Source organism: Spermophilus citellus (assembly GCF_964194105.1).
Source record: "Spermophilus citellus genome assembly, chromosome: 18".
In the NCBI taxonomy this organism is placed as follows: domain Eukaryota; kingdom Metazoa; phylum Chordata; class Mammalia; order Rodentia; family Sciuridae; genus Spermophilus; species Spermophilus citellus.
In genome coordinates this window covers 43,605,122-43,666,700 of record NC_138200.1, presented here as the reverse complement: position 1 = coordinate 43,666,700, position 61,579 = coordinate 43,605,122, and the positions used below count along the sequence as shown (strand labels likewise).

The 61,579-nt window shown below is 58.1% G+C and overlaps 2 protein-coding genes across 8 annotated transcripts in view; both read right to left on the bottom strand.

Annotated features, from left to right (window-relative positions):
- The window catches only part of ADGRG3 (adhesion G protein-coupled receptor G3), a 21,589-nt gene extending 12,112 nt beyond the window's left edge, over positions 1-9,477 (bottom strand). The window contains exons 1-2 of the mRNA XM_081273109.1: positions 9,367-9,477; positions 5,625-5,778 (exon numbers count right to left, since the gene is read on the bottom strand). Of these exons, the coding sequence (XP_081129235.1) occupies positions 5,625-5,778; positions 9,367-9,418 (206 nt within the window). The 5' untranslated portion in view covers positions 9,419-9,477. The remainder of the gene's footprint in view (positions 1-5,624; positions 5,779-9,366) is intronic.
- Positions 9,478-12,547: 3,070 nt separating this feature from the next.
- Positions 12,548-42,754, bottom strand: ADGRG1 (adhesion G protein-coupled receptor G1). 7 transcript variants are annotated; one of them, XM_081274964.1, is made up of 14 exons: positions 42,280-42,754; positions 23,655-23,740; positions 22,468-22,905; positions 21,452-21,584; positions 20,901-21,048; positions 20,241-20,372; positions 19,858-19,974; positions 19,678-19,723; positions 19,346-19,449; positions 18,158-18,273; positions 16,976-17,244; positions 15,973-16,081; positions 15,000-15,268; positions 12,548-13,944 (listed from the first exon to the last, which is right to left on the bottom strand). In XM_081274964.1, the coding sequence occupies exons 2-14, from the start codon at positions 23,707-23,709 to the stop codon at positions 13,814-13,816; spliced, it is 2,067 nt and encodes a 688-aa protein (XP_081131090.1). In that variant the 5' UTR covers positions 23,710-23,740; positions 42,280-42,754; the 3' UTR covers positions 12,548-13,813. The 7 variants fall into 7 exon arrangements, with proteins under 7 accessions (XP_081131090.1, XP_081131093.1, XP_081131091.1 ...); XM_081274967.1 differs by having other exon boundaries at positions 22,468-22,890; positions 42,280-42,752; XM_081274965.1 differs by lacking the exon at positions 42,280-42,754 and adding an exon at positions 31,619-31,856.
- Between the last annotated feature and the right edge of the window lie 18,825 nt (positions 42,755-61,579).

Genomic DNA, 61,579 nt, shown 5'->3' with positions numbered 1-61,579 from the left:
TGAAGAGTGTGTGTGTGTGTGTGTGTGTGTGTGTGTGTGCACGTGCACACACACACGCACGGTCTCCAGATGTGCCACAAACTCTCCAGGATCCATAAGTATAAAATATTTATTTCTATCTCATGTCCCTCCTAATTATTGAAGAGTGCTCTCCATTTTAAAGACCTAAATCACAACATCAGCCACTTTAAAATATTATTTTAGTTGTGAAATGGGATACATATTTAAAAGTTTAAAGCATAGATGTATGATTAAATATTGTTATTATTATAATTATTTTCATGCTGGGGATTGAATCCAGGGGTGCTTACCCATTGAGCCACATCCCCAGCCCTTTTTATGTTTTATCTAGAGACAGGGTCTCTCTGAGTTGCTTAAGGCCTCACTAAGTAGCTGAGGCTGGCTTTGAACTCGTGATCCTCCTGCCTCAGCTTTATAAGCCTCTGGGATCACTGGCATGCACCACCATACCCAACTGGCTTAAATTATTAATCATAACATTGGCACTCATTGAAGTATCACCTTCTTTGATACGAATACAGCTACTTGGATTTCCCCTGGTTTACTTCAGATGTATTTTTTTCACATTGTGCCCTTTTTTCAAAATAAGTGCTATGAGATTCAAAAATGTATATTTTACTTTGAAGGGCTCTCCTCACATTCTCCAGGCCTCCAAATGTCCAGAAAATTCTCTGAGGCATAGGCCCCGCACTCTTGTGGGGTTTCTCTCCTATCCTGGATGTCTTCCTGAAGCACATTAAGGATTGTCACGGTGGTTCTTATGAATAATGTCCCCACGAACATCTGAATTCCAGTCTCTGGGGACATATGTTTTCCTTCCTTTTAGGCAGATACCTAGGAATGAAGTCAGGGTCCCATCGACTCAGTGAATGTGAACAGATCCCCTCAAGGTAAAAGACAAGGCTTTGGCCTTCACTCTGCTTATGTTGGTAAAACAGGCCCAATGTGGGGAAGAACCCAACACGCAAACGCGCCTCATCAGATCTACTCAGCACACCAGGGGGAGCGCAGAGAGGAGCTTGCAGAACATCAAGATGAAAAAGGTCTCTGTGAACTCTTGACAGAGAGCAGGAGAACTGGGAGAGCCCAAGTAATCACTGTGGCGTATACAGTTGGCACTGCAAGATTACAGTAAACTGTTTACTGAAGATTGGAATGGAGAAAAAGCATTAGGCATGTGTTTGCTGTATGCCCATTGCCAGGGGCTGGGTTCATGTGCTGGAGCTGGCACACTCATGGGCAGCTGCAGGTGGCTGACCACCTGAGGAAGTTCATCCTTGCCCCTTGGTCCTTCTTGAAGGCCACCTGACCGATGGGGAGTTGAGTAGGGCGATGTCACATCCCTGCTTCTTTCAGGTCTTGGATGGTGGCAGTAACCCCTCCAGTTCTTCCAGGGATGTGGTTTACTAACTCAATTGGAAGATGTACCAGAACCTTCTATTTAGCCTTCCATGAAATGCCTCTCAAAAGCAATTCAATGGACAAAGGACAGACTACCCTTTGTCTTTCATCCAGTTCTTTGATGAAAGAACTGGCTATCCAAATGCAAAAATGGTAATTACAGTAATAATGATCACAACACAAAGTTAGGCATTTGTCTCACATTGTGCACAAAAATTAATTATAAATGGATAACCCAATTATAAGAGCTAAAACCAGACCCTTGTAGAGGAAAACTCAGGAGAAAAATCTGTGTAACCTTAGGCTAGGTGAATATTTCTTTGATATGATATTAAGCACACATATGCAAATTTAAATTGGGTTTCATCAAAAAATGCTTTTGATCTGCAACAGACAGCATTAAGAAAATGAATAAGACTCACACTGGTAGAAAAATATTTTCGAATCATACATCTGATAAAGGACTAATTAATAATAATGAAATTGTTAATAGTAAGAAGGCGAATCAATAAAAAGGGGGAAAAATTAAATACTCCTTTCACCAGAGAGAATCTACAAAGGACTAATAAGCTCATGAAGAGCAGCTCAGCTTCATTCCTCATTTATGAATGCAAATTAAAACCACAGCACAACATCACAGCATGTGCACTGGAATGGCTACCCCTGAATACACTGGGGGGAATTCAAGTGTGTATTGAAACCAGAGCCTTCTTATGTTCTTGAAGCAAATGCAAAGGAGGCAGCCACTTTGAGAAACAGCTTGGCAGTCTTTCATGACGCAAAACATGCTTAACCGCATAGCCCAGCAATTCCATTCCTTAGTGTCTACCCCACCCCGCAAGGGAAAACATATCCACAAAGACTTGAGTTCCAACGTTCATGGCAACGTTATTCAAAATAACCCAGAACTGAAGTCGATCCAAGTGCCCATCAATTGGTGAATGAATACACTCAATGTCATAGAGCTATATGATATGTATATTAGCATATGCTAGAAATATGATTGGAACTCAATGCATGCCAAGAGAAAGTAGCTAAACCCAAAAGACCACCTGTTGTATGGATCTCTTGAGATAAAATGCCCAGAAAAGGCAAATATCAGACAGGAAATAGATCAGTGGTTGACTGTGGCTGGGAACGGGGGCTGGACTTTATGGCAAAGAGATACAAGGGTACCTGGGTGGACAGGGGGGAGGTGTTCTAAGCAGCTGTGGTGACGAGTCCACACTCTGTGCAAATGCACTAACAATCATTGACCTGTGTAGATGGTGTGGGATATATATCCCAATTAATCTATCAAAATTAACAGAAGCAAATGATACACAAGTATATTTACTCGGCAGGGGCTAGAATTTAGAAGATGGATAATACCAAGCATCGCAAAGATGTGCGTAGCTGGAGCGCTCACACGTGACTGGAAGGAGTGAAGGTGATACACCCACCACAGAAACAATGGCAGTGCTTACTAAGACAAGCCACATGCCCATCTGTGACAGAGCACCCGCTTCTTAGGTATTGGCCCAAGAGAAAGAACACGTTCCGAAAAATGTTCACTCCCAGTGGCTTGAGAGGCTGAGGCACCAGGATCGCAAGTTCAAAGCCAGCCTCAGCAAGGCTCTAAGCAACTTAGTAAGACCCTGTCTCAAAATAAAATATAAAAAAGGGGCTTGGGATGTGGCTCGGTGGTTCAGTGCCCCTGGGTTAAATCCTTGGTATTCAAACAAAAACAACACAGAAAACGACCCAGGCTCCCAAAGAGCCTTACATACACGGATAATATGTCCTTGAGACAATTTTCATAGTTCTGAACTGCACCGTCTGAGTGCTGCCGGCAAAACCAAAACCCTCTGTGAAGCCGAGCAGAGCTTCCGCAGTCTGTTATTTTCCTGTAGGGGACTGTAGACATAAATGGGAAAGATATTCCATACAGCTTTTAGAAGAATAGGAGGGCCTCTTCCTGGGCTAGGGATGGGTGAGAACTTCGTAAACAAGACAGCTAAAACTTGACAACCCGCCCTATAACAAAATGAAGAACTTCTGGGCTTAGTCAAGACAGCACCGAGAGAAAGAGGTAACCCCCAAGGAGACAGACTGAGTGTATTTGTAAAGACAAGTATCAAGAACATGTAAAGAATCCCCCCAAATCAAAAAGAATAATTCAAACAACTTCACAGAACAATGAGCAAGAGGCTTAAAAGGGGTGCTTCGCCAAGAGGATATCAAGATGCCAAGTGAGCACGTGACAGGTGGGGACCTTGAACATCATCAAGGAGCTGTCGATTATTATGAGTTATACTCTGAACCTGCCACATGGCTCAAGTGAGAAAGCAGACCATACCAAGTGTCGACAAGGCTGCAAAGCATCTGGAACTATCATAAGCTGCTGGTAGGAGTGAAATTTGGCTCTACCATTTTGGAAAACTGCTTTGCAGTTTCTACTAAATTTAGTAGGTGGGTCATACGTCTATCCTCTGACCCTCCCTGCCTAGGAAAATACCTTACAGAAACACATGCATTCAACAACATACACCATCAGGAATGCTCATAGCAACGCTCTTCGTATAGGCCATCCACAAGGAAGACTGGATAAATGAGTCGTGTGTGACATAAGAAGCTAAAAAGAAATATACCAATTAAAATGATAGCTGTCCCTGGATGGTAAGATTAAGGGAATTTTTTCCATGTTCCTTTCTGCACCTATTTTCCAAATATTCTGTGATGAAGATATATTTTATGATGAGAAAAACCATTGCCATAAATAACACTAACATCCGTTGAGTTCCTACTCTTCACTCATAGTTCTTACCCGCATTATCTGATCCTCTAAGCTCCATGATAACCCCCTGAAGAAGGCAGGAGAGCCCCTGCAACAAACGCTTTGGACCAGCAATAAAATGACAGGGCTGACAGGGGACTCGGGGACAGCTGACATGTCTGGGTTATATATTCAGCCCTCACAATCGTTCTATAGGTGAGGTGTTATTTTAGTCCCATTTCACAGTTGGGGAAACTGAGAGCTAACCCGTCCAAAGGCCAATGCCACTTTTGAGCTCTGGTGGTCTCAGTCCAGCCTGGGTCACAGAGGCCCCCTCCCTCACGTCCTTCCAAAGATACAGAAGCAGCTGCGGGTGGGGATGGGACGGTTTTCAGGCCACCAAAGGAATGCAGTTCCATCAGACTGCTGTCCCAACAGCGAGCCTGAGAGCACCAAGTTTTCATTCATTCCTTCAAGGAGTAATTGTTGAGCCTCAGCTAGACGCCAGGCCCTTCTGGGGGTATTCGGAGGGGCGATGGGTGGAGAGAGGCAGGGGTATCTGGGGAGAGGGCTCTTGAAGGTGCGTTCTGAGGCCCTCCCTCTCCGCTCCCCCAGCTCACTCTTGCTCCTTTCTGGTGATCTCACCGGGCTCGTCTCCGGGGGCCACCTGTCCGGCACAGCTTGCCTGGTGGCTTAGGTCTTGGTTCAGCCTTTGCTGGGGTCCACCCTGATGTGGGGCTGGGTGGACCCCAGGGCCTCGCACCCACTAGGCAAGGGCTCGACCACCGAGCCGCCCCCCCCCCCAGTCACGGTTTCTAAAGTGCAAAGTCGTCTACACTCTTTGGGGGCTTGACAGTTGGCACCTGCCGGCTTCCCCAGGTCGGACCGGCTTACACAGCCCCTTCCTCCTTGGTCCTTGCTTTTATTTCCAATCCTATCCCCCTGCCTGTCCCTCTTGTCATCGTCGCCTCCATCCCTAGAACTTTATGCTTGGCAGCTCAAAATCCTGTAGTCTTTCCCCATAATCTGAAAGTCTGATCACCCGCCATTGATGGGTCTAATCATAAAACTCCTACGTACTCTTCAAAACTCTGCCTCACTTGCCCTTTCTACAAAGGCCTGGCAGACTTTCCTCCTTTGGACTACCTGGCACCTGTCCACCCTTGGGTCACACACTGGAGTCACCATCAGTGGGGTTCATGTTCATGTCCGTCCCTCTACGACTGCCAAGGACAGAGACCCATTCATTTCTGCATCCCTTAGGTCAGGAGGACCCACGACCTAGCAGAGGCAGAGAGGAATCGCCAGGGGTGGGGGCTGCGTCACGGGGAATGCGGGTGTTACTTAACCAGGTGGAGGCGAAGGTGGAGCAGCACCTTTGGAGACAGACGGTCCTAGGTCCTATCCTTCCCCTCCCCCACAGAGCAGCCCCGCCCCCAGGCCTCACCTCTCCAGCTTCTCAGGATTGCAGGAGACATTCCCCAGCTGCAGGCACCTGGCAAAGCACTCCCCGGTGCGGTTCAAGTAGAAGGGGTCGTACTGGTCCTGGATGTCGAGCCCCAGGCAGAAGTTGCGCGGCTCTTCAGGGCCCGCCCCCTCGCCTAAGGCAGGGATGCAGAGAGTGAATGGCTGGGTGGGCGGGGCATCGGAGTCTGTGATGGGGACTGGAGCCCAGCCTCCTCCTCCACAGCGACTGTGCATCTGGCTGGACTCCGCCCACCCTGACCCTCCCTTTCCAAGGTGAAAGGAGGCACCCCTGCCACCTCACAGGATTGGTCAGGGTAAATGTGGGAAAAATAGATAGACAGATCACTTACACGAATTTACACTAATAGGATCACTTGGTGATATATCTTGAAGAGCTTTTCATCTCAGTCTTTATATAGTTGCATACTATTCCATCATATGGATAGCAAGACAATTTTTCACCTAGTCCCCTATTGATGTTATTTAGGTTTTTCTTTTGGGGTTTTTCTTTCCTTTTCTATTTTTACAAGTTGGAACAATGTTGCCATGACAATTCTCGAGTGTGCATCTTTGTCAGCTTATGCTGAGAATTCATAAAAAAACATTCCTATCATAGGAAGTGCTGGATCAAAATGTATGTGCTTTTAAGCATTGCTAAACATGTGGGAGCTGGGTGTGTAACTCGGTGGTAGAAAGAACCCCAGCATGGCAAAAACAAAACAAAACCAAAAACAAGCCAGATGTAGAATACATGCTTAGCAGGTGCAAGCGCCTGGGTTCAATCTCCAATGAATAAATAAGCAAACATTGTTAAGTACTATTGAATTTTCCTTCAAAAAAGCTGCACCTATAAGTACTCCCACCAAAAGTGGGCAAAAATGGCTATCTGGTCACTTGTTCATAAAACCAGCTTTTACCCAACTTCAAATTCTTGCCCATCCAAAAGGTGAACTTGAGAGTCCCATTCTAGTTTTAGGAAGGAGTCAGAGCAACTGTCTATGTATTTGCTGGCCATGCAAATATTTGCTGGTATCTTTCCAAGGATTGCTTTGCCATTTGCTTCACACACTGGGGCAGGAAGGGGGTCTGGGCTCTGGGCATCTTCATCTTTCAGACCAGCCCACCCAGAGCAGTTTCCAGAGCCAGGTCTGGTGAGGTGGGCAGGGATCATTTTAAACACCCTTCTCTGGTACTACAATTAAAAAACTAAAAAATCACATGCAGTAGTACTTTCAACTTAAACTAGTTGGGGTTTTTTATTTATTATTATTATTATTATTAATTATTATTTTAGTAGTAGATGGACAGAATACCTTTATTTTATGTATTTACTTTTATGTTGGTGATGAGGATTGTGCTAGGCAAGCGCTCTGCCACTGAGCCACAACCCCAGCCCCTGGTTTTTTATTTTTAAGACAAAAAGTGTATGGGGAATGATATTGGCCAGTTTGTATGGACATATGGCCGTGCATGTAGGAACATGTAACAACGTATCCCACCACTGTGTATCATTATTATGCGTCATAAAAAATATGGGGGAAGAGAAGTCCGTGGTAACTGTCATGGCAGAAAGGAGTAACCACGGGTTAAAAAGTGACATCTTACAGTTGATAGTATAATAATCAGATCTATATGTGACGATGTTGTCTTCATTAGCTTATAAAGGAACCGCCCACTCGTGTTAGCATGTGAGGATTTTTAGGATGCCTTGTTGGACGGGAAAGGCAGGTGCTCCGAGAGCCGCCCAGGGTGGGATTCTTTTCTGCCCTGGAATAAAGGGTGGGTGGGGAGGAGGAGGGGGAAGGGGAAAGAGGGGAAGTGGACGCTGACTTGGGAGGGAGCCGCCCTTCCTCGATGTCCCAGCCCTGCCCAGCCCTGGTCTGCCCCAGGCGCACAAATGTGCAGGAGCAGAGAGGCCCAGGGCGTGGGGGGACACGGCTGCCCTCGGGGACTGTGCATTTCAGGAGGTCCCCACGGAAGCTCTTGGTGAGAACCCAGCTCAAAGAACATTGTTAAACAGCTTTTTGTGATTATTGTTTTACCATGTCAGAAGCACTGAGCCCAGACAAGCAGATCCCCCAAATGGCCTCAGTGTGGAGAGACGCCACCCACCCCTCCAGACACCCGGCCTGGTCCACCCACCCTGCCCCAGGCTGCTCTGTGTGGCCCAGGGAGGGGGCAGAGGTGAAAGGGGAGGCCAGGGCGGCCTCCAGGCCTCCTCCCATGCCCTCCAGCCCCTCCCTCCTGCTCACCAGCCTCACTTTTCCTTGGGGACACCTTCTTCCCTTAGCCTTCAGACCTTTCCTCAGAAGAGCCACTACGGGTGTTTGTCCCCCCCCCCTCCCCCACCTTGGAAATGAGCCCTTTATGATCCCTCCATTACCCTGGAGCAGGCATCTGACCCCTGCTCAGCCTTCACCCTCAGCCTCCACATGCGGGTCCCCAGCACACACCCCGGGGTGAAGCACCCCTGTCCGTCTGCTAGACCATGAGCCCCGAGGGAGTAGGGACCAAGTGGCACAAACACAGGATCTACGCAGGGCACCGTTGGTGCTTCTCGGATGAATGAATGAGTAAATGACGGAGTGAATGAGTGAGTGAGTCGCAAATGGAGACTGCCCCATAAACATCCCCAAAGGACAGAGTCTCACCTCTAGACTTGAACCTGCCGAGCTCTGCCGAGCTCCTTATGTCATTCAAATGGCTGCCCTTTCCCCCAAGCCCAGAGACCCCACACCACCATCAGAGGAGCCTTGAAGGCCCAACAGCAAAGTATGGCCTTGGCGAAGACCCAGGTCCTGAGGACACTCGTGAGGCCCGGTGATAGCCATCCCCCACAAGTTTAGCCTAACTGCCCGCACTGTGCCAGGCCCTCCCCGGCCACCAGAGGGGCAGCGCCACTGGGCACTGTTTTGAGGCAGAGACAGAAATTTGCACGTTGCTGGGTCTCCCAACATTTGAAGAGAAGAGGGGACTTTGTAGCCCAGAGAGGTTGGTCAGAGCCTGGGCCCCTGCTTGCTCCAGCTGCAGTGAGTGGTCAGCGCGTCTGTCTCCCTGATCCCCGGCTCTGAGGTCGGGGCACCTCCTGCCCCCTCTGCCTGAACCACACCAGCAGCCAAGAGGGGCACACAGAGCAGGCCAGGGCTGGGGGCTGGAGGAGGGCTTCCTGGGAGAGAGGACAGCAAGGCAGGGCCCCAGCCTCCAGAGGCCCCTGGAGACCTCCCCAGCCCACGTCTGTGTGTAGGGGCAGGAGGCGGAGGCAGGAGGCGTCTGGGTCCAGCTCAGGTCGCTGATAACCTTGGGGCACTTGGGACACAGGGAAAGTAAGCCCATGAGGAGTGGGTGGACGGCCGCATTCAGAGTGTCCCCCAACCCCCTCCCCAGAGTCCAGAGACCAGCTGAACAGCTTGTCCCAGAGCAGGCCTGGGAGGGAGCCCAGCTGGGATGGGGTCATTCTCCATCTTCCCCACCTGCAGGGCTCTGTGGAGAACAAAGGGGGGCCTGCGACCACAGGATGACCACAGGACCACCGGACCCACCCAGAGGGACAAGTCTGGAGGAGGCCCAAGGCAGTGGGGTGGGCTCCGCAGGGGACATGCTCCGACCCCCGCCCCCTTCCCTTCCTGCCCGCCAGCCCCCGGCTCTCCCCCTCCCTGCCCTGGGCCTCTTGAAACACAGGGTCTCCCAGGCTTGGCAGGAGGGGCTGAGGCGCCAATGCTCACCTGAGGCCAGGAGCAGGAGGAGCAGGGTCCCCACGCCCCAAGGTGTCGCCATCGATGGCTGGCAGAGCCCTGCAGCTGTCTGGTCCTTTGGTCCCCAGCTCTGTCCCTCTGGTCTGCCTCCCCACTGCCCACCCCACTGTCGCTTCCGGTGACGGCCTCTTTCTCACCCTTCCTGCTCAGTGGCGCCATCGCCATCAGTTGTGAAACGTGACTATGGGGAACTAGGCAGTGCTCCCAGTGTCACAGGCCCTGAGACCCCCTGCAGAGGGACCCAGACTGAGCGCCGCCCAGGGGCTGCTCCCACGGCCTGCCAGTGGGGCTAGGGTCGGTGGCAACAGGGGACTCTGTACCAGAGCAGACCCTGGGAATGGTGAGCGCAGGCCCCGGGTCAGGGCTCCACTCAGACACCTCCTCTTGCAAATGGGACCTCATCTCCTCCGCAAAGCGCTGGTGGCAGCAGGTGGCCTCCCTAGGTGGGGTCGGGATTTGCTGAGACAAGCCAGGCACCCGGCCTGGCTCGAGGGATGAGGTTGAGATGCTGGGCTGCCCGCCACTTTGAACGAAGCCGGACTCAAGCCCGCAGCTGCTGGGGGCCTGGGAGGAGAGAGGAGTGGCCCCGCAGACCTGCTCAGGATAACAGGAAGGACAGGGAGGCAGGACGGCGTGGGGCAAGAGCACGGGCCCTGGCAGGGTGCTCAGGCCTGGGCTGACGTCTGTCCTAGCCACTTCCTGGCCAGGTGACCCTGCCTGGGCTATCTGCCACTCACAGGGCTTGGGAGGAACTCATGACTGAGGCAATGGGGACTTGCTGGTGGGGGAGGGGCATTGCCATCACTGTCACTCCATGGTAATCAGTTCTGTGAATTCATCGTCATCCTCCCTAGACTGGTTGCTGCTGGCCCAAGCGGGAAGTGGGGGCAGCAAACACACGCCACCCCGGCTCCAACTCTGTGGCCTGGAGGAAGCCACAGGTGAGGCCAGGCCTTTGGTGTGTTCCCAGGCCACTCGGAATTCAAAAGGCAAAGGGCCCCCGTGTGTTGTCACCAGCAACCCCCAGGCCCCTGGGGCGGAGGCTAGCCTTGTGGTACCTTGGGGAGCTAAAAGGCCTTCCCTTCCACAGGGTGTCCGAACAGGTCTCTGCTGGGTCCTCTGGGCCTGGGGAGGGGTGGGGACAGAATTCAGGGTCACTCATGGGCTATGGGAAGCAGGTGGGAATCCAGGGCAGAGCAGCAGCTCAGAACCCAGAGTTCCTGGGCCCCAGAACTTCCTCAGCAGGGAAGCTGGGACCCGCTGGACCTACCGGCCTCCACCCACCACACAGGCAGGGGCCAGGGGAGGCCTCAGTGCTGATGTGCTGGGCCAGCTGCAGAGCCCCACCCTGAGCCCAGGCCCTCAGGGGACCAACAAGGGCCAGCTTGTGAAGGGCCCAGAGATCTGCAGCCAGGGACACAGGGCAGCCAGCCCTGTGGGAGAGGGACCAGGGGTGCTGGGAGGGTGGTAGGAGGTCAGGCAGGACCAGAGGAGGGCACCAGGTCTATAGCTCTTCTGGGAAAGACCCTGTGGGGGGCCAGGGGACCACTGGAACCACTCACAGAGCCCTGGGTCTCCCAAATCTCAGGGCCAACACAACTGTGGCTACTTCTTCCACTACCTCTTGTACTCCAGCTTGTCCCAAAGGCTCTAGGAGGGCAGGGCCTCAAGCCCTCTGGTCAGACCTGGCCAGTATTCACCCCTAGGCCACCCCATCCAGTTCCCGTGCCACAGGGACACCCCTGGTCATGTCCTGGGGGAGGGTGATCCCCTGGTGGTCCCCTTCCACCGCCCAGGAAGAATCTTCAGGGCCCCAGGAGCATCATGGAGCCTGTCAGAAGATGGGACCGGACCCAAGACCCCGCCCTCGCCTGAGCCAGCCGCAGAACTATGTTCAAGAAAGAGGAGGGGGCTGGGGATGTGGCTCAAGCGGTAGCGCGCTGCCTGGCATGCGTGCGGCCCGGGTTCGATCCTCAGCACCACATACAAACAAAGATGTTGTGTCCGCCGAAAACTAAAAAATAAATATATAGAAAAAAAAAAAAAAGAAAGAGGAGGGTCCGAGGGGAGTTGTGCTCTGCCTGGGGGTGGGGTGAGGAGGAGGTGCCCCCAGCCTAGACCAGTGATCAGGCTCAGAGACCCTCTCGCCCTGGCAGAGAGGCCTGCAGGGCAGGAGCTGGCTCTGCTCCACTGGGCTTCCAGGCAGGCCGCTGGGTGGGGTGAGGGTGTCCTTGGGAGGGGGAGAACCCCCCATCTGGTCGAAGGTGGGAGCAGAGGCCACCGGAAGGAGTGGAGCTGGGAAGTTCAAGGGCTCCTACATACAAGGTCCCCACAGGTCCCCAAAGATCCCATATCCATGCCCTGCCTATCTACCACAGCCACCACAGTGGCCTGGTGCCATCCTGCCCCACCGCAGAGCCCCGGGCCTCTCTCGCCTGCCAAGCTCCCCCTTGCGTTGGCCACAAAGGAGGGAGAAGGCTGGGTTGGGGACCAGGGGTGGGGCTCTGACCCCCACCACAGTGGGACTGCATACCTGAGCACAAATAGTGGTGACCAACGTGACCTGAAGGGGGACAAGAGCCTATGAGACCTCCTAACCGGGGTCACAGGATGGGAGGGGAGACCTGGCAGAACCCAATTTAAAGGAGAGTGGGGTGCGTGACCCACCCACCCCATTCCCGCAGCCCACTGCTTCAGACCGGCCTCTGACACTGGCCACCTCCTGACTGCAAAGTCAGCTCTCACGTGTCACCTCTCTGGCAGAGAATTTTTGGATTTACCAAAATTTAAAAATCAACAGATTTAACAACACAATCTGGATTTCTCTTCAAAGGCAGTGACCTGGCCACAGGAGCCCTTGTCCCTGCAAGCACTGACCAGCTGGGGTCAGTCACTCACAGCCCCTCAGCTCCTCCAGTTCCCCACGGACCCCCTAACCCCCACCTCGACCTGCCATTTGTCCTCCCGCCCTCCCTGGCCAATGTTACCACGGGCTGGTGTTTCCAGCAGCTGACTTTCCCCCACACACACACTCCTCTCTCCCTTTCCTGTTCCCTGATTGGCCCCATGGTGTCTCTATCAGTGACATTTTTAATAGAAGCACAAGAAAAAGCTGCAAAGGAAATACTCCAAGACCCCACACTGGTTTGTTAGACAATACGAACAGCGGATTTTTATTCTCTTCTCGACAATCTTTTGCAGTTTCTAAATTCTCTACGACAGACACATACTTCTTTTAATATCAAAAGACACAAATTGCTACTTACAAAGAACATCCTCGAAAAGAACACCAAAGAACAACCCCCTCCCCCATCCTTAAGAGTGAGATGTAGAAGGGACGCTGCCTCCTGCAGGGAGTCCTCCTGGATTCTCAGCTGCAGCTCTGGCCCCTGATCTGCACCTGGGCTCCAGCGGCTCCTCAGCTGTCCGGGTAGGCTTCACCTACCAGGGCAAGACTGTGCAGAGGGCGTGGCCAGATCCGGTCATCTGTGTCCCTACCATCCAGCCCAGACTGGCAATGGACCAGCCTGTGTTTATTGAACAGAATTCACCATGATGGTGTGTCCCGGCCATTTGCAGGGATTTAAGGTGACTCCTTAGGAGGCATCAGGCTCAGGCCAGTGTCCCCAGAGCAGGACAGCCCAGCCTTCGGAGTGCTGGGATGGAAATTAGACGAGGCTTCTGTGTTCCATAGTTCTTGCCATAGGAGGGCAGGGCCGGCCCCTCTGGAGTGTGAGCAAGGGTGGAGGCAGCTCAGAGAGAGGACCTGCTGGCTGGATGGCTGGGCCAGGCGGTGGGTAGAGGGTTATAAACATGTTGGCAGATGGGCAGAGCAACTGGGGGGCTGGTGCTGAGGCAGGACTGGGCTCAGGTGGGTGCCCTGCAGCTCACTCTGGAAAGGAGGCCTCTCCTCCAGGGCTCTGGCTCAACACTCTGCCTCAACCCACTGACCACTCTCAGGTTAAAAGGACAGGAGCTTCAGGGTGCCGCCATGGTGACCACTAGAGACCGAGTTGCTACTGCCATGTTTTTGTCCTGGGCAGGAGCACAGGCTTAGGATGCCTGTGGCCTCCATGACCCAAGGCCTGAGCCTGGGGCCTGCAGGTCCCACCCAACAATGAAGGCTGGGCCCTGGGGTGGGCAGGAAAGACACGGCTTCAGCCCCAGTTCGGACAGCTGTAGAGACAGTCCCACAGCCTCCGTGGCAGTACGGTGAGCCCTTTGGAAGCTGGACTTGGGAGCCGAGTAGTCCCCAAGGCCAGATGGATGTCTGGTTGCCATGGTGACAGTCCATCCTCTAGGGTCCTCGGCCTTCTCTGGCCGGCCACTGGCTGTCAGAGGTGGTGCTGGGGGCCGTGGGCAGCGCGAGCAGAGGCCTCGTCTCTGCGTCCTCATGCCGGGCAGCGGGGCTGGAGGCCTAGATGCGGCTGGACGAGGTGCTGCCCGAGCTGATGGGCAGCCGGGCGCTGTCCGAGCTGCTCTTCAGAGGGGAAGGGCCGCCGCGAGCCTGCAGCCGCATGGACCAGTACCAGAGGAAGATGAGGAAGCCTGCGGGCAGGGAAGCAGGGCACGGCTCGAGGACAGGGCTCAGCTAGAGGACAGGGCTCGGCAGCTGGGGCAGCCCCACTGGCCCCTTGAGCCCCTCCCAGGGTCACCTCGACTCAGATCTGCCCTTCGACTCAGAATTCTCTTGAGTCCCCTTCAATTTCACAGGCCAGAAAATGAAGACTCAAAACTTAGGAGTCTAGATGGTGTGGGGAGGGGAAAAGGAGGGTGCAGGAGGCGCCACGCCCTCACCAGCCACGCCCACCAGCCACGCCCACAAGCCACGCCCACCGGTCACGCCCTCACCAGCCACGCCCTCACCAGCCACCTTCAGCCACACCCTCACTAGCCTCGCCCTCACTAGCCACCCTCAGCCACGCCCCCTCGCTGTTCCAAATTCACAGCCTCCTTCCAACCGCAGAACCTTTGTTCCTGCCTCTCCCTCAGCCCAGAGCTCTCCTTCCCAGGCCAGGGCTCCTCAACCTCTATGTGCACGCGAATCCCCTGGGCATCTTGTTAAATGCAGATGTGACCACCAGCGCTGGGTGGGCCGCATTCTGCGCGCGCACGCACACACACACACACACACACACACACACACACACACACATATTCGAGCTCCCTGGGACGTGCTGTTGCTGGTCTGTGCCGCACACTCTAGATCTCCCCATGGCTGGACCTCTGTTGTCCTCAAATGTCCTCCCAGGCCACCCTAACCCTAAAGCATCCCCACCCCAGCCTGGCCGCTGTCCATGACATTGCCTGACTCTCTACTCTCCGAGGTGGTGGGGGGCTGCCTGTTCTCTGGCTCATGCTCAGCCTCCCCACCAGCACAGAGCAAGGCCCTCCTCCAGCGGGCTCACCACAGTGGCCGGGGCTCAGCACAGGGCCTGCACATGAGAGGTGCTCAATACAGCCTGGTCCACTGTGGCCCGGATGGGAAGACTGAGGCCCAGAGAAGGAGAGCCTTTAGCTTGCCCTGGGGCCTCCCTTCCCTCACCTACACTCCCGGTGTGGACAAGCCGCCTTGGGGGGGACCAGATCCTCCCCAGACCTACCTTGGAAGGAGGTGATGATGCTGAAGAGGTAGAGGATGACGAGCTGGAAGGTGCCAGAGGCAAAGGAGAAGAAGACCAAGGCCCAGGGCAGGCCAAGGACCAGGCTGAGGCCCAGCAGCGTCAGCACGTGGGGCCACTTTTGATTATGTGGGCGCAGCCGCAGGATCTGCACCACCATGGTGCCCAGCATGGCCATGTTGAACAGAAACACCAGGCTGAAGAGGCCGAGGTTGGTGACGTAGCTGACCAGGGAGTCCCGAATCCAGCACCTGTGGCAAGGGCACAGGGCTCAATGCCCAACCAGCTGGACCAGCCACCACGCTCGTTACCAGATTTGTTTCCACGTTTACTCACTGTTATGGCACGTGATTTTTTAAACACACTGAAGTTGCCAAGTTAGACGATTTAAAGAAAAATATTAAGCCAGTCCTGATATGGATGGTAAAGGGAGAGGCAGGAGCCACAGGCCATGGTGTAAAGGGCTGATCATGTCAAAAACACGGAGCCAGGGGATACTTCCTTCCCGGCCTGGAGCTCAGGAGCTCTCGCTTCCAACCTAGGGTCAGGCAGTCCTCGGGCAAGGCCACCAGGTGAGTGGAGGGGGACGAGATCAGCCCCACTCATCTCCAGCTGGGAGCCTTTGAGCAGGGCACTGGCTCCGTGTGGGCCCGTACCTCTCTGGACCTCTGTCTGTGTGGGAAGGCACAGCAACCCTGCCCAGCAGCCAGTGGGGGCCCCTCTGCCCAGCCCCTCCACGGATGAGGCGGCTGAGGCTCACAGAAGGGCAGGGACCGTCGAATGGTCACCTGGTAAATTAATAGCAGATCTAGACCTTTTATCTCCCTCCATGATCCTTAGCCCAGTGCTCTGGCCACCACTGAGCCAATCCCTCCAGTCACCGGAACCCAGGGTCTCCTGCTCTCTCTCCCTGCAGCCAGGGTCCACCTTCCTGCCCCACCACCAGGCCACTCACATGGAAGGGTAGATGACGCTCACTGGGGTCCTGTGCACAGCCAGGATGATAGGGCCGTAGTTGTTCACGTCCACCAGTGCCACCAACGTCACCAGGAAGATGGGGAAGCCTGAGGGCAGCAAGGCCTGGGGCTGCATCTCCACCTGCTGAGGCCACCTCCCCTGCCCTCCATCAGGTCTGGGAGTGAGACCCCTCCTCGGGCCTTTGCTCCCAGAGCCTGCCCAGCCCCATCTGAGGTCCCTGGGAGGAGGGACCACAGCTGTGTGCCAAGGTCTAATGGTGCAGGGGAGGGGGAAGAATGACAGGACAGTAGTGGGTGGGGGCCGGTGGTTCCAAGGGGCAGCAAGAACTCTGGCCTAGCAATATCTGCACTGGCCTTGACCTTGTCCACTCCCCGACCTCTGCACACCTGGGTCTTAACACAGAACCACCTCAAGGACTTCATGTTACTGGAGACAGTGAATGAAGAGATGGCCCATAAGGACCCAGGAGGAGCAGCAAGGTGGGGTTAGGGACCATGTAATGGCGTGAGTCCCTGGGCTCTGAATCTGACATGTCTGGTCTGAGCCATGGGTGAAATGAGCTCTGGTCAAGAACAAAATTCCAAAGCCACAGGGGTGGCTGAGGTTCAGGGGGACCCATAGGCAAGGCCACTGTGGCCTGAGCGAATTAGGTGAGTGGCACAGGACCTGGCTTCAGTCCACTCATCTCCTGGCTGTCTGCTCTTGAGCAGTGTGCAACCTGTCCATCCATACTGGTGGCCCTGGCTGCAAATTCCCTTTTGATTGGAGTGAGTGGTGTGGAGAATTGGGAAGTGTTTCTTGGGGACAGGACTCACCACTTTATCTTCCTAAAGGGGACCTTGTTCTAGACCAGGTGAAGGGGCAGGGGAATGAAGCAGTAAGGAAAGTCAGGGAGAAAGGTGGAGAAGCTGAATCAGCTACCTGTGTTCTGCCCAAAGACAGTGGGAGCAAGGGTTCTGGGGCCAATGCCCCCCACTTACCCCAGCCCACGACACTCATCTTGAGCATGTAGCCAGGGACATAGGTGCCGAAGACCTCGACCACCAGGCGGTAGAGGTTGTAGCCCTCGAGGCCCATCCAGGAGAGGCAGGCGAGGAGGGAGAAGTGCAGGAAGATGGCGCTGGCCCGGCAGCCGGCCTCCGAGCCGGTCAGCGCCACGGGCTCGCTGAGCAGGAAGCTCATGTCCAGCAGGAAGACGGCCAGCAGCAAGTTCATGTGCACCTTGACGGTGTAGTCCCGGGGCTTCTTCCTGCGGGGGCGGGGCCACCACAGTGAGCACCTCCTCTGCTCACCCACGCTTCCAGGCCGTTCCCTGTCCCTGTGCACCTACTGTGTGCCTGGCGCGCACCTACTGTGTGCCAGACACCGTGTGCATGTTCAGCAGCAGTCTTGGCAGGCAGTGAGGAGAACAGAGCGGCTGTGACAATGAGCCAGTCACTCCCCCAATGGAAGAGGACACTGGGGAATCCAAGCCACTGTGCTCCGCGTCTGCCCTCTGTCCCGGCTGTGCCTCTGAGTGCCAGGGTGCGTCTGTCTGCAGATCAGTGTGCGCCTACCCTGCTCCAGGGTCCCAAGTGGCCCCAGAAGTGCAGCACACGAGCCCCAGCGTCCCCAGCCTGGGTGTGTGGCCCTGCACTGCCCCCAACTCAGGGCCCACCCTGGACCCATCCCTTCGTCCTGGGACTCCCAGTTGTACATCTGTGAAGCAGGAGGTGGGTCTCGAAGGTCGGGGTCAGGGTCACGCTGGTGCAAAGCCTGGCACTAGTGAAACTGTCACCTCCTAACAGCCCTGTCCCTGAGCTGTTGGGCGCACTGGTGCTCAGCCAGGTGCTCTGCCCCCCAACCCACCCGGCCTTCCTCAGGCCCATCAGCTGTCCCTCCTTGTCACCATCACCTGCTCGGCCCCCCAGGTGCACAACGTGGTCACAGATGTGCTGTGGACTGTGCAACACGGTCATTCGTGCACACCTGTGCTCCCCGCACACACCTGTACAGACTCTCCCATTTTTAAATGGTGGCAATTAACTACACTGTGTAACGCTGTTATCCAAACACCCGGGGTGGGGATGAAATGTGGTCCCGGGGGTCAGCCCCCCTCCCCCAGCCACACACACGTGGGGACCCGATGGGTGGGCCAGTCTCCCCGGCTGGGGGGCCCTCACCTGGAGCAGAGGTAGGCGGCGATGGTGAAGAGGCAGGCCAGGGCAGAGACCACACAGCCCACGTAGGACAGGAGCGTCAGGTAGTTCCGGTGCTCAGCGCCCACCTCCGCGGAGACCTGGTCAGGGGACGGGGTGGGGCTCAGCGCCCGGCTGCGCACTAAGGGAACCCGGTGCTGGCCTCACGTGAACTACAGGTGGGTCCCGACTCACAGGACTCAATCTGGGATTGTCCCACTTTATCATGGTGTGAAAATGACCTGCACCAGCAGGGGACAAGCTAGGGACCCTTCCGGGGATGCTGGGCACAGCCCTCACCACGACAGCCGCCAGCCTCAGCCTCGCTATGCCTAAGCTGGAATGCTCCGCCGGCCGGCAGACTCAGTGCGTTTGTTCTTTTCTTTTTTGGTACTGTGGATTGAACTCAGGGACACTCAACCCCTGAGCCACATCCCCAGACTTTTTTATATTTTATTTAGAGAAAGGGTCCCCCTGAGTTGCTTAGGGCCTCACTAAATTGCTGAAGCTCGCCTTGACCTTACGATCCTCCTGCCTCAGCTTCCCGGGAGTTGCTGGAATTACAGGCCTGAGCCACTGCACGCGGCTCAGGACATTTCCAGCTCGGGACATTTTCAACTACCAATTGATTTATGGGGACATGTCTGCATCCTAAATCAAGGGGTGTATACTCTGTAATTTTTCCATAATGTTTCTATAACGTTCCATGTGAGGATTAGTTTGCTGCAAGGGAGTGAGCTTCCCACACCCAGAGGATTCCAGGAGCAAGAACTTGGGACACAAATACTCTGAGATCCTGGAAGTACTGAAGCCGGCCTCAGGGGCCTCCATGCTGGGCCTCAGCCTCCAGACAGGGACTCAGAAACACACTCCTGGCCCCAGCCCTGTAGGTTACCAGTGAGAATCTACACTTTCATCACCGTACCAATGTTTAGGACTAAAGAGCGGGGGCTTTACAGACCAGCTCTTTTTAAAAACAGAATCAGCTTTGTGATCTTGGATAAGTTGCTTAGCCTCTCTGAATCTCAGTTTCCTTATCTATAAAATGGGTTGACACAAGAACTACCTTGGAATGTAGTAATGAGGACTAAACAGATTAATAAGCGACAAGTGCCGGGCAGGGGACAAGAACTCAGCCCGTGTTGCGGCTCGGGGTCGGGGAGAGGCGCCCACCATCAGCACTGCGAAATAGGTGAGGTGGTTGCAGAGGCAGGATGTGTGCGTTTCCCTGCTGATGGTCTCACACCCCGCGTTGCTCCAGCTCCTGGGGCTGCTCACTGAGGAGGGGACAGCATGAGGCTCCATCAGTGCCAGTCCCCCAGGACCCCACTGTCCCCACCCCCTCGCCCAGAGGCTGACTGCACCCTGATTCCAGGACTTTGCTCCATTCCGAGGACCCGCCTCTACCTCTCAGGAGCAGAACCTCCAGGAGGCGCCCTGGCCCCGCCCTGGCCCCGCCCCCGGTCCCGCCCCAGTCCCGCCCCCGGACACCCCTCCACACTCACTCGTGGGGTCTTCCACCCAGAATACACACTGTAGGGTCACGTTCTTCTGTGGGGACAAGAAAGGAGAAGAGCGGGTCCCATTGCAGCCCGGCAGAGGGGGTCAGGCCGCGCCCACCCCAGCGGGAAGGCGAGGGGGTCGCGCCACAGGGACCCTCGCGCCGTGGGTTCGTGCACGCTCACCGGCTGCGGCAGGTGCTGGAAGGTGAGCACCACGGGTTCCGGGAGGTTGGTGACTTTGGTGTCCTGCACCACGATGCCCAGGACCTTCTCACCCAGAACCTGGCTGGCATTTTTATCCTGATAGACGGGGTGGGAGAAGAGATCAGGGCTGAGAAGAGAGGCTGGACATCCCCCGGCCTCTGGAGACTGGCATTTGTCCCAGCCCTGAGCGCCTCGCGGGTAGTCATTCACACGGTAGTGAGAACAACCGCACTTGAGCCTCTCGCAAGCTGGACTTGACAGGGAGAAGCTCTGGCTCCTGGAGGTGGGGCCCATAGCATGCTCTTCCCAGCACTCTGTCAGACAGAAGCCCATCCTGGGAGGCGGGGGACCACGCGGGATACCTGGAACAGGGCCTGGCTGCTGAAGTCCACCAGCAAGAGTCTCTTCTCAGCCTCCCCTCTCCGGCCTTTGCCCTGCTGGAGGAGTGCGCGCGGCAGCAGCACCGAGTACTCCCGGACCTGGCTCTGCTCCTCCTGCGGACACAGTCCCCAGGGCTCAGCCCACCATGGACCCCACCTGCCTGCTGCCCACCCAAGCCCCTCCCCCACACTGTGCTCTGAGCTGCCTCCTCAGGAGGGTCAGGCTGGACCCACCACAGTCCTTCCATCTTACGGCTATGGCTGGGGAGCCCGCGGTCAGACCCAGGGGCGCAGGGCCTGGGAGGTCCGCATGGATTTGTTGTCTGGGCCCTCAGACACCAGCCCAGCCTGTGGCATCCTGGAGTGGTGGCCACGAGGCAGGGGGTGACCCACTAACAGACACCCTCACAGGGTGGAGAGCAGACCCCCGGGGCAGACCCTGCCTTTGCCACTGTGACTCAGCACTGTGACAGCCACTGACCCCAGGGTCGCCCTGGGCCTGGAACCTGCCGGAGAGGCCTCAGGGAGTGGCGGGGGTCCTGCCCTGCAGGGACAGGTCCTGGCCTGCACTTCCACTGCCCGCCCAGCTCAGCACGCACCTGCCTCCTGCCCGCCCCGCCCCGCGGCTGACCCTGGCCTCACCTCCTGCCGGGAGTGGATATGCAGGTCCTGGAGGCTGGCGCTGGGCTGCAGCTTCCACACGGTGGCGTTGACCAGGTCCTCCTCAAAGGACACGGAGTCCCCGGGGAAGCTCACGGCGGCCAGCTTGGACTCCAGGCTCTGCAGCTGCCTGGCCGGGAGAAGGGGTGTGGGTGACCGCGGGGAGACCCGGCAGCAGGGAGACACAGGCACAAAGGGGGGACTGGGGCAGGGGCAAGGACGAGGAGGGAGGGGACAGGAGGACAGGCAGACCGCAGGGTGTGGGAGGGCAGGGGACAGTCTCGGAGCCTCTGCCGGTGGCTCCACCCTGGGCCAAGGCTGTGCCTTCCTGGTGGGGGTGGCCTGGGTCCCTGCCCTGGGCTGGCTGTGACATTTGTCTTCACTGGCCTTGGGGCTTGGCCTGGGGCCACACGTCAGCTCCAGAGAAGAGTCCAGCCCAGGAGCCTCCCAGCCTCCCCAGTGGGCCCCCCTGCCAGCTCTGGTCTGCCCACCTCTGCCGGCCTCTGTCCGCCTCGCGCCCAGAGCACACTCACTGGCTGGCGAGGGTGGACGAGGGCCTCCTCAGGGACTTCAGGGGCTGCTTCAGGAACCGGCTGAGCATCCCCAGGTCCCTCTTCAGGTCACACATGTCCCAGGAGGCGTTGGGCAAGGCCTTCTCGGTGGGCTCTGGGGGAGGGACGGACGGAGCCCCTGAGGCTGGGGCCGAGGTGCCCGTCCCCGACCTTCATCCTCAGGAGACTCTCTGAAAGGAAGTGGAGTGGGCCCCCAGGCCACCCAAGGATGAGGCCAGCCATGGGGCCGTCTTCTAGGCCCCTCCAGCAGCAGGTGGGGCCCTGCCGGCCAGGCCTCAGCAGGAGGGATGTGGGGCCAGTGACGTGGTTCTGGGGACTCTGCCCCACCTGCCTCCGGGTCCCACCAGCCTCCCTGACTCCAGGCCCCCTACTCTGGGCAGCCTGCGCCTGAGGGTTGTAGGACCAGACGGGACCACTGGGGTGGGCAGATGGAGACACTGGCCTGTGCCCAGTGCCACGAGGCAGGCAGGCCCTGGGGGTCTGAGCTTTTCCATTTATAACCCAGAAAGCCTGGTTATGGGCCGATATGAAAACTCCGGCTCGTGTTTTGTAAAACCCTCTGCGGCCCCACAAGCCCAGGCGCCTGCTCCTCAGGACACATGGAGAGAGGCCACATGGGGGTCCCACCTGGGGGCCTCCCCAGCCCTGCCTGCCGCGCTGCAGGGCACCAGGCCAGGCCCATCTCAACCACCTTCCCTGGCCTCAACCTGCTGACACATCGAGGGGCTGTGTCCCCTGTCCTGGGGACCCCTACCCCCAACAGCAGCAGCCTGAGAGGAACAGCAGCAAGAAAACCCAGACCCCCGGAAGCCTAGTGCCCTCTGCCACCCGCTTTCCATGCCCTTGGGAGGCGGCAGCCACATGGCACCTGCCACACCACCCTCACCCCTGCCTGAGGCTCACACTGAGTCTCGCTCCTCCCCCTCCTCAGGTGCCCTCTATGGCTCCCCAGTGCCTGTGGCCTGAGGCTGTCTTACTGTGGAAGGAGAAGGTGAAGCCCGTGGCACCCGGCAGGCTGGTGTTCTGGGGGCTCCACCAGGAGCTGACAGAGGTGGCGAGCAGCAGGGGCCCCTGGCCCCGACCTTCCTTTTGGTACTGGAAGCAGAGGAGGTCTGAGGCCTGGTCACTCAGCAGGAAATCATTTTTGCCATAGCGAAGGTGGAATCTGCCCGTGTGGCGGGTCCAGTAGAGGCAGAAGTGGTAGAGGCCCCTGGGCTCAGGGAAGGCCCGGGAAGCCTCGGGGACCTCGGGAAAGGGGGCGCGGATGGTGAGGGCGTCCTCCGAGTTCCTAATGGAGATGTGCAGCTCCGGAGTGTGCAGGTACTGGAGCCTGCTCCGCTGCGTCTGGTTCCGCTGGCCACAGAAGCAGAAGTCTTCCCGGGGGCCACCACCATGGGCACCTGGGAAGGCAGAGGCTCAGCGGGGACCCATGGCAGAGACTAGCCAGGGGACATGGGAGGGGACAGGACCTGGGCTGAGAACATGTGAGCCCAGAGCCGGCGACACCCATGTGTTCCAAGGGCCTGGAGAGCAAAGGGTCTACAAAAATGTATGGGTCCCTGGCTTCAGCTAGGTGCAGTGGTGCACACCTGTAATCCCAGGTACACGAGAGGTGGAGGCAGGAGGATCACAAGTTCAAGGCCAGCATGGGCCACTAAGTGAGACCCTGTCTCTAAATGAAAGGATATAAAGGGATGGGATGTAGCTCAGCGGTAAGGCCTTCCTAAATTCAACCCTAATACCACATTAAAAAAAAAAAAATCTGGCTTCAAAAATACGAAAAGAGAAAACTGAAAATAAATAATAATTCCAAAGGCAAAAAAAAAAAAAAGAATTTTAATGGCAATAAAGTATCTCATGAGGACACTGTTGTGCAGGCTGTGTACTGTCCAACAATGTTTGCTGCCAAGGTGAGCAGAGCATCTCTGAGGACGAGGCCAGTTACAGAGGTTGCTAAAACCCAGTTCATGGTCCCCATCCCAAGGAGCTGTGTGCTTGTGGGGTTGCATTTGTCAGAAGAAGGAGGTGACCATTTCTTTTCTCCAAAGCACCATTCACAAGCCAAGTGGACCCCCAGACCCATACTGCCCAAAGGGGCTGGCATGTGCTGGCTCCTGCCTTGCAAGGGGACATGATAGCCTCAGGGCCCCTGGGGAAGGCCTACCTTTAGCCAGGAAGAGCAGACTCAGGAGGAACAGCGGCACCCGGGCAGCCATCATCCTCCCCGGAAGTCACCCGGGAAGTCACCACCTGCAAGAGACCCTGAGTGTTGGCTGGGAGCCGGGACCATGGCTGCCGGGGCTGCCCTGCAGAGGGCCTGGTGGGCAGGCGGGAGGAAGCGGCCTGAGGCGGCTGTGGCCAGAGGCTGAACCTCCAGGGGCCGCGGCTGTCCAGAGCCGGGCTGCCCTTGAGCCCAGCTGCTCGCCCACTCGCTGCGGGAGCCCGTGTGAGGCACATGCAGTGGGGCTGAGGACAGACCCTCCGGGCCCAGGAATCGTGGGGGTGTTCCACCTGCAGCCGTCTGCGCCTTGCCCCTGCCAGGCCTGGAGGAGACCTTGAAAAACGGGGCTCTGGGAGTTCTCCCATGGCGACTGCACCGCAGCCCTTGATCGTCCCTGGACCTAGCGCAGAGGACGCCTCCTCTAGGAAGCCCTTCTCCTTTGGTCAGTCCCAGCCTCCTGCGGTTCCCACCGCTGGCCAGAGCCCTCTCTCAGTTTCCCCTGGGCAGGGAAGGGTGGTCAGCCTCTTCTCAGTCACCCAGGGAGCCCCCGGTCCATCTCTCTGAGGACGAGGCCAGGTGCAGAGGTGGCCGGGAGAGGTGAACGCTGCGCCCACATAGAAGGATCAGCGCCTCCACGGCGCCCCCTACAGGGGCTCAGGGGAAGGGCGTCTCCCGCCATGACCAGCAGGGGGAGCTGCGGCCGGCCTGGGCCGCTGGGAGAGCGGAGGGACCAGCAAGTCTTCACCAGAACCGGACTCTACCCGGAAAAGGGTGGAGAGACCCAGCTCTGCCAGCTCCTGTCCCAGGGCTGAATGGGCACCTATGACCACCCACAGCTGCTCTTGGCTGACTCCTGCTACCTACCAGCCCCCTGCCCACCCCTGCCCCTGCACGAATCCTCCCGCGGTTCTGGGTTGGCACCGCTGTTGGGTGAACAGCTGGGACTTAAATGACTTGCGCAGGAATGCTCCAGGCTGGGGGCTTTTCTTGCCTGGTCAGGACCATAGTGACTGGTGCCCATACAGACAAATGCCGGTGGCTTGGCCTTCTGACCACCAGCTGGCCCAGCGACCACACTGCCTGCCCACAGCCATCCTCGTCCTGTGGGGAGCGGCGTCCGACCACAGCAACACATGCAGACGTCTGCCACAGAGAGGACGGGCCACCCAGAGGCATGCGAGGAGGCTGAGTTCGGAAGAAATCAGGAGGGCTTCCCGGAAGAGGCAGCTTGGGCCTGAGGTTTGAGGGCAGCACTGCAGCATGAGGGGACCTAGAAGGATCTCATGTCCTCCCAGACCAGCCCTCCCGACGCCACTGTGGCCCTGATGTAAGGTCCCCTGTGTCCCAGCTCGAGGGATAAACCCGACTTCCGGGCCTCATGGCTGCAGTCACATTGCAGATGGGTTTGTCACCTTGCCCTGGTGGCACCACATGGCCATTTGAGAAAACAGTACGTGAGAGTATTTTAGGGAAGGGCTGCTGTTTCCTGGGCTGTGATTTTAGGGCTTCACTCTGTCCTCTGTAAGCCTTCAGGTTCCTCAGACCAGCGGAAGGAAACCCAGCATCCGTGGACAGGACAGATCCCTCCCAGACCACCTCCTTCCTTCTGTCTGCCACCCCCTACCACCCCCCCTCTAACCTCAGGCCAAATGTCACTTCTTCTAGGCAGCCTCCTCCCGGCATCCCCTGCGACGTTCATCCACCGTGAACTTGAAGTTCACAGATCACTTTGAGAATTGGCCCTAAATTCTCCGTTTGATGATGGTTGTATCTGAGGCCCAGAGAGAGCCAGTGATTTCCTGAGGTCACACAGCAAGCTAGGGGGGAGCTGACTAGAATTCACGTGTATCTCTCGGACCCACTGACCTTCAACATGAGTCACGATTGTCTGGAGACAAGACCCCAGGAGAGGGCAGGACCATTTGCATCAGCCCCCCTGAATTGGCCTTTGAGAGCAAAAGAGGCAGGCCGGGAGTGAGGTCCCTGTCACTGAAGGATTCAAACACACACAAGGGCAGGTTGTTCCTGACACTTCATGGCTCATTCCATTCCACTCTGGTTATTTGAGTAACCACTCCTAAGAGGACAGCTCTGCCCCCATCAACACTTCAGGTTTGACAAGGAGGAGCCCCTGGACTCCTTCAACCCACCCCGAGTGGAATGGACTCTGGAGCCTGACTACCTGAGTTCCAGTCTCAGCCCGGCATTTACGGCTGTGTGTGCTTGGACTGGTTACTCACCGTCTCTGGGCTCCTTTTCCTCACCTGTATTGAGGAATAAAAATGAAGCCTACCTCAAGGGTCATTGCGGCAAAGAGCTTAGGACATGACGTTGCCACAGGTGTCGGAGAAACAGCTCTGTATACTTTCTGAGCGGCTCGTGACCCAGCCCTGGACCTCCCTCCCCCTCCCCTGCCCTGACCCCAGCTCCACCAGTGGCCAGCTCAGCTCCAGGTCACCTCAAGGGGAAACTCGGAGCACAAAGCCTGCTCTCCGGAAGTACAACGGCAACGCGGAAACCCCACCCAGAAAATTCCCTGCTCACAGCCCTGGACCCAAGTCTGCAGAATCCCGGGGCAGGTCCGCTGGGCTCCAGTCGAAGATTCCAGATTGGGCAGAGCCAGGGTGCTGTCCACTTAGCGTCCCCTTTGTCCCCTACCAGTCCCACCCAAGGGTGGCTGCCACCCAGCCAGCCCACCCCAAGGGCATGGGCAGTGTCCACGATGGAGCCCCCAATGTCCCCAGCAGGGCTTTCCAGTGCCCAGTCACCACCCTGGGTGTCCACCACCTGGCTCAGCCAGGAATGAGGGGGCCTGGGCCCTGGAGACCTGGGCCAGGGGTTCGCAGTGGGTCACAGGGGCCTGCCCACCTGGGCTCTGGAGGTGAGGAGGGTGGAGCTGGCCAGACCCCACCTTTAGGAGTCTCAGTGTGAAGCCCCAGCCTGCAGCAGGCCCTGGCCTCCCCCACAGCCCTGGCCGGAGCTGAGAAGGGGCCACAGCAGCACACCCCCGTGATCACCAGTCGTGGCGTCCACCCGGCGGCAGGGCCTCCTGGCTGACCGTCTCACAGCCTGGAAACAGGCCAGGGAAGGACCGGCCAGCACTGGTAGAGGTCCCAGGGATGCGTGGCCCCTGGATTTGGGGGTCTCCCCCAAGACGAGGGGAAGGCGGGGGGAGCTGTGGATCACAGGCAATGTAGAAGCGTCCAGTCTGGAGAGGGTGCCGTGGCCGAGCCCCAGGGGAGCCCCGGCCCCCAGCTCCTCTTCCAGAGCAGCTGCCCTTGACCTCGGGCCTTCCGTAAACATGAACAAGAACAGAACGAGCCGATCCGCCCGACACGGTGACACAGTGGGGACCCATCGCAGGGTCTCCAAGGGCCCAGCCCGGCGGATGCAGCCAGGGCCTGCCGAAGCCACGCGCCCACTCCACGGCCAGGCTGCTGGGGAGAAGGCCACGCGTGCACGGCGGGCAGCGGCCTGGGCTCACTTTCTCCCCCGGGCCCTGACTCACTTCCTCGGCCACCCTGTGCAGAGCCACGCGTCACCCTGGCTCCGCCGGAGCTCCTGGAAAACGCATTTCCTCGGAGGACGGACGGACGTGGCAGTGGAGGGGACAGGACCTGGTTAACCCTTCCCTGGGGCGCCTCTGACACCTCCAGGCCGGGAGACTCCCTCCCGGGCCTGACCCTGCTCCTGCCCTTGGACCCACGGGGGTCATGGGTCACCCCAGGCCTCTGCTCAGGCCTCCCCTGCCTGGAAGCCCGCCCTCCCTGGGTGCCTCTGCCCAGCTCTGAGATGCTGTCCCAGGAAGCCGCACGTCCCCTGGTGGGCCCAAGCCACACTCGCCACACTCAGCGCCCACCCACTCAGGGCTTCCCCCAGAGCTGCCCAAGCTGTGGGCCAGGCCCAGGAACGGGCTGGAGCGCAGACCCCCAGGCCCCTGCCGTCCAGGGTGGGCTCCGGAGCCGGCCTCTAGTAACGCAGCCCACTGACATGCCACAGGCTTGGGAACCATGGGACGGTGACTGTGTCAGAGAGCAGAGGGGACTTCAGCACTGGTGGCTGAAGATCAAGGCAGCCCCCAAGGTGCGGCTTCCCCACCCATGACAAGGACCTGCCATCGTGTGGGGTACAATTTAGCCGGGTGCTGGGTACTTGACTGGTCTCCCTCACGATAGCAGCAGAGAGGGGAGGACAGGGTGTGGGACAGGTTGAGCTGGCCTTCACTCCCTGGGTCCCTCCCAGGGACCTTCATGGTGGGGAGGGCAGAAGAGGCCCAGCCCAGCCGTGAGCCACTCCAGCCCCGGTCCTCAGCTGCCCCCCAGCCTAGGGCTGGCTGGAGCCCAGAGAGGGCAGGACAGGAGGGATGTGGCCCAGTGCGGGGGCAGGCGAGGATGGCACCTTCAGGGTGTGACACAGCGCTGCGTGCCCGAGTGTGCACTGCAGTTATGCAGGAGGCAGGAGAGGCCTGGGGTAGGGGCGAGTTAGCTCTGCAGAGGGACAGGGAGGCGGCAGGGTGAGGGTTCCTGCAGGTGCTTCCTGCAGGTGGGTGGGAGGGGCGTGCTCAGAGGACCCTCCTTCCAGCGGTTTCCAAGTTCTATTATCAGATGAAACCGTCCTTGGGAACACTACACAGCCACCAGCTCCCAGGAGATGCCGTTACAGCCAGGTGGGACCCAGGCCACTCCCCAGCCCGCCCATCTGGGGCACCTAGAAGCACCTACTAGCACTGCTCGAAGTGCTGAACCCCTCTCCCCAACACCGTGGCCTATTTCACCAGTGGGTGTGAAGCCCAAGCTCCTGAGCCCCAGAGTTCCAGCCCTTAACCAAGAAGGGCACCCAAGGGACAGAGACGGAGCCCCTGGAAGGCTGGGGCTGCCCGAGGCCCCCACCCGCCCAGGCAGAGGCCACACCCCTGCAGCAGCCAACCCAGGAGGCACCTGTGGCCCAGCCAAGCCCCTGGGCCTCAACTCCCTCTGCATGCCCAGCAGGGCCCTGGCCCCTGCCAGCCCACGAAGAGAGGACCCGCCAGGGAAGGGACTCCTGGAGAGCCGGTGTTCCCAGCCTGCCACCCAGCAGCCCCTTCACCTGCACTGAGGCCTGAGAGAGGCCCCGGCCTTCGGGGCTCCCCTCCAAGCCTTCGCATGCCCTGGTCCCCTCCCTGTGATGCAGCTTGTGGCACGCCCGTGAGGGTCCCCATGCCCAGGGCCTCAGCCCTCCACATCCTCTGAGGCCCCATGGTGGCCAGCGGGACAGCAGAGAGCAGGAGGGTCTACCAGGGTGAGTCCGATGTGGTGAAAGGACCCTGGAGTCCCCAAGGAGGAGAGGGGGACCACAGCCCCCTAGGCAAGGGCTCACGTGGGCTGCAGGCCCCGAACCCTGTGGCTCAGCCTCCACCCGCTGCCAGAGGACCTCCCAGTAACTGAAGTCGCGCTATCAGCATCTCCATCCCCAGACAAGGAAACCCAAGTCCAAAGAGGGGAAGTCGCAGCCACGGCCACACGGCAGCCACGGCCACTCGGCGAGCAGGAGCGAGTCATGATTCCACCACGGCAGGGCCTCAGAGCCCTGGCATTCAGCCACCATGGCCCAGTGTCCCTGCCCCGTGGGACAGGGGCACCTCTTCAGCTGGGACACCTGTCATTAACCCAAAAAACAAGCTCCCGGGAGTCTTGGCAGCACACAGATAGAAGCCTTCTGACACCCCGTCCCCAACCGCCAGCCCCTCCCTCAGCCCCTCTGAGCTGCCCAGGGGCCATTAGCTCTCCTGAGCTGACCTGCAGGAGCCAGTTGGGCAGCCGGGCTCCCCAGGGCTGCTCGTCGCCAGCCCTGACGCTTCCAGGCGAGAGGTCCCCCGTGAGCCGGGGAACGTCCAGGCCCCTCCCACCTCCCACTACCAGCAGCGCTGCGGGGACAGGGCACTGCCAGGCCTGTCCCCAGTGAACCATTCCATTAAAGTCTGCCATGGCCAGCTGGGTCCGTGGCCTCACCTCAGGGGGCTGAAGCACTCAGCAGAATGTTGGAGGAGGTGGGGATGGTGGGGACGCAGGAGCTCTGAGGAGCCAAGACTCAAGGCCTCTTGAATTTTGAAGTTGGTGGAAGTAGACTTAGAACCCAAGGGAGGGGAAGACCTGGGGAAAGACCAGCCAGGGGCCCCTGAAGGAGCCCGCCGAGGGACAGGGCTCAGCACGGGGGTTTCACCTGCTGGTGGCAGTCCCCGTCAGCTGCATGCTCCTGGAGCAACCCAAAGCCAGGCAGAGGCTGGTGGCCAAGTCTCCAAGACCTGGCCCCATCCACGGAGCAGCTGTGGCCAGCATCCTGGACGCACAGGAGGCAGGAGTTAGAGGCACTAGGTCCAGACTAGCTCTGTGGCCACCCGGCCTGTGTCTTTGGACCAGCCTGTCCCCCTCTGGCTGCGGTTTCCTTGCTATCAAGAAGGTAACCATGACCCTTGTCCCCTGCCTGCCTTCTTGGTGGCCCAGGACCCTCTCACCATTGAGCAGGCTTCAGGATCCCTCAAGTGAGGCCCCGCTTACCTCCAAGCTGACAGCGGAGAGGGTGCTGGGCCGCCTCCCCCACCCCGACCAGACTCTGGCCAGACTCTCTGCCCACTTAACTCGCAGCACGGCTCCTCCATCTGGCCGAAGTTCCCCTTCCCCGTCTGCGCTGCCCAAGGCCAGGCCCACAAGGTCAGCCCAGTTACCTCCCCACTGGCTTCTGGGAGTAGCAGCACCACCCCCCTCCCCGCGCCAGGCAAAATGCCCATCTTTGGAGCGAAGGATCCTTAGAGTTACCAAGGGCAGCCACCAACCCTCCCTTTCTCCCCGCTTCCTCCTCCAGGTCCCAGATCTCTGGTTCAAGGGCAGACAGGACAAAGCTACCCTCCCTTCTAAGGCCAGAACCAGGGCCCAGGTGTGCCTGAGGCCCCTCCAGGAAGACCATGAGAGACACTGCAGGACTCTATGCAGCTACTGAGCACACAGCACAGCCTGGGGACCCTCCAGATGCCCCCTGCACCCCACAGGGCGCTCACCACCTCCAGTTACACTGACACTGCCAGAGAGGCTCTTTAAACACACCAGACGGGCCAGGCACGGGCACATTCCCATAATCCCAGCAACAGGGGAGGCTGAGGCAGGAGGATTGCAAGTTCAAGGCTAACCTCGGCAACTTAGTGAGACCTTGTCTTAAAATAAACAATAAACAGGGCTGGGGTTGTGGCTCAGAGGTAAAGCACCCTGGGTTCAATCCCCGGCACCAAAACAAAACAAAAAACAAAAGCAAAACACAGGAAACACTAGACAGACCAAGGGGAAGGGAAGGGGAGAGAAGGCGGAAGAACTGAGGAATAGTCGACCAAATCTTGTAGGTGCGTGGACGACCACCGTCTGTGCATTCCAACATCACATGGAACCAGAACGCACCGATTTAAAAAGCAAAAAGTAGATAGAAGGAAGAGCCATGGAGAAGGGGACGGGGGTCGCGGAGGGATGAGGAAGGGGAAAAGGAGATACTAGGACTGGAGTGATAATAAATGCTACCTTATAAGCATTTGTGACGATGTCAAAATGAACCCCGCAATGATGTGGACCTCCAATGCACTCATAAAAAATTAAAATCGAAATATAAATAAAAGTGCACAAAATGGGGATGAAGATTTTTTTAAAGAACACTAACAAATTTTTTAAAGAATGGCAAACAAAGATGGGATTTGAAGCTCTTTCCACACGGGAACACATCCAGTCCTCCTAGTCTCTGCTTCAAACCTCAGGATGCTCACCCAACAAATGGCACAGAAGAGAAGCGACCCATGCAGGTGGCACAGCTGGGGAGCCGCCAAGTGGGAAGGGAACCCAGGGCAGCTCCGGAATCACATTCTGAATTTGGAATCCGCTCTCCCTAGAACTTACCTGTTAGGCAGGGCTCCTCTGGAAGTCACAAACGTGCTAGACAGTGTCCCCCACAGTGTCCCAGGTCTGGGGCTGTGGAAGCTTGCCCAGGTGACGGTGGATCCCAGCCCTGCTGGAGGGCTCCTCTCTCCTGTGGCACTTCCAGACTTCTCAGCCCTCGACACCCCCTGCCGCTTCCCAGAGGCTTATCTTGGCCGCCCAGACCCCTGGTTTGTGGAGGGGAGGGGTGTGTGGTTCCCAATGACCACTTCCTCCAGATCTCGGCTGCTCTCGATCTAATTGACCATATTTTCTGAGAGTACCTTCTCTGAGTCCCCCAGGGGGCTGAGCCCTAGCACCTAGGGAGAGTCCCCAGCGCCACCCCAGCCCCCACAACAACACCACCCCCACCTATTAGCACATGGTCAATGGAGGGGCTGGGGGGGCTGGAGGGGGAGAAGAAAGAAGGGGGAGGGGGAGGGGAAGCAGAAGGGGAGGGAGGGAGGGAGGGAGGAGAGAGGAGCCAGCCCTACCTGGTTCCTCCTGGGGACAAAGTGCACTGGGATGCACAAGGACCCCGTTCCAGGGGGGCTCGCCTGGCCTGCAGGAGTGGACTGTCAGAGCCGGGGACAGTTTCTCCAAGTTCAAGAGGCAGAGGGAAGCTGAGCCACCAAGCTGAGCCACCCCGGTGGCGGCCCCTTCACCAGAGCTAGCGGCAAACAAAGGGGGCGGCCGGGGAAGATGGGGCTGAGAAGCCCCAGCCGCCAGCGCGCCAGTCAGGGAGAAGGGGCGCAGGTGACAGCAGCCCCTGGCAACCGTTCCCCTGGCAACCATTGGCAGCTGTGGGGACGACGTCACGCTTGGCTCCTCTCCTGCCTTGCTGCGCGGGCTCCCTGACTGTTCCCGAGTCCCCCCCTGCCCGGGCTGTCTGGCCAGGGGGAAGCTGGCAGGAGGAAGGGCAGCAAGATACGGGGCGCACCGGGGCGGGGCAGGGGGGACACCTGCTCTCCAAAGGGGACCACAAAGAGCCCCATCTCAGCCTCCCAAGTTGCGGGGACTACAGCTGTGCACCACCAGCTCAACAAACACTGACTTGAAAGTCAAATCTTTCTAGAACCCAATGAGGACTAACTCAAGAAAGGCTGCCCCCCCCCCAACCCGGTGACCCAAATTAGAAGCTGGAGAGGGGTGATCAGCCTGCGGCCAGCCTGGCCTCCAGACAGGCTGGATAGTCCCTAACCTCCACCTTTGACTGTCATGCTCCACACTACCCTGAACACTTCCGAGGGTCCACCTCCTCCAGGGAGCCGTCCTGGGTTGCCATGACTCACCAAGAACCCTCCTTCTGAGTTCCCTTGGAGCCAGGGGCCCCTCCTGGCTTTCCAGGTCTCCCCGGGGGTCAGGAGTGATCTGGGCCCTCTTTTCCAGTCTGGGAGGGAGCAGAACAGAAGTGAAGCTTCTGAAAAGGCTACTAGTGCCCATCCCTGCCCCGGGGCTTTATGGAGACCCGCCTCCACGGCTTTGCACTGAGAGCCCCGTTGAATGCATCTTACAGGTGGAGAAGCTGAGTCCCAGGGGTACGGAATTCAGACAGAGATCTCCTTCGGGACGGGAGGACGTCAAGCACAAGCATCCACCAGGTGCTGGACCGACCCCCTCCTTCTGCGACGAGCGCACATTCAGACTTTATTTGATCACCTCTAACGCCAGGGAGCTCACTTCCTCCCAAGAGCGTGTATCCCTTGGGCTTCTAAGAAGTCCTTTCTATCCTCTGAGTCAAAGGGAAAAGACTCCCAGTACCCTGCAGGGGGGCGACGGTGGGGGGGGGGGGAGAACAGGGCAGGACACAGACAGACCAGCAGCAGGTCAGGGGACAGCCCGGGCCGAGGATCCCGGGTCTCAGCCCCCGCAGCTGCAGGTATTTCCCAGAGTACAAGTGGGAGCCCCTTGGGGAAGAGACCCCCGGGGGTGGCGGAGCTGGCGCAGGCCATGGGAAAGGCAGCAGGGGCCCGCCCCGGGCTAGGCCGCCTCTGAAACTGCCCCGTGTGGACCTGAGCCAGGAGGCGGCTGGTCCGGAGGCTGCCATTGTCTCCCTGCCGCCAGAGCCGAGCGCTCAGGCACTATTTCAGGCAGGAGGAAGAGGGAAAGAAAGGAGCTGCTGTCTCAGGGGACCTTAGCCGCCCGCCCGGAAGGTTCCAGGGCCTGCCGGGCTGAGAAGGCGGCCTCTGTTGGATCAAAGGACCCGTCCGTGCCTCAAAGAGGCTGGCAGGGGCTGTGACTCAGGCACCCAGGGGGAGGGCACCCTGGCCTTCTATACACACTTGGCACTCACTGCAGAGAGACAGGACACAGCACCCCAGTCCCACCGCTGTCCCTGAACACCCCCCCCCACACACACACTTATCACCATGGAAGTCCTACAGCTCATTACAGCCCAGAGCCTAGAGCCAGAGAAGCTGAGAGCTACTTCCTTAGCTCCTGATTGGAGTGGAGGTGGGGAGCAGAACCGTGTGCCTCATTTGATGTGAGATGATACAGCAGGAGCCCCATGGTGGTCCTCTCACCTTCCAAGGGCCACCTCTCCCTTCCTTGCATTGGCTAGCTCTGGCTGTTTGGACTCCTCTGACATACCCCAGGACCTTTACATGTGCTTCCCTCGCAACACAGCACATTCTTTCCAGGACCCTTGCTGTGACTGACCCCATCTCAGCCTTAACTCAAATACCTTCCATGACCACCCACCAAACTGATCTTCTATTTCCATCATGGTCTTCCTTGTCACCTCCTTCAGTACCTTTAGAGCACCCAGCCCTGACTGAAGTGGCCCTGTGATGTGCTGCCTAGCTCCCTGCCACTCAGTCTTGTCCCACTGCTGCCTCCAGTCCCACAGCAGCTGGCCCGTCCATGACTGCTAGCTGAGTGAATTAACAAACAAGACAGAGCTGGGGCTTGACGACAGGCCAGGCAGCCTCCATCTTCCCAGTAGAACATGATTCCTTATACTCTAGATCCAAGTTCAAAAGCGCCACTTGGACTGGGTTTGATGGTGCACGCCTGTCATCCCAGTGACTCAGGAGGCTGAGGCAGGAGGATCACAAGTTTGAGGCCAGCCTCAGCGACTCAAACTCAAAACTTTATTTTGAGACTCTGTCTCAAAATAAAAAAATTAAAGGGGCTGGGGTGTGACTCAGGCACCCAGGGGGAGGGCACCCTGGTTCCCTCCCCAGTACTGCAGAGAATTTTGAAGAAGTCCATTCCTTGCAGGGACCACTGAACTATGCCTGCTCCCTGCCTCTGCCTTGGTCAGGACACACACACCTCTGCCAGGTGCTTGGCCAGAGAGAGACCCCTGAGAAGGTGCAGGCCTGACTCTGGGAAGGGGTCTGAGTCCAGGCTCACTCTCCCCCCTGCCGGCTGGGCACTGAAGGCCCTGAGAAGTCCCGCAGTCCTAAAGCCCCGCCAGGCGCTTCCCCCACCACTGAGATCACACGCTCCCTCAAAGGTTTCTGGACTGGATAACATCCGGGTCCCACCTGCTCCTGTGAGCACCAAGCCTCCGTTTTTTTCCCTACAGCCCTCGAAGGCCCACTCCTAGGGCCCAAGCCCACGATGCCCAGGAAGGAAACTTACCAACGAGGGCAGGTCACCAAGCCACTGGCGCAAATGCTAAGCCTCCTCCGGGCTCCTGCAGGCCACCCGGGTGGGGCCAGGAGTCGGTGATGGGGTACGGGGGACTAGGGACCTCTGGCAGGGTGCTTCCAAGGACCAGCCCACAGAGAAGCAAGTGGGAGCCGGGCAGGGAGGGAAGCCCATGCCAGCACAGCCCCGTGACATGCCCCTGACCGCGAGGTCCCCAGGCCGCCTGCAGGAAGTGCCCTCGTCCCTTCTGCAGCAAGGAAAACAGTCTGAGCGGGGGAGCTCCCGCCTGGGGACACAGAGCCCGCAAAGCTGGACGCGAACCCAACCTCGTGCACTCCTCTGCCGTCACCCACCTGGCACCCCCGTGGCACGGCCACTCTATAGAGGTAGATGCGGAGGCCCAGGGAGGCTGCACCATGGTCCCCAGGCCCCCCAGGCCCCTCAGCCCAGGAACCGCTGGGCTCTTTGAAAACACTACTGTCCTCCTGCAGTGACGGTGACAGCAACTTCTGACTCTAGTTCCCCAAGCCCAGGGGACCACGGGACAGAGACAGATGCCTGTCTGCGTTGACACCCACTGGAGGGTCTCCACGGGGACGCACTGGTCATCCTCTTCGCCAGGCCTGGGAATGGGTCCCACTCCCACTACCTTGGCTCAGGTACCAAGGCCCAGGCAGCTGAGGCACTGGGGACCTGACCCTGCCGCGGGGCCCTCAGGAGGGCACACGGAAGCAGAGCCCCTGGAGGTGTGGCGGGCAGAGCCGGGCCCAGGACGAAGAGCTCTGGGTTAAACCTGCCCACTGCCAAGGGGTCCCATGCAGGTGTGTGTGTGCGGGGAGCACCAGGTCAGGAACAGCCACCAGGTCCGGCCAGGTGGAGACAAGAAGCCGGGGACTCTGGTGACTCAGCTGGTGGCTATGCACCTCCCAGCCCACCAGGCCCGCCGGCCTCGCCCCGGCCCTCTGCAGGAATCCTGGGTTACTCGGGAGCTAACAGGAGCCTCCTGGAGATGGAATTGGGTGGCACTAATGGGCCAATTCCTGGTGACCGGCAGGGCCATGGAGAGATTTCTCAACGGAGACACCACCTGCTCATAAACATCACCTGTGCCACCAGAACATCCCAGGGGCTGCTGAGCACTGAGGTAACAGGGAGGCCACGGGAACGGGACCCCTCCTGGCCTTGGATGGAAGGAGCCTCATGACTCCTGAGTCCCTCTACAACGTCCCCAGAGCCTTGAGCACCTGTCGGCGGGTGCACCACGTTTAATGGGAGCAGCCCGCATGGTACCAGGGGAACGAGTCCAGGCCCAGCAGAAGAGACCTGGGTGCTGGTCCCTACAGCCTCTGATGGCCCAGGGTCCCTGGGACCTGCTTCATTGGCTGTGAAACCTGAATAAAGACTCAAATCTTAGGAGCACCTGAGATTGAATAAGGGTCTTTGTGGGCAGTCACGTGGAGGCACCAGGCTGGGGACTGGGGGTGAGTCCCCCCCACCGAGCTGCCTGGCCCATGCCCAGACAGTGACATAGCAGAGGGGCAGTCAGCCGAGGCACAGGGCCGACGGTGACTCAGCTGCCCAGCCAGCCTCTGTGTCCACCCTTTGCATTGGTCTCAGGGTCTGAGCAGCTGTCCCCTGCCACGAGGTCAGACACCCAGGTGCCAGCCACAGAGCCACACCCAGAGGTGCAGACTCCTCCAAGGATGCAGGAAGGTGGATGTAATGTGGCCCCAGGGGCCAGGGGAAGCCAGTCCAGCAGAGAAGTGACCTCAGAACGCTGCTCAGCCCCAGGAAGCCAGCCCAACACGATCCAGGCCTCTCCCCAGGTGCAGGACTGTGGCCAAGCAGGTCAGCCTGTCCCACTGTGCTCCTTTACGAGTTGTCCTTGGCCAGGCGCTGTCCCCTCCCTTTGCCAGCGTTCTGAATTCTCATCTGAATGACAGCAGCAGAGCCACCTTCCTTCCTCCTGAAAGAACCCAGAACACCCGGGCCTCCAGATACCATCAGAACCCCCCACCCGGGCTGCAGCCTGGGCATGCCCAGGCACAAAGCATGTAAATTGCTGTGAGGTTTGACCTGCAGAAAATAACAGGTCTGTCTGCAGGAGGGAACTCGCCCCAGGCAGTAAAGGTCGACTGCAGCGTTCCCACCAGGAAAAACTACAGAGGCGCCCAGCCACCAAACCCTGCTCAGCGCGCAGCCTGCCTGCCCAGTCTCCTCTCTGTCCCCACGAGAGCCCCCGCGTGTGCCTGAGTCCCTCCCCAGGACGGAGCATCCAGGATGACAGCCCCTCCAGGCTCCAAGGAGCAGTCTTGACACACACTGTCTCTCCACGCTCATCTCCAGGGAACTGGCTTTCAAGGGTATCAGTGGATCCAGGTCCAGTAACCGGGTCTCAGGGCCTGGGAGCAGAAGGGAGCCCCAGGCTGGACAACGCCCCTGACCAGCAGAGCAAGACTCCTGGGATGGAAGTGTGCCCAGGAGTGGGCTCTCTGGGGATTGGCACCTTTCCCAGCAACCTCAGAAGAGGATGGAGCTGTCGGTCTGGGATAAAAGCTCTGCTGCTCCCTACCAGAAGGACTCCCTGCAGGAAGGCTGCAGTGACAATGACAACCGCCTCCACTGTGTGCCAGGCACAATACTGAACACGTGAAATCCAGGGGCTGCCTTAACCCCCTCAAGGCACAATCACCATTGTAATTTTAAAGCTTGGAAAAGTGAAACACAGAGAGGTCAATACACCTGTTTAGGTTCACACAGAACTGGGACAGAACCAGTCACGTCCCTAACCACCCAGGGGGCCACTGAGCTGGAAGCTGGAGAAGCAGGGGTCTGAGCTGAGGTCCAGGTCCAAATGGCATAAGCTCCGTAATGTGGGTCTGTCCCCGTTCATCCCCGCAGTGTCTCACTTATAGAGATGCAGTGATCTTCCTCTGCGCTGAACGGCCTTCATGATGAGGCTTTGAGGAAGTGACCCCTTGCTCACAGTCACCTGTCAAGGACTCAAACCTGGTTCTAAGTCAAAGCAAGTCTCAGCAAGGCTCATGCAGACTCCCAAGTCCACATATCATAATAATTTCACACTCTGCACCATGTCACCTTGAGTTCCAGCAACGACCCTGCTGGGGTGCGGGGGGCTGCTAGGTCCATTTTCAGGCAGGGAAACTGAGGCCCAGAGAAGCTGTACCTTTTTTTTTTTTTTTTTTTTTTTTTTGGTACCAGGGCACTTAACCACCAAGTCACACCCCAGCCCTCTGCATTGTTCCTAAGGCTGGCCTTGAACCTGGGATCCTCCTGCCTCAGCCTCCTGAGTTGCCAGGGTTACAGGCCTGCGCCACTGAGCCTGGGAAACTGTGACTTCGAGGAAGTGTCCCCTTGCTCACAGTCACCGGTCAAGGACTTGAACCTGGTTCTGAGTCAACCTCTAAGTGAGGTTTATGCAGACCGGCATCTCCAGCGCCCTTCCCCTTCCCCCTCGGAGGCCCTGAGGGTGCAGGAGGGGGACACCATGGGGGGGGGGAGGAGGCCCGGGGAGAGAGGGGGTCTGAGATGCTGTGGAGGTGGCCTTACGGCTCCTCTGGGCTCGTTGTGGAGTTAAAGGGGCCCCGAGTCTGGGAGCCATTCCCTGCAGAACCACTGGCTCTTCAAGGGGCTGAGCGGGGCTGGACAGTAGCCTGTCACCCAGCCCATCCGCGGCTGCCTCAGGGCCTGTGCACTGTGCTGGGAGCTCTGCCAGCTCCTCAGGCCTCGGCTCCTATCTCTGCTGCCCGGAGCCGCCAAGTCCACCCACAAACTACCTAGGCCAGCGCCAGCCACGGAGCCCGGTGCCCAGCGCACCACGCCAGCCTCCCTCCCACAGCAGAGATCAGGCTACTAGGGACAGGGGATGAGTCCTGCCCGTGTCCGACTCTCCCAGAGGTAAGGGGCATGGGAAGAAGGGCTTCTGAGTGGCTAGAAGTCACCTCTTGCCTCAGTTTACCCATCTGTCCAATGGAAGAATGGTAAAGGCCATCATTTCTGCAGGCCAGGGACACTTCTGAACACTTTCCTGTCTTAACGCCCCTAGTGACCACAGCAGCCCCCTGAAGAGGATGCTCTTAGCTACAGTTTACAGGTGAGGAAACCGAGGCATCAGCCACGTCCACACACCCAGAGAACAAAGCCAAGATCCTCCCAGGCTTTGCTCTCTTTCTAGGTCCCCAGGCCCAAGAGAAATAGGGGCGTGGCAGGGGCCAGAGTGGGATTCAAGACAGGGACACACCGTCTGGCCCTAGCACAGTGCCCGGCCTGGCTGAGGAAAGGGACAGAAGAGCACAGCAGCTAAGAACTCAGACTCCAACCCCAACGACCCTCACGGGGCAAGCCTCCTTGCCCCAATATCCTCCTCTCAAAAGGGCACAGGTGCCACGTACAGAGCCCAGCACCAGGCAGGGGCTGCCACAGGAACTTGGGGACTTTCCCACCCAGGCTGAGCACCGGGGAACCCTGGAGAGTTAGGGGCATAGAGTCTGGGAAGGTGTCTGGGCCCAGACCATGCCAAGACAGGCCAGCAGAGAAGAGACCCTGTCCCAAGCACCTCCCTCGCCCTTGGCCCCTGGCTCTGGCAGCCCAGGCCTGGCTCCAGAATGGGCAGGGCTCCCAAGGGTCCCCGAGAGCTCCAGTGGGGCATGAGCTGGAGCAGCACCAAGCTCTCAGCTGACCTCAGGGGGAGCAGGGCCCGGAGGCTGAGGCCAGCGCCCGCCCTCGCTGTTGAGAGGCCCCTTTGTGCCAGCCCTGCCCCACCCCCCACTTGCCATCTGCCAGATCCCTGGAGTCTGCTCCCCCTCGGCCGCTGGTTTGCTCACATGATGCCCCCATCTGCTGTGAGTCAGAAGGCGGGGTCCACAGGGCCACCCCAAGGATGGGGATGGGGGATGGGACCCTGCCTAGGGCCCTGGTTGGGGAAGAGGAGGCAGCGTGGGGCTTGGACTGTGGGGCCACATTATCCCATCCTCCCGCCCCCTCCCCACCCACTGCTTTCTCCCTGCCTCCCAAGACCCTGTCCCGCACCCCTGCGACCTGGAAGCCATCCCATAGCCCCGACATGGGCACAGCACCCAGCACCCACGCTCGGCTTTCACCCAGGATACAGTGACACCCACTGTGGCTCCTTCCCCTGCCCGTTCCCCGCTCCTGTCATGCCGGGTCCTGCTAAGAGGGCCATCCCTTGATACGTGGACCCTGCCACAGCTCGGCCACCTCCACCCCTTTCCCTCAGCTAAGAAGCGGTCCCCAGCATGAGCCTCACCCTGACAGCCAGGCCAAGGCCACTGGGCAAGCCTGTCACCCATCCCACTGGATGGCAGCCTCAGTCCCCCCTGACCCAGCTGCCGGCCACCCTGCCCAGCCCTCCCGCCTCCTTCCCCTGCAGAGCAGATCAGGACCTGCCACCCGGGCAGCGAGTGCCTTCAAGTGGCCCGTGCCCGATCTCCAGTGCCATCTCCCTCCCCACACCCTCTGGCTCTCTTCATTCCCCAAACTTTTGCTCCACGCCAGTCCCTCTGCCAGGAACACCCCTACCCAGCCCTCCCCCTCCGGGCACCCGAGCCCAGCCAGGCCTTCCCAGAGCGCGGTGCTCGCCTCCCTCCTCCTCTCACCCCCTCGCTGTCTGTCTGTGACCCTGCTGGGGGGTGTCGTGTCAGCCTGGCTGCCCACTGCCCAGAACACAGGTTCCCCACACAGACCAACCTGGAGCCCGACTTCTGTCCCTGCTCTAAGGCACACCCTAGGCCCATGGGCAGGACACCTCGGGTCACCTCACATACCCCCTTAGTAGCTAGGGCCACCAAGCCCAGGGGACCAGTAGGAAAGGTGTCCACGGTGGTGTTTAGACCAAGGTGAAGCTACATCCCAGGCCCCTGGGTCCCTGCTGCACAGGAGGTCAGGTCAGGCAGGGAAGGGACAGCCACCCACAGGACTGCTGGCCTGGGCTCGAGACCCCTGCAGCATGCGGCTCCCACTGACCAGCACCGCTGCTCCTCCCAGTCCAGGACCCCAAGAACCAACCCTCTGCCCTCGGGGACCTGTGGAGGAGCAGGGCTGGGCGGCCCAGGAGTTCCAAGAGACCTTCTTTGCCTCATCTACCCCCGTGTCCCCAGGATAGCCCAGCGCACACAGAAGGCACTCAATAAATGTTCACACAAACAACTTCCATGGCTTCTGAAGTGGGTGTTAAGGCTATTCCTACCCACCCCACCTACCTCAGGCCACAGCTGCTCCAGGTGGGGCAGGGGGTGACAGGGACCCAGTCGCACCCCTTCAGTCAAGAGAGGGCCCTGGGGGACCCCAACCCAGCCCCACACAAGGGCGGCTGGTTAGAGAGAGGACCGGAGCCTTCCGTGTCCTGCCCGTGGGGCTCGGGGAGGAAGCGGTCCCCAGCAGCTGGGCGCCGGGCTGGGTGGTTGGCGGTAAGGAACTCTCCAGCCTCCACGGCTTCCCCACCCGGCTGCCCGGTTCCCAGGACTCATACCCAAGCCCACAGCCAGGACCATGCCTGCCCACTTGAGTGACAAAAAGCTGGCTTACTCGGGGCCCAGACACCAGGACAGCTAGAGGGGAGAGTACCCCGAGGATCTCCATGACTGGCCCCTCAAGCACCCTCTCCTCCCGGCACCTGGCTCCTGGCTCCCCATCCCTGCACTTGCTGTGTGACCTTGAGCCAGCCACCTGCTCTCTCAGAGCCTCGGTTCTCCCGTCTGTGCAATGGGAGCAGTGCCCTCCAGGCACAGAGGGCAGAGGGCCTGCTGGACCCTGGAGAGTCCACTTGCTGTTCCCCCGCTCCCAGTGGCTCTGAGTGTCCCACTCCTCCTGGGTGCCCTCCCCCCCCGCAGGCAGCGCCTTTTCATGCCCCCCCACACACACACACACTGGGGGTCGAGCACAGCCAGGCTCCTCTGGGCTAGACCAAGACCCCCCAGTCCTGTCCCCGCCCCTGCCCCACCCCTCACCAGCCCCAGCACACGGCCCTCCCCTGCCTCCCACCTGCCGGAGCCCTTGGTGGGTACCTGGTGCCAGGTGGAGGGTCCTTTAGAGGACCCCCTTTCAGGATCTACCCCAGAGGTTCCACCTGGCGCCCGGGTCCTGCCGCCTGCCAAGCCGCGGGCTGGGGAGTGAGCAGGGGAGGCGCCGGCCCCTCTCCGGTGGCAGCAGCCGGTGGAGCCAGGGAAGGGGCTGGGGACACCCCCTCCAGCCTCCCGGGCTCCTCCTCCCGAGATGACTGTGTGAGTCACGGGTGTCTCAGAGGAGGCAGGAGGAGAGGCTGAGGGAGGGAGGCAGTGGCCCTGGGGGATGCCCATGACTCAGCACCTGGCAGGGGGCCTCCGCGCCCCCCCAGCACCCAGGAGTGGATGCCAGGCTTCAGTGGGGTCGTGGGCCGGGGTACCTCTGCCTCCCCACCCTGCACCTATCATCCCATTCTCCCCGACTTCCCGCAGGGAGAGGGTTGCCGCGGCAACAGGCCACTCGGATGCTGCCCCCTCCCCCGGGCCCTGGTGACCACTGCCCCTTCCTGAGGACGAGTCCAGCCTCCTTGGCAGCAGGCGGGGGCCGGCGCTGACCGGCAGAGCGGAAGGCAGGCCAGGAGGAAGGCAGGACTCAGGCACCTGGCACAGGGCCACACACCGCTGGCCGCTGACCTCACGGCCTCTCCGGGCCTCCGTGCGTCTTCTCAGCAGAGGAGCACACAGCAGGCTCCCAGGGACCCACAGCTCTGGGGCTCTGAGATCCTAAGACCCCGGGGCCTTTAGGAATGGCCTCTTCAGTCTGTCTGCCCAGCAGAGGGGAGACGGTGGCTCCGGGAAGAGTCCATCCCAGTGCCTCCAAATGGTCGGAAAGAGGAATCTAGAAGTGACCAGCACCCCTGCCCCTCTGGCCACCGTCTCTGTTGGCCGCTCCCTCCTGCTCTGGGGTCCTGAGCCCCTCTAGAACCTTGGGGTAGCTTCAAATGACCATGTGCCCTACAGAGTGGGGACCCCGTCCGCCTCCATCAGTACAGTGTGGATGAAGGATTCCAAGTCACCAGTGCGTGAGGGTTTCACCTACAGGGCAAGGGCAGCCACACAGGGCCAATAAGAAGAAAAATAAATACTCCCTTTACGGAGCCCTACTGCCTTCTAGAACCTTCCTCCTGCTGTCTTCAGGGTACCCACCTGACACTCAATGAGCTGTCAACAAATATTCCCCAGGACAGTGATGAAGCAGAAGGGACTCGAAGCTCACCCAGGAGAGCTCACTGTCCAAGGGCACGCAGCTGGGGAGTGGCGGGGTTGGGTGGGAGCCAGTAGCCCGGCTCTCCAGCCAGTCCTCCTAGCCACTCGTAAGCCAGCCTCCCTGGGCCTCCGGCATGGGGCCTCGACCCCCTGGGGAAACTTGAGGTCCCTTCTCTCTGGTAGGGGTCTCTCTGCATCCTAGAGAGGGGTCCTGGGAAAACTCCCCCTGCACCCACATGTGACACAGTGAAAGCCTTTCAGGCAGCCGGGGACGGCTGGAAGCCACTCCCCCACCTGCCTGCTCAAAACCAAGCTGCCTGGTGGGGTGCAGGGAGCCACAGGCCAGACCTTCCAGAAGACCATTCTATGTTCCTCCAAGTCAGAGCCCCGCTGGCCAGGCTGTGGGAGATGCCTGCCCGATGCCGTAGTGGGCACTTGGCCCTGGTCGGCCTGCTATTCCCACCCAGGGCCTCCACGGGCATGGCCTTATTACCAGGGCAGGAGAGGCAAGTCCACAGTAGGGTGGGGGCACAGCAAACAAGAGGACAAGAATGAGTTACTCAGAGAAGGACAAAAGTCCCTGACATGCCAGGTCTCTGGGCAAGTCGCCACCTCTGAGCCTCAATTTCCCCGTGGTTAGTTGTTCAGGGCCCAGGCAGCAGGTGGCAGAGGCTCTAGGCCAGCAGCACAGCTGCGTCCCACCTGCCCACAGAGAGCACTGGCCAGCAGGCTCAGAGGGAGAGCTGAAGGCTCCCCTCTCGGTGCCCATGGGCCCCAGAGCCTGGGACAGCTGCCACTGACCACATAGGAGAGGACCAGGTCTCTGCCTGCCCCTCCTACCATCCGGCTTCTCAGACCTACTTTGTGCTGGGCACTGTGCCAGGCTCCGGGCTCTGGCCCCAGCTTGTAGCTTGGCCAGGGTCGTGAGCCTAGCTCTCATCTATGGAACCTAGGAGCCAGTTATTAGCTCCAGAAGATCCCTAGAAGGTTCTGCAAGTCAAAGTGGAGAATCCAAATAAATGATTCAATGATTCTATTATTGGTTCTGGTAACAGGATGAGTAGGAACCTCCCGTGCCGTAAGTATTTGGGTCACTCCTACATCATCACTGCAACCCTGTGACGGGGCATCACTAGTATGTGGAATGAGATGGCCAGAGACAGGCAGTAACTCAGCCAAGGCCACACAGTGGGCACATATCTGGGCCTCTAGCTGTGTGGCTTCACCCAACCACCTAGCAGGTGTAGGTCCTGGGTACACAATTTATATTCACCATCTCTTTGCCCTTCATGACAGTTGCTAGCCCCACTTTATAGAAAGCAGCCCGAGGCACAGTCAGGGCAGGTGGCTTGCCCACGCCTTCAGTAACAGAGATCCAGGATCTGAAGCAGGGGACTGGCCCCGGAGCCCCTGCAGGCTCTTAAAGGAGGCGAAGAGGACTTTGAAAACCAGAGTAGCAGGAAGGGCATCCCAGGTAGAGCGATCAGATCAACAGGAGTCAAGAGGTAGAAGAGGAGCCGCGGGGGAAAGAAGGGGACTCTGTTGTGGCAGGAGGGGGCAGATTCTGGAAGTCTTGGAAAGCATGGAGTTTGGGCACTGGGGAGCCATAGAAGGTGTCTGATCAGCACTCAAAGTGTGGTGCGCAGACCCAGAGCAGAGCCAGAGAGCTTGTTAGGGTCTCCGGGTGCCCCAGATCTGCTGAGTCAGAACCCGCAGTTTAACAAGACGCCCAGGTGGGTTCCGGTACCTGGTGAAGCACGAGAAGCCCTAGCCTCGACTCTAGGGGCCAGTACCAGCCTTGGTTGGGGGCGGAGCCCAGGCCCAGCTGGGGCCTTGAAGAAGATGGAGCCAGAGGGAAGGGTGGGAGGGGGACTCGGGTCCAGGAGACCAGAAGCGGCCCACCCAGGACAGCGGGCCTGAGGGAGAGGGGAGAAGATGTCAGACGCTTCCCTGAAGCTTCGGGGTGCGGGAAGGGAGCAGGCACGGGAGGAGCTGCCCGTGGGCACCTGGAATGAGCGTGACCTGCAGCATGTGGGGTGTCATGTGTACCCCAGCTGGAAACGCCTTGCTGGGGCTCAGCGGTGACAAACTAAGGGTTCCACCGGCCCAGGGAAGGGCATGGGCATTGCTGGCTGGGGACAGAGGTCAGGGGTAGGGCAGGAGGCCCAGAAAGCCCAAGGGGCCCCTTCCTCTTAGAGACGGAGGAGAGGGGCAGTGAGGGAGCTGGCTTCCGCTCCGCTCTGCCAGCTGGGGACCTGGGCAAGCGTCTCTGTCCCCACCCAGCCCTCATTTGTCAAGAGAGGACAAAAGCAGAGCCACCTCATGCCCCCCCACACGAGTCCACACGGGTAAAGGGCACGCCTCGGCCTGCGCAGAATGGGCACCTGGATGAGGCCCGCCAGGGAGCCACTGCTCAGAGCAGCCTGCAAAGGTGACAGAGATGGGCTCCCAGGGAGGGCGGGGAGGTGGACCCCAGGACAGAAGGAGAGGTAGGGTGACCCTGGCCACCGACTGTGACTAAGGCCGGAGCAGAGGCTGGGTGAGGAGATGTGGCAGGGTTGTAAGAGGTCTCCTGCCAAGGTACATTTGAGCCACCTTGCCCACCCCTGCAGAGGGTCCTGGGCAGCACCACTTGCTCGGAAGTGGGCTTTATCAGACCAGAGGAGCTCAAGCCCAGGCTTCTCCTCTCGAAAGCTGAATGACCTTGGGGATCCTTGAGCTCCCTGCCTGGCACCCAGCAGGTTTCGAGACACGTTGGCCCATGTCATTAGCATCCTAGTCAGCACAAGTGTCACAGACCTGCACTCCACCATTGGCAGAGCATCCGGTACCTCCGCCACAAAATAGTGATGATCAGAGCTACAGAACAGTGAGGGACTCTGAGAGAGGACCTCCCTGCACCACGCAGCGATCAGCCTGGGACCCAGACTGGCTCTAGCCACCTCCCTGCTCGTCTGTTCCCATGGGAAAGCCTCCAGGCCAGGAGCGTGGGGGCCGCCGCAGCCCTGTGATAACGCCATCTCCGTCACGCCCGCCCCAGGGACCAGCAGCGATGGCAATGCCCATGTGACTCAGCCACCCTCACAAAGCACCCTGTGTGTCCTGGGCCTACCTACCCCACCCATGGCCCATCCCCCACTCCCCAGCAGAGGGTGGTGGAGCAGGTCGCCTGGGACACCCAGCTGTGGAGAGCCAGAGCCACCCTGTGCCCAGGTTAGTGGAGATTCAAGCCCAGGCTTGGGGTGCAAGGAGTCCATGCCAGCTCAAGTGATGGAATGAAAGGCATGGCAACCAGGGGGACTTTGCCCGGGTCCAGACTGTCTTCTGAAGAGACCTTATTTGGAGCTCCAGGGCCACTCCAGCACACTGGCTAATCAGAGTGCAGCTAGCCAGCTGCCCCGCCCACATTTACCTGCATCAGGTTTCAAAACACAGGGACTCAGGCAAGAGGCACTTCCCCAAAGCCAGAGGGCCCTTGTCCACACCTGGTCACAGCACAGTCCTGTCTCCACCCCTGCCCCTAAAAGTTCCAGGGAGCCCAGGGACCCCATTGCACTCCTGTCCTGGGCCGGGAAAGGGACTTGCACTCTCTCCCGCTGACCTGCTGAGGAGGCCCAGCTCCATTTGCCGGGGGAGAAACTCAGGCTCAGAGAGGGAGAGAAGCCAGCCCAAGGTCTTGGAGGACTGGAGCCGGGATCTGACCTCAAGGCCTGCTTCCCTCGCCCCCAGTACCTCTTCCTGGTCCCAGGGGCGCCTTGACCACCTGCCAATAAGAATTAACCTTGAACCTGGTGCACACAGAAGCAGAGGGACACACTTTCTCCCCCACGGTCAAGCCCTGCTGGGAGGGGCCATTCCAGAACACAGTTGCTTAGACTGAGTTCAGCCTGGCTGGGCCTCCGAGGGCTGCCCCACCCCCACTGACCTCCCCAGGAGGTGGGCACGCCTGGGTGCTTGGGTGCCTAGCTGCCCCAGACAGAAGGTAGACGGGGCCATGGCCTGCTCCTCCTAGGCATGACACAATGTCTGACCCTCAGCCCCCTAACAGCACTTGGCAGGAGGTTGGATCCAGCTAGAACAGGCCTGGAAGGTCATTCTGGCCATGCCCCTGCCTCTCAGCCTCCAAAAATCCCTAAGCCCAGGGCCAAAGCAGGTGATCCCAAACAAGCCCTCTCCTCACCCCCGTCATGTGCCTACCGGCCTGGGCCCCTCTTCCCATGCGCAAAGATGGTGTGCAGGGCTGGGTGTGCAAAGGCCTGGGGTCCTCCAGGGAGACGCCACCCACCTCTGGATGTCAGGGTCCCCTCTGCAGCTCAGTGCACTGAGGGGAGGTGGTCAGGATGGTGCTTCCTACTCTGCCCCTGGGACCCAAAGTGCAGCCCCTACTGTGGGCATGGCTCCCAGGAGGACCCCTGCCTGGCATCTTGCAGGGAGGAAGCCATGACTGTGGAAGTCCCTATGACTGGGGGGATCCACGTGGCTCCTCATCAGGATTCCCCAGCACTGCCCCCACGGTATCCAAACACCAGCCATGGACTCTGGCCTCAGATTGTCCCAACTGGACGTGTTTCTGTAATCTCAGTTTTAAAATGGGGACAGATGCCTACAGCCAGGACCTCTGAGAAGTACAACAGTGACCTGTCACTCTCCCACCTCTCCCACACCCCTCCCCAACATGGTCAGGAACAGAAGAGACTCAAACTCCTCCATAAGAGGCCCATCCTAGGGGCTGGGATTGTGGCCCAGCCGTAGAGCGCTTGCCTAGCATGGGCGGGACCCGGGTTCGATCCTCAGCACCACATAAAAATAAAGGCATTGTATTGTGTCCATCTACACCTAAAAAATAAATATTAAAAAAAAAAAGGCTCCATCTCAAAGAGAACAACGTGCCATCTCACTGCCAGAGTCCCCAGGGTCCAGAATCTCTGCCTTGATCTCCCTCCATGCCCACTTCCACCCCCAGCCCCTCTACACACACTCGTGATTGGCACATGGTAAGGTCCTGGCTATAGGAGACCCCCGGGAAGTTGTCCACATGGCAACTCCGTGTCCTCAGCTGGAAGCCCGGGCTACCCCTCTTCTCTTGGTAAAACAAAGAGCTGGAATTGAAACTGTCTGTGGAAATCCCATGGAGCGCCCAGCCCCCGAGCCCCAGGAGACCCCCCATACCTCCCAGAACCAATGCCAGCCAGGCAGCCGGGGAGCCCCCAGGGTCTCCCCCTAAGTGCCGGGGCGCAGCTGGCTCCGGAGGTGTAATGGAGCAGCGATGACAGCTGCTCATTAGCAGCAGGATGCGGGGGGCCCATTGGCTGCCCACACACCCCAGGGAGCCAAGTTGGTAGAGGCGGGGCTGGGACTCGGCTCAGCCACCCACCTGGCCTGGCTGGGAGCAGGTCCATGAGTCAGGGCTGCGGGGGGGCGGGGCACTACTGCTTCAGCCCCTGCCCCCCACCCTGGCCCAGGTGGAAGCCACCACTGGTCCGACTTTTCCTCCCTCATAGTCCCCAGTCCACCATTAGGGACACCCAGCACAGGGCCCAGTCCGCAGGGACTGCTGGGGAGGGGGTGGCACAGCAGAGCAGTGGGCTGCAGCAGGAGCACCCAGGCCTGGGCTCTCTCCCTACTCCTGGAAGCCATCCCACCCCCTCCTTCCTCCTTGTTAAAAGTCAAGGGCCGCAGGCAACCTGCTCCCTAACCGGTTCCCCAGAGGATCCCAGGAGAAAACAGACTCCGGGCGCGGGGGAGACACGGGCCGGAGGGTCCAGACCTCCCATCCCCCCTGCCCATGTGCCAGGGGCCAGACTTTTGCCCTCACCTCCTCCTCTGAGCAGGAACACACCTCAAGCCCTCCAGGGTCCCATGCCAGGATGACCACCACGTGAGCGCGCCCAGCCCCCACCGAGCAGCAGGGTTAACCCCAGAGAGGCCAGGCCTCCCATTCAGTCCCTCCCCTTGTGGATCCCAGAGCCCTGACCAGACCAGGCCCCTCAGGGGGTTGCCCGGACCCCAGGGATAGTCAAAGTCAAGTGGGCCAGGCTGGCAGCTGCACCTGCTGACCTGAGCCCCTGCCCCCACCCGGAGCGCAGCCTCTCACCTCCAAGTGTAGACAGGGCCTCTGCGACTGACTGCGCCTCCTCCTTCCTCCACCTCCAGCCAGGCGCCCAGTCTGAGCTTGTCCAGACTGGCAGGCAAGTCTCGGGCCCAGGTGAGGAGGGCTCTACCTGCCTGGCCGGCTACCTCACTTCCGGCTGCCCCATGCCTTGGGGCACTGCTACCTGCCACCCTGCCTTCCCCTGCAGGACTGGTCTGGCACTTTGGGGACTGAATCCTCCCACCCATGACCTCAGCCCTCCATGGATTTTGGACAATTCAACCCACGGAAGCGCAAGCTCCTCCTGGACAGGCTCAGGGTCACCGGTTATCTGGGCATCTCAGAAGCTTGCAGCCCGGGGGCTGCCCGTCTGCAGTCGGCCACGCCCCCAGGCCTGCCAGTCAGCAATCGGCCACGCCCCCCCCACAAGGTTCTTTCTCCTTCTCCCAGATCTAGGACCCCACCTGAATGGGGGCCCAGCCCCACCTCCCTAGTATAAAACCCAGCCACAACCAGCAGCTGCCTGGAGGCCAGGCCAGGGTGGGGTGCAGGTGGGGGGATCCTGCTCTCAAAATGTCCAGCCTTCTGGGGGACATGAAGGCAAAGTCCGATGGGGCGGGGACAGGAGCCTCTTCCTGAGGAGAGGTTGGTGGCAGCTGCCCCAGGTACCCTGAGAGGCTGCTGGGGAAAGGGAACAGACAGGTGCCATCCCTGGTCCATTCACCCCCTGCTCTGCTGCACCCCAGGCCCCACGTCTGGCCAGCAATTGGGGCAGCAGTTTTTCAAAGTTCTCACGGCCAGACCCCTTCCCCTAGAGGCACCTTCAGATTCCCACCCCACCCCCACAGTGGGGACCCGCTGCTGAGCCTGGAAGCCATTCTTCTTCCGTGTGATTCATTCCTCAAAGTCAGTATCAGGCTCCCCCTGGGCCAGGTCCCCGAGGGGACCTGAGTGCACCTCCAGAACCTTTCCTCACCTCCCCTGCCTCATCGGCCCCCCACAGCCACCTGGAATGCATTCCCCTGTGTCAGGATTCTTTCTTTCCTGGTCTGTGTGTCCTGCCGGATCACCACACCAAGCCATAGTGCACGGCCTGGTCCAGCGGAGGGGCAGTGACCGCTGGGTGAAGAAGGAAATGGGGAAGAGGCTGGATGGGTGGGTGGAGGCAGTGAGACCCCTAGCACATGCTTGTTGAGGACCTACTGCAAGCCAGGCCCTGTGCGTGCACCCGACAAGGATCTCTCTCCTCTTGAGCTGCAGAAAGACAGACGATAAATTAATTATTAATAAGCAAATCAATATGACATCTCTCCAGACTATGGTAAGAACCGTGGGCGAAATAACACAAGGAAAGGGGCAGAGTCCTGACAGAGGCAGCCCCAGCCCAGCAGGAAGCCGGGTCCCTCCCACCTAGCACAGATGGGGACCTCAGGAGCATCTGGGAGGGACCAGGAAGAGAGCTTGATTCCTAGGCCCCAAGTTTCCCACGGCCCCAGAGATGCCACCCACCCGGATGAGGACACAGAGTGACTTCCTATATACCCACTGGTGACTCCTGGCTTTTGGCAGCCATGCTACAGAGCCACACCACCCTGCCCTTGAGGCCCCTGGCCGTCATGCAATCCCCAAACTGTCACTCAGGAAGCAGGGGTTAGGGCTGGAGCCCCAGGCGTGGGCCCTCTTTTGCTGGGGAAGTTGCTTAACCTCTCTGTGCCTCAAGTCATCTATTAAATGAGGACAACTAACTTTGCCCTGCTTGGCCTCCAGAGGCAAAGGGAGTCCGTTTGGCATGCCCTGCCAACAGCAGGTGCCCGAGGAGCATTTGAGAGGGTCGGGGTTTGTCTCTAGGACCTCCCCAGTCTATCCCCTGGAAGGAAGGCTCCCACTCTCACCTGACAGCCACAGAACAGATCCCCGTAGCTACAGATCTCCAGCCAGGCCTGGGCTGAACCCATTTTGTGGATTAGACCACTGACTTCTTACAAGGCAGGAAGCACTTTGTGCTGTGAATTTACAGACAAGGGGCAGAGGGGTTAAGGAGTGGGACTGAGGTCACGCCCACGCAGTCTGCCTTCTGGAACTCGCCCCGGACCCTGGGTAAGCCCTGCCTCCCCCTGCCCTGCCTCCTCCTGCCCTGCCTCCCCCTGCCACTCATGGGGGAACCTCAGGGAATCAGAAGCCTTCCCTGGAGAGCCTCAGAAAACCCCAGCTCTGGCATCCTGTGTCCCCCCAGAGCCAGGCTCAGCTTCTGTATCCCTCAGAGAACTGGCAAGGCCCCCAAGGTCAGGGGGTGAGCTCCCCGTCCCTGAGGGAAGCCAAGGAGGTGCTGAGCTGGGGCACTACAGGTCCTCTGTGGGGAGGGCTGAGCCATCTCCAAGATGGCTGTCTATTCACCGGTTAATTGACCTGGGCCACTGTTTTCCTAGTTCCTGCATTCATGCCCTGAACTAATATTTGCCCAGTAACGACTACGTTCCAGGACGAACTTCCCAGGTAGACGGCAGAGGTGCCGTGGGGCGGGGAGAGCAGGCTGCCTGGGGTCCCCGGCTGCACCTGCTGGTCAGTCACCCCTTCGCCTTGGCCTTGGCCGTCCTGTCTGCACACTGTGGAAGCCCACCCCTGCCTGCTGGGAGGATCCTATGGGAAGAGGTTGACGTGCCTCCCTCCTGTCCTCGGCATGGCCTCCCTGTTGAATGGAGATGGCCTCTGCTCTCCCATTAGGACAGCAGGAAAACCCTCCTCCCTTTTGGCAACTTCTGGAAGAAGGTGGTCTCCACGGCCAGATGCGATGTCCAAGCCGATGGCTCTGGGATGGAGCCCTGTGGCCAGCCGCACAGCCCCACTGTGCTCTCAAATGAAGGCAGCACCTGCATCCCAGTGACCCGGGAAGCTGAGCCTGGAGGATCCCAAGTGCCACCTACGCAAGACCCTGTCTCAAAATGAAAAGGCGGGGGACGCAGCTCAGTGGTAGAACACTGGCCTCGCATGCACAAGGACCTGGGTTCAATCCCCAGCACCCCCAAAACATCAAATAAAATGAAGGAAACGGGTTGGGGGGAGCCCTGAGCATGACCTTGCCCTTGTTAAAGTTACGGTGAGTTCACGCCCCACTCTGCATCCTTGGGTCAAGTTCAAGTCCAGCCTTCCAGGTTCTGCCAAGGGTAGCCACCCGTCTGTGCTCTGTCTGGGGCCAAGAGACCCGGTGGGATGCTGAGCAGGTCAGGGTCCTTCTCAGAGCCTCAGAATCCCTCATCTGTGAAACGGGGACAATGAAAGGACCCTGCTGAGGTGCTTTCAAGTGGATCTCATGAGGACCTTTGGGGCAGGGGCAGGAGCCCCCGGAAATGCACCGTGTTAGAAGAAGGCTCACTTGACTGCCCCAGTGGCTCTGAGCAAGGGCTGCTGCCATTTTACAGATGAGGAAACTGAGGGCAACCAAGAGCCAGGCCCCCAGGCCACCGTGAGTCAGTAACACCAGGCCACATCCTTGGTGTTCCGTGCAACTCAGGAGCTCTCTGTGAGCGGTGTCGGGTTTGCTCTCCAGGTTTGCCCAAACCTCAGGTTGACTGAGTCCTTTGGGGATCAAGATTGAGGCCACTGAGTCACCACCTATGGGGCATTTCCAGCCTCAGGGCATCTTATCTGGGCCTCACCAGGCCCCCTCGGAGTCAGCACCCACCAGCGGACTAAACACAGGAAGCAGGTGAAAACCAAACACCGAGACTGTGGGGCAGAGGCGGGGACCAGAACACGGCAGCCTAGGCCACGAAGAAAGCGTGACACGGGGAACCCACTGTAGCCAGGCAATCAGGGAGGCCTCGTGGAGGAGGTGACTTTTGTAATAAGGTGCTGGTGGGTAGGGAGGGTCCAGCCTTGGGGAGAGCGCACCTGGGCACAGAACACCACGGAGGAGGAACACGTGCACTGTACTCCCAGAGAAGGTGGGTTTAAGCAGGTGTTGAGGGGATCGATTTATTCTCAAGGAGAGCAGCTGGAGGACCCAGCCTGGGTCAGAACTGGAGAATAGCCCTCCTGCATCCTGGCTGCTGACACCTCACCACAGGGTCCTAATAGTCAGAGCCTGGCAGAAGCAACCACCCTAGGACAGAGGGTAGAGGAGCTGTCCACCCTCATCCCAGGGCAGACAGGATGCTAGTCCTCCCTGAGCATCTAGAAAGCAGGCCTCCCTCCGCTGGCGGGCAGCCTGACCCTACCCGCCCACCAGGCCTCTGCAGCCTTGGACAGCCAGGCCACAGTGGACCTCACCCCCCCGCCCTTCCCAGTGGTGTGCTGGTGGATGCTAACAGCAGGCTCTCTGTGTGTTGTTCGGATGTGCCTGTTGATGTTTCCAGGTCCTTTGACCAGGTAAGATGAAACAGGGAGGATCTATGTGGAAACTTCGTTTATAGTCATGTGCATAATGTTTTGCTGAACTGGGAACAAAATTCAAAATACTGAAAAACTTGGCTGAATTGGATCCTCAAGTTCCGTTTTTTGGTGAGTTACTCGTGATGCGATGACCACAGACCTGGTACCTGGGTTAAACGTGCTGTTGACATCTTCTCCGCCACTTGCTCCAGTCTCCCGATATGACCAGCAAGACAGTGAATTGACACCACTTGCAGATGCCCATGTGCACACATTCCCACCAGAGCCAATTTCAAGATACCAAACAGCAGACACAGAACTGGGAACAGATGCTCACTGGCTTGGCTTTATCTAGTGTTTCTACGATGACACACCCTGAGGTGCCAGGTTTAGGACTCAACAAATGGATTTGGGACAAAGGGTGACAAGATTCAGCCTATGACAATCAATTGTTGCAAAATTTGGTAATTGGATTTATATCATTTAACTCTTTTTGGTTTTTGGTATCAGGGATGGAACTCAGGGGCACTCGACCACTGAGCCACATCCCCAGCCCTTTTTGTTTTCTTTAGAGACAGGGTCTCACTGAGATGTTTAGGGCCTCGCTTTTGCTGAGGCTGGCTTTGAACTCAGGATCCTCCTGCCTCAGCCTCCCATGCCGCTGGGATTATAGGCATGTGCCCCCATGCCTACTTATAATTTAATTCTTAATAGTGTATAACAAACAACTCACAAAATGTCTAGAAATTGAGCCCCCCCATTCCAGTGAGCCAGGACAAGCAGACCCCAACCCACTACTGCGCCTGCCCTCCCCTCAGCCCTGTCCCAAGTCCCCAGCCTACTTCCTCAGGCTCAGAAGTGGACAGGCCAGGAGAGCTGGGCTAGGTCCTGGGCATCTTCTCCAAGGATCCCCAAGAACCTGGTCTCCTCCTCTCAGGAAGGGCCCTGAAGAAAAGGCTGCTCTGGGGACAGTCCAGCTGCCCAGTGCCAGGAAGAAGCTCAGAAATCGCAGCCTGGTCTGTCCCTCTAGGGTGACCAGCTGTCTCACTTTGCCTGGGACTGTCCATGCCTTAGCAATAAAAGTTCTGCCTTTCAGGAAACCCCTTAGACTTGGACAAACTGGGACAGTTGGTCACCCCACCTCGTATGTGCTCACGACAAAAAGAAAGAGCTCATGATGCTAAAATCAGTAAAAATAAGCAGAAAATGAAGGCGGCGTCTCTGTCAGCCTCGGGGATCTGTCCCTGCTCCGAGGCAGGGCTGGTACCTGGGGGCTGCTTGGACAAGCTCCGCGTGGCATGGCGGGAGGGATGGTGTCAGATTTGCACATCTGGTCAAGCCTCATGTTGGCGAGGTTGGGGACAGGTGGCAAGGAGCGGCAGTCCCAAGAGGGTGAGAGAGGACCCTGGAGTGGGTTCAAGTCCTAACTGCCACCCCTGACCTTGAGGAGGTGACCCACCACCCTGCCTCGGTTTACCCATTGTGACATGTCCCTTCTCCGTGGGGTGGTTGTGGAGTTTGAGGTCGACCTGGAGGAGCACAGTGTCCCCACTTGTTCCAAACCCTGGGGCGATGCTGTCGGGAGGTAGAATTGTGGGTGCTTCTTTATCTTTTTCTGCTACAGAATTATTTCCTCTGCGGCTGTTCCAATACCGTGTGCGCAGTCAAAACAAAACAAAAACCATGAGTATCTAGGTCCACCGTGGTGTATAAATAGAGCCAGAAACCACATTGGGGACTGCAGTGGGGTCCATGGGGGCACATGGAGGCTGTGTCTGGCCGCTGCTGCCAGCTCTGAAGCATCTCACCTCGGAGATGCATTCTCAGAACAGCTGACTGCAGAGGTGGCGGGGCCTCCCCAAGGGCACAGCCCCGACAGCTGAGGAAACAGGAGGTGGGTGAGTGTGGCTAAGTCAGAGAGGGTGTCTGGGTCCCCAGGGCAGCCCAGCACAGACCCCTCCTCCACGCCTGACACCGATTCTATCCCTGCCGTGGAGCAGCCTGGTACCTTGGCCCCAAAGGGGGGAAACTCTGCCCCACGACACAGAAGAGGCAGCTGCACCCCGCCCCAGTTGGTGGGAATAAGGCCCCCTGAGTTTCCACTGTCCCCGGTCCCATCCCAATAATGAGTCCATCTAGGACAGGGAGAGGCCAGAGAGGTGCCAGGGACAGCATTTAAGAAGGCACCACCCTGTCCTTTAACCCTCTGTGACTTGCAGGTGGTGGGGTCTATGGTTATCCCATCTTATAACAGAAAAAGAAAAACAATTTTCAATTAATAAAAATTTTAAAAGAACAAATGTCAGAGAGCTAAGGTTTACTTGCCCCAGAAAGTGGCCAAGGTGACCCCAGGGCCATCAGCCTCTGGCATCTGGTGACTTCACTAAAGGGCCTCCTCCCTTCTGTCCTCTGTACCCCTGGCCAGTCCTCAGGTGGCCAGCCTGGCAGAAAGGACACTGGAGCTGGGTTTGGAGGCTGGAGCTGGGGTCTGGACTCTGCCCAGCTCCCTGGGCCACCGAGGGCAGCTCCAGCTTCTCCGGCCTCAGTTTCCTGGTCTCAGGAGCTGGTGGCTGTGCTGCAGGGGAGCTGCAGATGGCAGTGGCCACGGGGCTGGGAGTGGGGCCAGCAAGGGCCAGGGGAGGTGAGGAGGTCAAGGGCCTGGGGGGCCAGGGTGCACGGGAGGGAGGGCCCACCCGCTTAGTGAAGTCCCTTAAGGGAGTGTCCAGTGTGGCCTGATCCGGAGCTTTCAAGGTCAGCCAGCAGTGCCATCCTTATGGAAACTCCTCATTGTCAAAAGCTGGGAATCAAATGAAGCCTGTCTCCGGTCAGAGAGCGGCCATGGGACTCTGTCGAAGGCCGCAGGTGCTCCGCCGTGTCCACTTGCCCCTCTATAGGGACAGAAGCTCTAATTGTATTGGGGCTGGTGGCCCCAGGACAGAAACCCTATCCACTAGCTTCCCTCACAGCCAAGTACGGCTGTGGCCAAGTCCTGGAGCACAGCAGTGGCAGGGAGCAGGGGCAGCAACTTTGGGATTCACCCTCCCAAGGAAGAGACGCGCCCACCCCTTCCTGCCCCCTGCCTGCTGACCAGGACAAGGACATGGTGTTGGTGACCATGGCCCAGGGTGCAAGCCACCTGGGGTGGAAGAGCGAAAGAGGGAAGGGGATTGGGTGCCCGCTGGCCTGAGCCACCACCCCACCCTGGACCATTCCCTGAGAAGAGGGTCCCTGTGGTTTGCGCTGTGTGCTGACTTCCCTGCAGCGAAGGAGTGTGGCCCTTGGAGGGACCTTTCCCGGGTTTCTATTTATCACTTATTTGTGTTTGTTTCTGCAGGGCTGGGGGTCGAGCCACGGCCTTGCCCCTGCTCAGCCAGGGCTGCGCCACTGAGCCAGCACCCAGAATTCCCAGCGCCACTCCTGCCCGTGGACCCACTTCACAGGTGGGAGGGAAAGCGAAGAGCGCGAAGCTTAATGAGAAAACAGCCTAGGACAGTCCCCACGCCAACAGGACCCCGTACCTCACACGCAGCTGCAAGGAACACACCGTCAGCAGCAAAGTGCTATTGGCTTGGGGACAGTGCCACCTAGACCCTCTCAGGGGCTGCTGTGCAGTGGACAAGGACTCCCCTGGCTGCCAGGGCTCCCTGTGAGCCCCAGGTTTGTCCCCAGATGCTGCGTTCCTTCTGTTGTCTGCTCTCCCATTCAGCATGCTTCTCTTGAGGCTGAAGAGGTCCTCAGGACACGTCCATGTCCTCATCCCATGGCTGCTGTGTGACCACTGGCAGATCACTGCCCTCTCTGGACTCCTCACCTTCTAAGACCCAAGATGCCCCACCGCCATCTCTGATTTAATTGGTTTGGGAGGGTGCCCGGTGTTGGTTATTGTCTATGAAGTCCTCCCCACCAGGGGACCCGAGCTAGGGTATGGAAGGGTACTAGGCATGAGGTGCCTGCCCTCCCCAGGCCTCAGCTGCTGCTCAGCCTTCCCCCTGGAGATGCAGGGCTGCAGGGGCAGAGATCTGGGAGGGTAGTTGTGCAGAGGACCTTGAGGGTCAAAGGCTGTCCAAACCTGGGAGGCTGCACCTGCCGCTCAGCAAACACACCTGCCCCCACCTCTGGGCAACAGGAAGCCTCAGCCCAGCCTCCAGCAGGTGCTCCGCCAGGGCCACTCCCAACCCTGCTGAGCCTGTGCAGCTGAGAGAGGCCCCATGGACGGGGGGGTGCACCAGGGTCCCTCCCATGGCCATCACAGAAACAGCTTGGCCTCGCAGCCACACAGACAGGCCCTCCCTCCATCACCAACTTGCAGTGACCTTGAGCAAGTCTTTTTTTGACCTTGAGCCTCACCCAGCCTAGTTTTGGCAAAAGCGCTGCTGAGTGCCCAGCCCGGGTCCACAGCAGCCAGTACAGCAGTCTGTTATTAAGGAAAGACGCCTGTCATCCCAGCAGCTCCGGAGGCTGAGGCAGGAGGATTGCAAGTTCAAAGCCAGCCTCAGCAATAGAGAGTCACTAAGCAACTCAGTGAGACCAGGGCTGGGGATGTGGCTCAGTGGTGGAGTGCCCCTGAATTCAATCCCCAGGACCAAAAAAAGAAAGAAAAAAAAAAAAAGAACAGGAAGAGAGAAGAGAAGGGGAGAAGATAAGCTGGGTTTTCCTTTTTTGAGTGCTTGCAGGAGTCAGTGGATAATGCCCCAAGTTAATAAATCAAGAAATGGCAGGGTCGGCTGTTATTTGTGGCTCTGGAAGTAACCACCACATGAAGCTGTTAGACGGGGGGTGGCTCCGGGAAGGGGCCTTGCAGGAAATGTGTGTCTTTAAAAGTCTGTTTAGTAGAAGTTATTTATTTAAAAGGGACTTGGCCTCTCCAGTGTGGATTTGAGAGGTCACCACCAGTGACAGAGGTATTTGGGGACTACAAGGCCATGTGCAAGGTGAAGTGCTCGGGTTGTGGGGTCAGGTTGCCAGGGTCAAACCCTCGCTCTGTAATATACCGGCTGTGCCACCTTAGACAGCTACAGAAGCACTCTGTGCCTCGGCTTCCTCATCTATAAAACAGGTTGAATAACAATTCCATATTCCTTACATATACAATAAACAGTAACTGTGAGACATAATTTTTATTAACCCTGTAACACGTAATGGAATTGTTTTACAAAAATAAAATGAGTACGCTATACAGGGTTTTTGCATCTTCCTTTCCTTTCTCTTGCCAAGATATAATTCCAGGTCAGTACCTCCATTTCTATTCCATTCTCCCCGCCCCCCATACTGGGGATTAAACCCAGGAGTGCTTTACCATTGAGCTACATTCCCACTCATCTTTATTTTGGGACAGGGTCTGGCTAAGTTGCTGAGGTTGGCCTCGAACTTGTGATCCTCCTGTCTCAGCCTCCCGAGTCGCTGGGATTACAGGCATACACCTTGGCAACCAGCTACTCCATTCTTCTAAAACGATGTAAGATGGCTGGGGTATGGCTCAGTGGTAGAGCGCTTGCCTAACCGGTGAGGTGCTGGGTTTGATCCTCAGCACCACATAATATAAATAAATGGAATAAATGTATTGTGTCCATCTACACTTAAAGAATTAAAAAAATTAAAATGCAAGAATTCCATTGCACAGAATGTAAAGTTATCTAGGAAAGTTAGGCAGTTTCCATTTTTAGTGTATTACATTTTGCAGTAATGAATGTATATTTGGGGACACACATGTAGCTATTGCTTTCAGGTTCCTAAAAGAGAGATTGTGCCACAATGAGCAGCACAAACCTATAACCCTAGTGACTTGGGAGGCCGAGGCAGGAGGATTATGAGTTGGAGGCCAGTCTGAGTCACACAGTGATACCCTTTCTCAAAATAAAAGAAAAAGGGCTGGAGATGTAGCTCAGAGGTAGCACATCCCTGGGTTCCATCCCCAGTACCAGAGAGAGAGAGAGAGAGAGAGAGAGAGAGAGAGAGATGGTAGGTACAGAATTTGTGCAATTAAACCTTTTATTGGTACACCTTTACAAGTAGTACCAATCTAGAGCCACACCAATACCCTATGGAAGGTCTCATTGCCCAACATCCACGTATTTTTTAAAAATTTTGCCTCTGGTAAGGGGTGATCTCATTGTTTTTATGTGCCTCTCTCTAATTACAGGTGCAACTAAACATCTTTCCACAACTACATCATCCATTTTAATTCCTTCTCCTGCAAAACAAATATGTGTATCCTTTACCCATTTTTCATTGGACTTTTTATACTTTTTCTACTAATTTATAGGCCCTCTTGCCTATTAAAAACCTTAATTCTTTAAGAGATATAAGACAAATATTTTCCCACGGTCTACTTTATACAATTTAGTGAAATTCTTGGTGTGCCTTTGGTCATGGAAGATTTTTACATTAGTATAGAGTCAAATATAATAGCCCCTTCCGGTTTTCATGTCTTACTTTAAAGGACTTACTTTGGCTGGAATTTATTTTAGATTCTCCTATATTTTCCTTTAATACTTGCATAGTTTTTGTGACATTCAGTCCCTCCGTCTTTAGTCTGCCTGAAGTGCTTGTGTGTGTGTGTGGTAGGGATCTCACTTTCTCATTTGCTTCTAAATGAACAACCAGCCAGTTGGCCCAGCATCATTCACAGATGGATCCACCCTGTCCAGTCTGATGGGATTTCTCTTTGCCGCATGCATCTGGCAGAGCTCTCAATGTTGGCTTTGACAGCCGCTGAGATGACAGCTGAATGAGAGCTGGCATTTACCACCGTGAGGCAGAACTCGGGGCCCAGCACCCACTGCTACTGATGGATGGTGCCTTTGGATTTGACTTTCTTTTCAGATCAGCTTTGCTTACTCACAATTCAGCTTTCCACATTTCACAGACACAGGTTGATAACTTGACAAGTGAGTCTACTCTCATAACACCCCAATCATGATACAGAACACGTCCTTTTTCTAGAAAGTTCCTTTGTTCCCGGTTGCAGCCTCCCACCCACTTCCACCCTGGGCAACTACCATAATTTTAAACCACACGTTTGCAGTGCATTGATAACATTTTCAGGGAAATAAATAACCCAGCTGCAGCTCGGGTCCGTTGGCTGAGGAGGGAGGCCAACTTCCCCCCGGGGAAGGGACTTCTCTCGTGGGGCTGACAAACACCTCCCCAAACCCAGGGACAACCCAGCCGGGTCTTCCCCACTTCAGGCAGACAAGTTCCATTCCAAGTCTAAACATCAAGTCTGCCCAATACGTACCTAATCTTTTCTTCTCCATTGATTGATCCTTTTATACTGACTTCAAAATGATTGCTTTCAGAAGAGAACACAATATCTCTGCAAGAAATGACTGGGGCACCCGTCACTATTAAAGAAGTGCTATTTGTGATACTAAAATTTAAAAAAAAAAATAATCTCCTGGCTGGGGGATGGAGAGCACTTGCCTAGCATGTGCAAGCTCCTGGCTTCAATCCCCAGCACCTCAAAAAAAAAAATTAATCTCCTGTTCCACCTAAAATCACATTAACATTCCCTCAGGGGATAGCCACAGACCTGGGAGAGAGAAGTGAGCAGGAGCAGAATTCCAAGCTTCCGGAGGGAGGCTGGTGCAGCGGTGGGGGGCAGGCCAGGAGAGGGCGAGGCCATGGATGGAAGAGGGG

Bases quoted from the DNA above. Each gene is read 5' to 3' on its own strand.
- ADGRG1 (XM_081274964.1), bottom strand. From the start codon at position 23,709: ATGATGGCTGCCCGGGTGCCGCTGTTCCTCCTGAGTCTGCTCTTCCTG. The intron at 17,245-18,157 runs GTGAGGGCCCCC...CCGCCCCCGCAG, and splicing joins GCCGCCTACCTCTGCTCCAG to GAAGAAGCCCCGGGACTACA. The intron at 16,082-16,975 runs GTAAGTGGGGGG...TGCTGCCCTCAG, and splicing joins GATGAGTGTCGTGGGCTGGG to GCTTCCCCATCTTCCTGGTG.